This window comes from Azolla caroliniana, unplaced genomic scaffold (genome assembly GCF_043228905.1).
Source record: "Azolla caroliniana isolate FFs.n. ecotype wild unplaced genomic scaffold, voAzoCaro1.0.p SCAF_11, whole genome shotgun sequence".
Taxonomy (NCBI): Eukaryota; Viridiplantae; Streptophyta; class Polypodiopsida; order Salviniales; family Salviniaceae; genus Azolla; species Azolla caroliniana.
In genome coordinates, this window is record NW_028230446.1 from 11,097,577 (window position 1) to 11,169,665 (window position 72,089).

Here is a 72,089-nt window from a genome sequence, read left to right on the forward strand (position 1 = left end):
GGGCGGGGCTCATCCCTATCCGTATCTTTCGTAGCGTTGACATGCGTAGTGGTCACCTCCAATGGGTTATTCGAATTAGGTTGAGGCTCATCGTGTTCGGCGGAATCGTTGTCTGGTACCGCAATTGTCTTCGTCCTTTGTTGTTCGTTGTTGATCTCTATAAGCCGGTAGAAAATATCTTCTTGACTTTCCCCGAAATCTTCCACTAGCTGCGTGAGTTCTTCGGAGTGTTAGTCCGCTAGCGTGCGATAGTCCTACGCAAGGTCCTCGCGTACTGCCACAATGCTGTCCTCATTGATCTTGTAGAAGCCTCTGCCTTCTTTTCGTTGGTTTTCCCAATCTGCCTGGTAGGTGTGCAATTCTGGTGCTTGTGTTGCCCACACCCTCCATCCTTTCTCCAACGCCACTTTCAACTGTGCCATAAACCGCTTACGATTTGTTTGAAGAAGAACGCGTACATTGTCCGTTATCGTTTGGGAGCGGGTTTGCACTTCATCCAAAGCTTTCTTGAGGTTTTCGATTTTACGCTTATTGGCCGTAGCCACTTCCTCGTAGAGGCTCTTCATCTTTCTCCATATCTGGGATTCTTTCAAGTGTAGTTCCTTGAGCCGGCCCATTTCATTGTTCAGGCGGACTTCTACCTGATGCTTCAATTCCCGTTCCCGCTCGAGTTGTTCGTCGTACCATGCTTTCTTCTTTTCCAATAACTCTCGGAGTCCCGTGATAACAACTTCTATCTTTTGGGCTTCCTCACACAGCTTTCTATTCTCTTCTTTTGTGCTGGTATGCGCTGTTGTCTCCGCCTCGAGCTTATCCTCTAGTGCTTTCGCCGCCCTTCGTCCTTTTGCCCAGATATCCTTTGCTCTATCTGATAATTAGCGAAGTTCCGTGCGGAGGTGGTCAATCTCAAACTTAGCTAACTGCGTAGCTCTTTTTGCTTTTGTGGCAATGGCGGTTTGTGCTTCGACCTCCTCTCATAAAGTCGTCAATGTGTGATCACTGGATGTCAATCCGGGGTTTTGTTGCGCCATAGTTGTGTTGCGTTCTAATTCCGCAATGCGCTCTTGGGCCTTCTGTAGTTGGGCTTGAGTCAGCTTGACTGTTTTCCAGACATTTTTATTTTTGATAGCCATATCTTTGGTGCCCATACTGAGTTTAGCCAACTCCCTATGTACTTCGACGAGGGCCGTATTCAATGGGGTTAATTCAATGCCCATGTGGTGAATCCCTGCGTTCCGCTGCCTGCCTATCTTGGCGAGGGGTTCCTCATCTTCGCTTTCCTCCATTCTCATCAACGCATGCTCAATCATTTGTTGTTCCGCGTGCTCCTCGGCCATTCTCTGGGACACCTTGATCTGTTGTGTCGCCAAAAATTCCATGAGTTCGTAAGTCGTTCCAAACTGTAACAGTGCCCCAAACTCATGGGTCGTATCCAGGATGTTTGGATACCTGAGGACTTTGCTTTCCATTGTGAGCACTCCTTTGCCACGCTGCGACTGAGCCATAATGATCGGTTGTGGTTCCCGGATTATCTCCAATGTAGTTATGGGCTCCGTAGGGACAGAAGCGTCGACTGGTGCGGTTGTGTCTTTGACCATCCGCGGCCATCCTTCCGATCTAATCTTCGTCGTTTTGGCCTGGGGCTTTCGCGGTTTTGTTTCGTTTCTTGCTCATTCGTTGTTGTTGGTGCTTCAATTGTCTTTGTTGGTTGTTCCGGCTGCATCGGTTGTGCTACGGGGTGGGAAGGTTGTGGTTCCTCTTCCCATTCTGTGGTTGCCAATTCCGATAACCACCATTTCGCAGATCGTGGCGGAGGCGTAGGTTTACTGGACGATGGGGCGGGCAGACCATGAGGTGGAAACAGTATCGTAAGGTTTTGTTGTATAATCGGCCTTAGCCTTTTGCCGGCCTAGTATGCTTGCATGCCCTCTCTTAGCGTTGGTCCCGTAATCACTCCCCAATCTACCGCGCGCCCTTCAAATATATCAATGATGATGCATGCCTTCTGTTCAAGGTCACCTTGAAGAAACGCATTCTTCACGTTGTCGCATTGCTACGCGCGTGCGTGGAGAAGGGCGGGACCACGGGGGTCTTGGACTAAGGAGTAGAGGAGAAGGAATCGAACATGGAATGGAAGCTTTGCTCAAGAAGAAGAAGAATGAACAAGAGATTAGATTGAACAAGAGGAAGATGGAGACAAGATGATCAACAAGATGTATTAAAACGAAATGAACAATTACAAAATGGTGGCCACATGGGCCGTACCAAACGACTACTCGAAAACCCTAACCGACGAAGATGAAGATAAAGATAAAGAAACCCTAACCCTAACCATAACGCTCGACCTATGTGGTATACCTCGCACACTCAAAATAGGCAACCCCCACAATGGTGCCTTCCCTCTCCTTTTATAGCACAAGGAGGGAAGACCGTTTACAAAAGTGAGACTAAAATATCCCCTTTCATTCTATAAACGTAAGTGTTTGCGGAAGCGTAAAACAGAGAACAACACAGAGAGAGAGAGAGACAGAGAGAGAGCTAGAAAACAATTTCAAAATTATATGAAGACTCTGTACACACACTGTGCTAAGTAGCACTATTTATACAAGTCCTCTTGGGACTGACAGAAGTACCATGTACTTCAATGCTCACACGAGCATCTGACACTTACTACGAGACTATAGCTACCTAGTAGTCTATCCTATACTAGGCTTCCGATTGGACTTCCGGTTACGGATTGCACCCGGCCTCCACTGCTTGCCAATTCGGTTGCTCACCGTCATACCGATCCGTTTCGCCCGATCCGTCTCGCTTACCGGCTCCGGCTTATTCAGCCGATCCGGCTCTGGTTGAACTTGCCGCTCAACACTCCCCCTCAAGCTCAACCTGAGGTGGGGTCGTAGTGTCGACCTCTGTGACAGTCGGTTCTTCCAACCAACTTCTCCTGGCGTCACTCCGCCTTGCTCGCGCTCCTCATCCGGTCCGGTCCCGTTTGCCACGACCCCTTTGGTTCTGCGCGCCTCGTCCCTCTCGGTCGGCATGTCTGCTCAATAGGCCCATCTCAGCACTCACGTTGATGTGACTCCGGCGCTTGCCGATCCGTCGGTTCTCCCACGATGGCATCGACTTCCGCTATGTCCATGTCCCCTTGGCCTTCAGTCGATCCGACTCATCCGGATCCATCTGTTGATCCGAGTCAACTGTCTCCGACTCGTTCCAGCTCTTATCCGAATCGGTACACTCCGATTTGACTTCCGGCTTCAGGCCTCTCACCACATCGGACCACTTCCGAGTCTTGGCCTTCTCCATGCTTCCCTCAGCTTCTTCAGCCGGTGAACCGAAATCGAATTCTTCATTCGACTCCGCATCATGGTCAGTACCGTCGTGATGACCTCCGCACAGCATGCACTTCTCTTCCTGAGTGCACACCTCTTCTTCACAACCGCTTGCTCCGACCTGTTCAGATGTGTCGACTTCCTTTGTCGACTCGGCTTCCTTCATCTTCTTGTCTCCTCTTCTTCCGGCTCTCCTCTTACTGACGGGTTCAACAGTTTTTTGGCCTTTGCCCGTTTCAGTAGAGACTTTGCCCTTGCTTCTCCCCCTCAAGTGCGGCACGTCGAGATGCTGAATACCAAGCATGTCGGTAAAGTGCTGCAACTTGTCCGATCCGAGCGGCTTGGTGAAGATGTCGGCAACTTGCCGATCCGTATGAACATACCGTAGGTCAACTTCACCGCTTAGGACCCGCTCATGCACGAAGTGGTAGTGCACCTCGATGTGCTTTGTGCGAGCATGGAACACAGGGTTCCTAGCGAGCTGCAGGCTACTCATGTTATCGCAGTAAATCGGGATCGGGGTCGGTACCTCGATCCGCAAGTCTCGCAGCAGTCGCCGAAGCCAGAGGGCTTCACAAGTGGCAACGGTAGCGGCCTGGTACTCAACCTCAGTGCTTGACAAAGCCACTGTGGGCTGCTTCTTGCTGCTCCACGCAACGGCCACACTACCTATGGAGAACATGTATTCAGAAGTGGAGCGGCGATCAGACGCATCGCCGGCCCAGTCAGCATCTGTGTAACCGACAAGCTCTTCGGGTATACCTCGCCGGTATAGCAGTCCCTGGTCCTTAGTGTCGCTGACATACCGTAATATTCGTTGCGCGCACTGAAGGTGCTCCACGGTCGGCTTCTGCATGAACTGACTTACCATGCCGACCGGATAGCTGATGTCGGGTCGGGCGATGGTTAAGTAGATCAAGCTTCCGACAACCTGTCGGAACCGTTTCTTAGTGCAGGCCAGTCCGGAGTTGGGACGGAGCTTCTGGTTCCGGTCCAGGGGTGTGGAGACAGGTCGGCAATCCGTCATGCCGAACTTATACAACATATTCAACACGTAATGTCGTTGTGAGAGCAATATGCCGTCGGGGGTCCGGATCACTTCGATCCCAAGAAAATAATGAAGGTCCCCCAAGTCCTTCATTTCGAATGCGTCCGACAACTGGGACTTGACGCGGTTGATTTCGGGAAGACCCGGTCCAGTGATGACTAAATCATCCACATACAAGAGTATACATACCGGACTGTCAGAGCAAGGAGCCTTGCCGGAGGAAAAACGAAGAGTCCGACTTAGAGACAACAAACCCCAGCTTACGCAACCGGTGCGTGATCTTCGCGTTCCAAGTTCGGGGGGCTTGCTTCAAGCCGTAAAGCGACTTCTTCAGTCGGCATACCGCCGACTTGTTCATCTCCAATTGAAATCCAGGGGGTTGAGTCATAAAGACTTCTTCTTCAAGCTCTCCTTGAAAGAAGGCGTTCTTCACGTCCATCTGGTGAAGATTCCACCCCCTTGCCGCAGCAACCGCCAGTACCACACGAACCGTCGTCATCTTCGCCACAGGAGCGAAGGTCTCGTCGTAGTCGATTCCGTGGGTCTGCGCGTATCCCTTCGCCACTAACCGGGCTTTGTACCGGTTAACAGAACCGTCGGCGTTGTACTTGACCTTGTACACCCACTTGCATCCGATCAGTTTATAGTGACGGGGAGGATCAACTAGGTCCCAAGTTTTGTTGGCATCGAGTGCCCGCATTTCTTCGTCCATAGCGGCACGCCAATTTGCTTCCTTGGCCGCTTCTGCGTAGCTCTCCGGCTCACGCACTTCTGTCACCTTAGTCATGTACGCATAATGATGCGCCATGTATTCATTGTACCCATACCGCATGACGGGATCCTTCTGACGGGTTGATCGGCGCAACGCACCGTCACCTGATTTGAGGCCCTTCTTGGCCAGTTCGGTCTTCGTTGTCGAAGATCCACCTTTCTCCTTTCTGGAGTCGGATACGCACCGATCCAACTCATCGTTGCCGGTTTCGAATTCCGGCATCTTCCTCTTCCCCTTCTCTTTGCGCGTGAACCGTTTCCTCGGTTCCTTGCGCGGGGAGAACACGGCAGAGTCTCCACCACTTGCCGTCTCTTCATCCGACCGGTCCAACCGACTCAGTCGCTCGTTTGGTCCACTCAACCGTAACAATTCCGGACTCTCATCTTGAGTCCCGGCTTCATCATCCTCTGCCAGGGCTGATTCAGGCTCACTGGCCTGATCTTCCGGCATTGGGTCGGGATCAGAAGTCGGAGTCGGTACGGAGTACCAGGATGCCGATTCATCGAACTCGACATCCCGGCTAACTCAGACTTCCTTCGTCCGGGGGTTATAGCACTTATACCCCTTTTGCTCTTGAGCATAGCCGACTAGGATGCATTTTTCCGATTTTGCATCCAGCTTTCTCCGCTTCTGATCCGGCACATGCACATACGCTATGTTGCCGAATATCCGAAGGTGTCTTAAGTTCGGCTTGCGCCCGAAATACAACTCATGAGCTGACACCTTGTCACCAATGTGGTTTTGTATGTAGACGGCCGTCCAGACCGCCTCCGCCCAGTAGAACCGGGGCATGCTCTTCTCCTCCAGCATTGCCCTTGCCGCTTCGATGAGTGTCCGGTTCTTCCTTTCGGCCACACCGTTTTGCTCCGGTGTGTATCTGCAGCTGAACTCTCGCCGAATTCCCTTCTGCTACAGATAACTAGTGAATTGGCCGGAAAAATATTCCTTTCCGCCATCCGATCGAAGGCATTTGATCTTCCTCTCTGATTCCCGTTCCACCATCTTCTGGAGGCTCCAGAAACAGTCGAAGACTTCGCTCTTCCGCTCAATGAGGTAGATCCAAGTATGTCGAGTATAGTTGTCGATGAAGGAGACGAAGTATCGGCTCCCGCCAAGGCTTACACTTTGTGTCGGTCCCCACACATCCGAATGGATGAGATCGAGCTTGTTACGGCTCCGGTTCCGTTCGGTGGGGAATGGAAGCCGATGTTGCTTCCCAAGTTGGCAGGCTTCACAAATTTCGGCTCTCCGGCCGCTGAACTTCGGCAAACCGAAAACGACTTGTTTCATTTGCAGGTCTTGAAGCCTCCGGTAGTTGACGTGGCCTATCCGCTTGTGCCACAGGTCGATGTCTGACTCGACCTTCTGTCGTTTCGCGAACAGAGCGGTGCCAAAGTCATTGGTGTTGAGGATAAACATCCTCCCGTCTCTGCGCCCTTGTGGAATGACTTCGCCCTCATCCTCAATGAAGCACCCGAGGTGCGTAAACCGCACCTGCATCCCCTGGTCGACAATCTGACCAACGGACACTAGGTTCTTCGTGATTGTCGGAATGTGTAATACGTTCATCAGCTTCCCTTTCTGTCCGACGTGGCTTAGAGGGACTTCTCCGACATGCACGATTGGGTGAGGAGTGTCGTCTCCGGTTTCGACTACTCCTGGTTGATCCGATTTCTCCAGAAAGGAGAACCACTCTTTGTGGCTCGTCATGTGGTTCGACGCGCCGGAATCAACATACCACGCTTCCTCCGTTTTGGAAGTGGTCTTCTTCATTGAGTTTGCCTTGTGATTCATCACCAAGGCTGGCCCCTTACCGGCCTTTCCGGTTCCAGATCCTTCTGATCCATTTGCGTAGTGCGAGTTTTGCCGGCCATCCTTACCGGTCTTGCCGGATCCAGATTTGTCCGAATCGGCACGCTTTCTCCAGCACTCGCTTTCCCTGTGGCCTTTTTTGCCACAGTACCAGCATTCCGTAGCGGATTTGTCTTGCCGGCCTCCGGCACCGCCTTGACTCCCCCTGCTTGTGGAAGTCCCAGAACTGCTGTCGGCACGTTCATAGTGCCTCCGTTCCTGCTCTTGTCGGCCGCCTCCATTGCGTGCCGACCCACCTCTTCCACCACGCCCACGGAACCGATCCGTTCCCGTGTACAACATTCGGTTATCCGGGGATGCACTGTTAGATGCATCGGCATGGTTCTCCTCTACAAGGAGCATCGACTGTAAGTCGAAGAATGAGGGGGTATTCTCCCTTGTACACACCGTAGTCTGGAACGCTCCGAACTTGGACGCCAGGCCTCTGAGACATACCTGCACCATCTCGTCTTCCTCTACGGTAACATTGATAGAGGCGAGCGAGTCGCAGATCTCCTTTATCCGGCCCGTGTAGTCTGCCACGAACATGTTCTTCTGTCGAACATTGCTCAACTCCTATCTGAGTTGCAGCTTCCGGGCAGTGGTGCTTGCGGCGAAAACCTTTTTCAGGTTCCCCCAAGCATCCTTCGGTGTCTTGGCGTCACGGATGTGGCTGAGCAGCTGATCGCCGACACTGGACGCGAAGCAGTACATCACCCTGCTTGCCGCATGTTCCCATACCGGGAAGTCCTTGTGTGGTGCCGCATCATTCGCTCCTTCGACATAACTCCAGTACCCGTGTCCAAGCAGGTACTAGTGCATCTTGTAAGACCAAGATGCGTAGTTGCTCCTGTCGAGCTTCTCCACCGGGAGCGACGTAGCCATGGCTCTATCCATGTCTTCTACTGTGTCTGTTTTTGACCTATTAGGGTTTTCTTCTCAAGAGTAAATGTCTGCAGCAGAGGTTCTCAACCCTCGCGCTCTGATACCATGTAAATGTAAGTGTTTGCGGAAGCGTAAAACAGAGAACAAGAGAGAGAGAGAGAGAGAGAGAGAGAGAGAGAGAGAGAGAGAGCACAATTTCAAAATTATATGAAGACTCTGTACACACACTGTGCTAAGTAGCACTATTTATACAAGTCCTCTTGGGACTGACAGAAGTACCATGTACTTCAATGCTCACACGAGCATCTGACACTTACTACGAGACTATAGCTACCTAGTAGTCTATCCTATACTAGGCTTCCGATTGGACTTCCGGTTACGGATTGCACCCGGCCTCCATTGCTTGCCGGTTCGGTTGCTCACCGTCATACCGATCCGTTTCGCCCGATCCGTCTCGCTTACCGGCTCCGGCTTATTCAGCCGATCCGGCTCCGGTTGAGCTTGCCGCTCAACACATTCAAAGGGGATATTTGCCTTGATTTGGGGAGGGTGAGATTGATGGCCCCCTTAACTCCCACCTCCACACAAACAACTAGGTACCTATGTACCGCATAGTACCTCTCTCTCTCTCGCGCGTGGATGTGCGCACAAGACCACATCACCTTTATACCTTAGGGATCCTATGGGGCATTTCTAGCACCATACACGTTACCCTTGTTACTATTACAAATACATTATGTACGTGTGCAACGTTGCACATCGCTATTTGGCTCTCGTTGCTCGGGTTTCCGGTTGTGGACGAAAATCTTCACGACAACGTCCATTTGGTGAAGATGCCATCTCCTTGTCATAGCAACAACCAGTACCACACGAAATATCATCAACTTCGCTACCGGAGTGAAGGTCTCGTCATAGTTGATTCCGTGAGTCTGTGCGTATCCCTTTGCCACTAACCGAGCCTTGTACCGGTTGATTGAACCGTCGGTATTTTACTTCACCTTATATACCCATCACACCCTGATGCTCTCGACATCGCCAAAAAGCTCAACGTGGACACTGTGACAAATGCCACCATTTGGAAAAATTGGACCTACTTGCGAATGGGGAGAAACACTTCGACATCCCCCTACAGAATCTTTAGAAGAATATTTTGGGGAATATTCTGTATCAGCCAAGGCATACAGAACGAAAGACATCCCGAACCCATTCTTTCGGGAAATTGCCAAGTTCCTACTTGAGGTCAGTTGTGTGCACATCAACGCGTAACCCCCCCCCCGGTTTCCAATTGGAGATGAATAAGTCGGCAGTATGCCGACTCAAGAAGTCACTTTATAGTCTGAAGCAAGCCCCCCGAGCTTAGAGTGTGAAGATCATGCACCGGTTGCGTAAGATGGGGTTTGCAGCCTCAAAGTCTGACTCGTCATTGTTCATCTAGAAAGGTCCGGATGGTTCGGTCTGTATCCTGCTATATGTTGATGATTTAGTCATCACCGGACCCGGACTGGATGAAATCAGTAGAGTGAAGTCCCAACTGTCAGACACATTTGAAATGAAGGACTTGGGGGACCTTCATTATTTTCTTGGGATCAAGGTGATCCGGACCCCCAATGGCATATTGCTCTCACAAATACACTATGTGTTGAATATGTCGGCATGACAGCATGCCGACCGATCTCCACACCCCTGAACCGGAACCTAAAGCTACATTCCGACTCCGGCCCAGCCTACGATGAGAAACGGTTCCAACCAATTGTCGGATGCCTTATATACTTGACGATCACTGGATCCAACATCAGTTATCCAGTTAGGGTGATCAACCAATTTATGCAGAAGTCGCGCACATCGACTATTGCGATATGTGAGCGGCACAAAGGACTGGGGACTGTTATACCGACACGGTATATCTGGGAAGCTAGTCGGATATACAGATGCTGACTAGGCTAGTGATGCATCGGATCGCCGATCCACCTCCGATTACATGTTTTCTCTTGGTAGCGCGGTTGTTGCGTGGAGTAGCAAAAAGCAGCCAACAATGGCTTTGTCGAGCACTGAGGCTGAATATTGGGGCACTACCATTGCCACCTGTGAAGCCATCTGGCTTCGGCGACTGTTGCGAGACCTTCGGGTCGAGGTGCCGACCCCAATCCTGATCTATTGCAACAAATGTAAGCCGCATACAGCTTGCCAAGAACCCTGTATTCCATGCTCGGACAAAGCACATAGAGATGCATTATCACTTTGTCCGTGAGCGGGTCCTGAGTAGTGAAGTTGAACTTCGGTATGTTCATACGGATCGGTAGGTTGCCGACATCTTCATGAAGCCACTCGGATCGAGCAAGTTGCAGCACTTTTCCGAAATGTTGGGTCTACAGCATCTCGACGTGTCGTATTTGAGGGGGAGAACGGATGGCACCGGACAAGGAGTCAGAGAGGAAGAAAGAACCAAGGGGGGGAGACGAGCAGAAAAAGGAGGCCGAGTTGACCGAACAAGTCGGAGCAAGTGGCAGCGGCGGCAGAGTCAAGAAAGACAGAGCCGACCGAAAAAAGGCCAAGACCCGGACGTGGTCTGATGTGGTGAAGGGCATGAAAACGGAAGACGAGTTGGAGACTACCAACTCGGACAAGAGTTGGAACGAATCGGAGGAAGCAGATTCGGAAGAGTTGGATCAACTAAAGGCCAAGCGGACGAGAAGGCAGGGGAAGTCAACACCGATACAGAGGAACCGATGGGTCGACAAGCGCCGGAGTCATAGCAGCGAAGGAGCTGAGATGGGCCTACTGAGCAGACAAGCCAACCAAGGAGGACGGGGTCCGCAAAACTGGACAGGCCGTGGGAAGCAAAACCGGACCGGACGAGGAGCGCGAGCAAGGCGGGAGGACGTCAGAAGGAGCAGGAGGAAAGGACCGGCTACTACAGACACTGACACCGCGATCCGACCTCAAGTTGAGCTTGAGGGGGAGTGTCGAGCGAGCAAGCTCAACCGGATCCGGATTCTGAATAAGCCAGAGCCGGATCGGTATTCGGAACGGAGAACCGGATCGGTGTCCGGATGATATCTGGAACCAGGAGCCGGATTGGAGACCCGGATCGAATTGAAACCAGTAGACTGTTAGAGGCCTACGGATCTAGCCTAGTACGTAGGCATATTTTTGGGAGTTAGTGACAATCGCTCATGTGAGCATTGAAGTACCTGTCAGTACTTCTATCAGTCCTTTATGGACTTGTATAAAAGTGCTCTCTGAGCACATTCTATGTATAGAGAGTTACAAAGCGTTATTTTTTAATAGAGTTTTATGTTCTGCTCTCTCTCTCTCTCTCTCTCTGCCTTTGATCATATTCGACCATGCTTTCCACATCTCTTCGATCGAGCCCAATCTTTGCATGAATTCCTCTCACAACCACAATGTGCACTCTCGATTGCAACATTCATTGGTAAAGTTCTTGAACATCGAGAGTCACTACTCACTTTCACACGTATCACGTGAAATGTAATATTTTTGGTCTCATAGGTCATATTTGACCTCCGAAGACGATCATATAATCTGTGTGTGTGTGTGTGTGTGTGTGTGTGTGTGTGTGTGTGTGTGTGTGTGTGTGTGTGTGTGTGTGTGTGTGTCTCCTGTGTATGCTTATTGTCTGTGTTAAGCTTCCATTAAACCTTCTTCTTTTTACTATTACTATACGGCCGAGCCGGTTTGGCATACACTTCCGCACACTAACTTTCACACTTATTCTCTCTTCTCTCCACCATGTTTTGGGTTCGTTTCAAGACCCCCACGTCTTAGGTTTTTTACAAGGGTATATAAATGGAAGTTCAGAATAATCTAGTAATGATAGGGGAATGGATGAGATATCTATTGGGATTCAATCTAAGATCTTTGTGAAAGATCGACTGTTAAATACACAATAACGTGGAAACACAAAACAGCAAAAGCACAGTACACAGTGTTTAACGTGGAAAACCCTAAATGGGGAAAAACCACGAGAGAACAAATCTTCCACTATACAATAAAGAATACAAGGGAGACAATAATACAACACTCTTTTGAACAGTGTATCAAACACGCAGGGCTCTTGGCGTCTAACCTCGCTCAACTATGGCGCCGCTCACACCTCTCTTTCTGTTGCACAGACTATATCACTCTCTACAGAAAACCCTATTCTGCATCTGTTCAACTACTTAAGGTTTTGCCCTAAGTGTATTTATACTTATACACCATATGGGCTATTTACAAATGTAGTTCCTACTACCATCACTTCTATTATTATATTAGCAATTAATCAGCCGACTCCTATGTCAATTGTCTAGTCGGCCCAACTAGTCGGTCGTGTCTTCGACTTGGATCACTTATTATATTGTCGACTCCTTGTCATCGACTATCAGCTCTCGGCCCCGACCAGTTGGCTACTCCTTGTCTTCAATTGTCGGCTCTCGGTATGACCAGTTGGTTACTCCTTGTCTTCGACTGTCAGCCCTCGGTCCGACCAGTCAACTCCTCCCATAGGAGGGACATATTCCTAACAATATCTAAGGTATCCACTTGATCTCATGCAAAGTCATCTCCCATTTATAAATTTAGTAATTGAATTCAACTGAAAGGCATGCTTGAAGGAGTGTATGTTCATAAAGAAGGTGTGGTTGATTTGTTATCTTAACATTGAATATTAGTGGATCTTTCTAGGTTTGTGGGAGTTGAGGTGATGCGAGCTTGCTCTCTTTGCTCTAAACCAATACCTACATCTACTACCCATTGAGAGCTCCTTCATGGTTACCAAGTGTTAACCTTTTTTCTCTATGATTGTTCTAGAGTTTAGCTATGCTTACTAATTCACTCTACCAATGCCTATCCACTCTCTTCACCTACAAAAGAAAACTAGAATTTCCAATTTGTTACTATACCCAAAATTAACTCAACTTATACTACTTGGGGCACATAAGAGCTAGAAAGGAGTGGAATTATATTTCACTGTACAAAATGTCATTGATAATTTATCAACGATCTCACACTTACAATTACATCATCATGTCTATTCTTCCTGTTATTTCACATTGTGGGATTCTGATCATTTCATACCCGTCAAATGGTAATATAGAATATGATTCAAATGATGCAAGTTTTGTTTGATTTAGGAAATTAATTAATGTGAGAGTTTGATAGCATACAAAATATAAAGCTAGACTATTATATACTTTTTTGGCTATTGAACACATTAATGTAGAGATAATATCTAGATGTGTGAAAGACCCATTGAACTTGATAAGTAAATGAAATTTGGTTCATGAAGTATATAAAAGCATTTCGGTTGTTGTAACTCAACTATAATGTAATGTACATCATGAATTTATTGTTGGTCGACAACTGTACTTTGATAATATCTCTTCTTGATCGCACCTTCCTTATCTCATTGATATAGTAAACGCCCTCATTGCTCCACCCATGTAATAGGGAGCCTAGGATATTAACCTATACATATGGTGTGCAGAAAGAGCTCAACAAGAATGTGGGTGTGAACAAGCTACAACTAACTCCTTAGGCATGGCAATAAAGGTAACAATTTTGTAGTTAATGGGTTTGACCATTAGTCCAAAGGATTAATAAGTTAATATATTATAGAAACATTAGTGAGTGTTTAGGCTAGTTTTTCACTTTAAATGACCAATTATATTTATATACACTCGTTTAGGAGAACATGAGCATAGAAATAATCTTCAATTGTAATTATGCATCAATAATCTACTTCATTGTTTCTTTGTGTTGTCGATTTATCTATGAATTATCAATTTTTTAACCCTTATATCTTATTCTAGGTTAGGAGCCATCGTGATTTTTCCTAACATGATGGCTTAGAGTTTGTTGCATTGTGTCCACCTGTTATTGCAACATTACCACATCCACTCATTATCTATATCTATGGGTCAAGTATGTGCACCTTGAAATTTAACTCCACACCGTTAGCACACCCTCGCATTATCTATGTCTATGGGTCAACTGTGTGCACCTTGAAATTTAACTCTGCATCACATCACTAGATAAAGCCCTTGATCTTGAAAGCAAGTATTTTCATAGGATTGCTAATATTTTCAAGTCCATACCAAAGCTAGTAAGTGCATATATTGGATAGAGTTAGGATTTGGTCAATTTCAGTCCTCTAGTTGTTTGTCAATCACACCTCCATATCCCCCTAGATGGGAGAAACCATTCAAAGGAGAAATGTTTATGAGAGTAATTGTGAGTTAACACTTATCAAATTGTCTATGTCTTATATGAACTTTTATGAACATTTAAATGCGGAGATATAAGGTGTTATGGTTCTTTTTCGCACACGCCTTCTTTCTATATTATTAACAAAATATTGAGAGTGCTTAAATGATTGGCCAATCCCATGATAGGTATCAAGATCAAAATGGTCAAATGGACAAGAAAAGACATATACAATAACTGATGTGTTTAATCATATGTTACAACTTGGAATGCTTTGCAATTGGATTACAATTGGATCAAACCTTTCTATGAACAAGGAAATATAAATAGTGTAAATAACTATTGGACAATAATGACCTATTATCTTGTGGTGTACCTTTCTCTTTATGTGCATTTCACAATCTTATGGTAAAGCTACATATCTGGATATATAAAATGAAGTCATGTTAAGTGTATGGACTAAAAAGAATGGTAAAAGTGTTTATAAAATGGTTGATTTTTTAAAACACCACAGCAACATCAATCATCTTGTCACTTCTTCGGGTGTTATTGGAGAAGCCATTTCAAAGTTCAAGAATTGTATTGTTGCTTTGTAGGCTTGAAGATTACAACAAAGCTTTTCATATGGTGTCGTAGGAGCGTGTTTAGATATGCATGCAAGAACTAAAGGTACCAAATGAATATATGCTTGGAATTTCTCACATCTATGAGGATGTGATACGTTATGTCTATCAGAGATGACATTTCAGTTTTTTTTCACTAGCTTTCAGATTTTAGATTTGAGACTTAATCACTTCCCATTGAGGTCATAACCATTGAAAGTGTGTTGGTGTGTAGAAGTTAAATAATAAGCAAAGTTCAATTAATTTAATTCAAAAGATGTATAAAATCATTTTTTTGGGTTCCAAATGGATGCTAGAAGAAATAGTTTGAAAAATGAAATGCATTATACTTGGTTCATGATATCATGTGATTCCTATGTGAATGAGGTTAAGTTTTTGAAATGGTAATGTATCACAACTTGGGAAAAATATCAAGATTCATTTTTCACACAATAATTACAAATATTGCACATAACTAAAAAACCATCATCTTCTTTGAACAAGGAAACCTCACTCACTAATACATTTTAGAGCCCATACTTTTGTCCATCATTGAAATCATTGCTTCCATATTGATATAACTTATTAACTAGTTGATGTGAGATACGACATTCAATCATAATCAAGGAGGCTCATCGATTATGCATATTTTTCCTTGAACAAGTTTGGCAATCTACCACACTTTAATACAATGGTTTGCCTTCAACCACATACATGTTTGCTTTCCATGTATTATCGATTCGATTTATTCCTTACACATATTCTTCTCACAATCACAATATATACTCTCAATTGTAATAGTCACAACAAGAGAGGTGTGAGGGGATAAACTCTCTCTCTCTCTCTCTCTCTCTCTCTCTCTCTCTCTCTGGTGAAAACACACAATTATATTAATAAATGTGTGTGAAAAACACTACTTAGAATGGATGTGACAATGGAGTATGGTCACCCACTAACTACACTACACTACATGGGTAGTGGAACATGTTGATTTGCCAATAGGCAATGCGAATACTCCATTGAGGAAAGAATTTTCACTTGCTCCAATAAAGAAAATTACCACATTAGTATTGTAGCTTTCGTAGATATCGTTTCACTCCATGTATAGCATGGAATACAAAAGCATGTCCCAATTATGACACAATCCCCAATATCTCAGAAATAGGAAAACGATCTCCATCTCTGACTTTGGGCCAACTTGTGTAAATTGTGCAAACACCCACTATCTAGGTGTCAAATAACACCGTGATAAAACTTGCCAAATTTGAGAAATGTAACTCCAAATCGGACAAGCAATTGGACATTGTATAAATCAATGAGTACTATCTTCCATTTTAACAGTGCAAAAGAAGCAATTACTTGTTGCTAGTCCACAACGCTTTAGAGCTAATACCAAAGGCAATCCTCCAATCAAAACTCTCCAAATGAAGACCTTTACTACAATTGGCAATTTAGAATGCTAACTACGTTGTAAGATCTGCCTCCACCCATGATCAAATTTGTGTATTTTCCATTCTTCTTCATCCTTAGATGATAATGATCCAAGAGACTCAATAGAGGAATGATACAAAAGATTAGTAGTCACTGGTAATAACGATGTTTGACCTTGTATACACCAATCAATCCATGGTTGTTCTCTTGTTTGTAAAAGTACTGAACCTTGCATCAATGCAATATTTTGTAATTGTTGCCAAATAAACCCATAATTAGGCGTGATGCGTAATAATTTCCGTGCTTCAACAAACTCCAAAATTCTTTGAGATGAAGCCTTGACTATATCTCCCACCTCGTTGACCCCCAAACAAAACAAACGATTAAATTGAGAGCACAATCTCTCCTTTCCTAGGCAACATAATAATCGAGAAGACACAAGTAACTCTTTTTACAAAGAATTACAATGCTCTCTACTAGATGATGGTTTCCATACACATAACAAAGAGTGCTTCTTGCCATGAGGTAAGCAAGTGTTGAACACATGAAGAGCCCGGAATCTTAAGTGAAATACATACATTTAGTAATTACCACCATGAAGCCTTAATCGTTGTCCTCACATATGTTAAACCCTTATTCTCAATGAAATATTGCACAATAGATATCCATGGTTGTGAGTTTGAACACATGTCTTGTAAATTGTAATAATGAAAATCTACGAGCCATCATAATATACATAGATAAGTTCACTATTCCAGCTCCCCCCAAGTGCTTAGGGGTTGCTAGATGATTCCATGCAACCCATGTGATTCCCATGTTATCCCTCTTCTTCCACAATAAATATCAAAGAGGTTGCCAAACAAAATGCAAAGCCTTCTTTGTCCATGGAAACAACGGAAAATAATATAATATCATGGGTTCCATAATACATTGTACAACCTTCAAGCGTACATGAAATGGCCAAGATTGTGACTTCGAATACATGAACTTATCCCTAAACTTACTAGACATCCATTCAATCAATTGACCATTTGTAATATTCATTCCTAATGGATAGGCCAAGTGTCAAAAAATAGAACCTTTCTTCACCACGGATCCTTGCCATCCTAAACATTCTAAATCCCTTTCAGTACATGATATGAGACTAGCTTACTCCAATTAATATGTAATCCAAAAGCCAATGCAAATGTGTTCCATACAAGCATTCCCTTCTCAAGATTGTCTCATGAGGCTTGTAGAAACATAAAAGAATCATTAGCGAAAGCTTGTGCTACTAGTTGCCCTCTAGACGGAAGGTGTAGACCCACAATGTCACCATTTGTTGCAAACCTTAATAACATCACTAACAAGGGATGATTGACAATAATAAACAACAATGGACTAAGTGGGCATCCTTGATGAACGGATCTTGTAAGGGCAATATCTGATGTAACTCCCCTATTAAGCATTACTTGAGACACCACATCTTGTCCTAATAAAAATATGAGATGAGACATACGAGGTCCAAAGCCCATTGTATGCATTAACCAAGAAACAATGGACCAATTAACATGATCATAAGCTTTCTCCAAATCCAATTGCACCATAATCAATTCTTGATGACTGTTTTGAGCATAATCCATGGCCATTTGAACATTCAACATATTATGCAATATATTCCTACCTGCAATAAAACCATATTGGACGGGATGTATCAACTTTGGCAAATACTTTGTAATCTATTTGCCAAGACCTTTGTAAATACCATATACAACTCCCCCATCAAAGAAATAGGTCTCCATTGATGAAATGACTCGGGAGATGACACCTTTGGAACTAATTTAATTATACAAACCTTCCAAGCTTGAGGCATACAACTAGAATCCCAAGAATGTTGAAACATCAAAGTTAAGGGCCCCTTTAAAATGTTCGAATATCGCTTAAAAACTTCATTTGTCAAGCCATCCCAACTAGGGCCTTTACCACTAGGAAGATGCCTTAAAACCATGTCCACCTCATCCTTAGTGAAATCTGCATCCAATTCATGACTAATTAGATCATTCACAATACATCCAACCACATAATAAAACTCATGACATGCTCTACTCACCTCATTTGTCATTAACAACTACGGCCCAATCAACTCCTTAAAGTAATGAACACATATGTCAATTATTGTAGTAGGATCCACTATCAATTCATCCCCTTGTTTCACATATACCACATTAGATCAAGCATAAGTAGGATGTAATGCTAGGAAAAACAAATGAGATTGACATTGATTATCTATGACCCCATCCCTGAGTTGTCGCATCTTAGCATAACAATAACTTTGGCATTGCAATTGAGAAATAATAACATGCAATTGACTCTAGATATCCAAAAGCTCCTCATCTAATGGTGCATGTATCTATAATGCATTACACTTGGAGAGAACTTGTGAGAACCTCTTCTTCGTTGAGCATTAGTTTCTCCATACATACGATGAATGATCTTAATGTTTCATAACATGATTTCCAATGTTTTAACTCCTTTAAGATTCACTTGTTGTGAAAAAGTTACCAAAATTTGGTCCATGAGAGAATCAAAGTGAGGTTGAAGCAAAAGAGAAGAGTTAAAGCGTTATGGAGGCTTTCCAAGTAAGGCTTTATACATGTCGATTGCATGACTACAAATCTCCAAACAAATAGGAAAGTGATCTGAAGTTCCTACATCGTGAAGAACTGTCATACGAGGTGATGTCAGTAAAACAAAATCCTCATGCATCACATACATTCTATCTAACCGACTCCATGTTTGTCTATGTTGAGCGGATTGGAGGGTAAAACCTAGATCATTCCCATGCAACCATGTTCAAACATCCAACTTAAAAACCTCCATAGCCAATGAATCCCAAGCAAGTTGCTCAGGATCATCCATGATTGAATGTTTAGACGTAGATTGAGATAAATCAACACACATGTTAAAATCAGCCATAAGTAATCCTAGACGGCCCACCCATAGGGTTTGAAGGAGTGAGCCCCATAATGCAATACGTTGAGTGGCTTGGTTAGGGGCATAAATCCCAACCTCCCACACAACCTAGCCAAAAAAGTAATTTCTAGAACCAAAAACCGACCATAAGGATCATTATGCACCACTTGAGGATAATAATTATCCTACACGATTAATACCACACTTGAATAATGATTATTAAGATGTCCTTCATAGAATGATGAATATCCACGCAAATGAACAGTTTCAATCCTACTGACTCATGACACTTATGCTCAATTGCACATAATACATCCCATTCTTTACTTAACAAAGTTTCCCATAATATATACTTCTTATGAGGAGAACATGCCCCTCTCACATTCCATGTTACCATTTTCATTCAAATAAAAATGTTATGGGTGCACCTACTCCTTTCGAGCAATCGATGTCTTGAAACTAGTCAAAGCATGTTCTAGTGTTGCATATGGATTTTCGTGCACCGCATCCTTAGGATTGTTTATCGAAATCTTTTGTGTAGGTCCTCCCGCTTGATGAAAACCTCGAGAATTCAATGAATTTACAACTTGTCCCAATGAATCAAATTGACAGTGAAGGGGTAAATCCCTTGTCCCTAAATTGTCATTGCCAAAGAGCTTTTCAAGGACTCTCCCTAGTTCCCGAATTACCTTGCCAAGTAGTCTTATGAGTAGTGGGCAAACTATTACGTTGCATATTCATTGATTTCCCCTTAACCTTATGCCAATCTTTATCAACAACAACATCACTACTAGTTCTATCCAACAGTTTTTTCCCCTTATCTATAACCATCAAACTTTGTTTTTCTATATCCATAGATTGAGTTCCCTTATTCTTAGGGCCCAAACCTTGAGGTGAGGCCTCTTTATAACCTGCTCTAGATGATGTTCGTTCATCCATAACAACCACAATATCTGTCACACCAACATCTCTCCCCACTCTGTCCTTACCATTCCCTTCATTAGGAACCTCTAAAGTTGGAGGACAATGACGTTGGCATTACGCCATAAAGTGATTTCATTCACCACATCCAAAACAATGACCTGCAAATGTCTCCCACTTCAATTTAAAACAAAGTCTTTTCATACCAAGTGTGTTCATATGCACCCATCCTGGCCTCTTATGACTTGTATCCCATAACACATAAAATCTGCACTTATTTGTAGCATTTGCATGTGGAGATACCAATACTTTACCCATTTGACTCATCAACTCTCGTAAATTGGCCATAAAAATGCATGCTTACAATCCATTGTTACCCAAACAAGGCATTCTTGTTTCAACAAAGCATGATTGTCCACTACGGGGGACCATTGCATTACATGCACTAATCGTTTATCAAAAAACGTTGGAACTTTAGCCAACAATGCACTTCGATGTTCAGGGGACCAAAATACTCCATCATAAAACCCTCGTGGTCTTGCAAATATACCCTCAACACAATTTGGTGACACGATTGTGTTCAACCATTGTTTAATCCAATTTATATATGGGAGTTTCCCGGTAAATAATAATAATAACAATTGCACGATCATAGAATACATCAAATGATTGCAACATTGCCTTAGCATCAACTTCCATGTCATGCACATCCTCATCGATGCATTCTTTTGCTGCATTTCCATTTTCTTCCACAATATCAGACACACAAGGTATTGGCAATTCCCCATAAACTATCCCAATTACGATGATCTTTGTCAACTTCGTCTACATGTATTGCCTTAGCATATGTTAATTTCTTCTCATTAGCTTCCTCAAAACCCTTAAACCTCTTAGAGCTTCCAAATTCTTCCCTTTCACGATTACATTCAACTATCACATTACTCTTTATTGAATCAATGATTCCCATATCGATGTCCCCCACAAATTTTGAAGAATTCATGTTTATATCCATTATTCTTGATGTGATGTCAATCTAGGGGTATACATGAACATTTACATTTAGGGGCACTCATGATCGCCCAACATATAGATAACTACCGAAACAACTTAAAGCATTTGAAGGTATTCCATTTGTCATATGTGAAATTGGGAGGTCTCACATTCATACAATTATAGAGGATAAAAGACCATGAGATTTGAGGATCGTTTTATATATAATGATTCCATCAAATCTTGATTCTAAGTTAACAATATTTTCAAGTTGTTTAAACGAGATTGTGACTTGAGTTGCCAGAATGAAGATACATGAAGCTCGAAATGGACCTAAAAATAATGGTTATCAATTTACACAATTAAAAATGAGTTGTACGATTAAAATGAAGCAGTAACCAAGAAGACTCCTATAAATTATATACATTTACAATACAATAGATGAATCATGGAGCTATTATGTTTTATGTTGATACAGACATAATAGCTAATTTTCAAGGATCATGTCAAGAAATACTACCGGACTTCTTAGACTTTTGCCCTATATAAACTATTTGGTCCTCCTTAACTCATCTATTGGCACCACACCTAATTTGAATCTTGTATTGTCACATGCTGTGAATCTATCCACACATAATTCATCTATCAAACTCTTTGACTGTTTTGTGCCAACTAAATAAATACATGGACTTGTGTTATTTATGTATGCATATGCGTGTCAACAACGTACGTACGTATATTTGCACTCATAGGGTTTAAAGGACATGGACTCATTCATATAAGGTTGACAACCACGTGAATGGGAACATTTAATGAGTAGGAGTATTGATTCACTCTATCAAAATTTTAAGGGACACGGTTCCAATAATTATTTTGCTTGTGTTGCTCATTAATATTCATTGATAGCTAGATTGAATGTAAATTGACGCTAGAGAGATTATCTCCCATTAGGGGATTGTTATGCAAGAATTAGAGCCTATCTAGAGCATAATCATTGGGGTTGCATGATCACCCTATACAAAACTCTCAGTCTCTCAATGATAAGGAGAATGTATTGGAGATGATTCTCACAAACTATTTTGGGTTACCCCAAAATAGCTAGATTGAATGTAAATTGATCCTAGAGAGATATTATCTCCCATTAAGAGATTGCTATGCAAGAATTAGAGCCTATCTAGAGCATAATCAATGGGGTTACATGTTCGCCCTATTCAAAACTCTCAATGATGAGGAGAATGTATTGGAGATGATTCTCACAAACTATTTTGGGTTACCCCAAGATCTTGTCTCTCTTCCATTGTAACTTGTACCAAAAAAACTACTTCGAAATAATTATTCTAGCATTCACCCACTACTAGGTTACTTTCTAGTGGATACAATTTACATGTCTAGACTCTAGACTCTAGACTCTCAAACACAAAGTGTGGCTCCATTTGACCCCATAGGCCAATATGCTTCAACATGAAATACAAGCTCTCCTTATCTCTCACTCTCTCTCACTCTCTCTCTCTCTCGTTATGATTCCACTCATAGCAAAAGTACATATTGGACGATGGTATATTATACTCGTGAATTTTAACCAAGTCTATAGGATGTAAGATTCACAATGGCAGGTCATACCGATGAATTTCAACCAGCTCAATAGGATGCAAGACGTGATCCCATGTAGGACAAAGTTTGTTGAGGGTTGTAGATGTGTTTGGAAAATTAGATGTTTGGACCTCAATGTGTCAGATAGAACCATAGGTCATGCACAAATGTGTATAACCATGAAATTGCTAAATCTTATTGCAAATCATTTTGGTAAAGTGAAACATTTGCTAGCTCATAAGATGTGTTAAAATTAACAGTCAGAAACGGTTCGGTTTGAAATTAACCGCGGCTTAACGGTTTAAACGGTTCAGTTCGGATTCAAGAGTTAGAAACCGCGGTTTAAACGGTTAAACAGTTTTTTTAATTTTATTTTAAACAATTTTTTCATTTTCAGGCCTTATTCTCACATTTTAGGAAAATCTTTAAAATTTTGAGAATTTAAAATAATGAAATATTTTAATTTTAAAATTTAAAAAATTTAAAATTTTAATTTTGACCTAACTTGAAAATCGAAACCGAAGTGCGGTTTTAACGGTTTGAAATTTTTTTAACAGTTCAGTTTAACAGTTTCAAGGTTTGGTTTGGTTTGGTTTGGTTCAGGTTTCAATATTTTTAAACGGTTCGGTTTCAAACATGTTCGGTTTTGACCCTCTCAAGCTGAACCCAATCATTGCCGATTGTTAGTTAAAAACAATTACTTTATTTAGTTTTTGGCCTCCTTTGCTTCATATGAATGCAATACAATTACCCTCGTCATGGGATCTTCACCCAGATGGGCCTTTCTAATGTTTGTCCCTTAACCTCTCATCTTTAGCATGAATATGGCTAACTCAATATCATTGTATTTTCCCCGTTTTACTTGTTATCATCGTATTCCACAAGGATTTATTTTCTTGATCTCTACTAAAATTATTACACTACTTGCACAAATGTGTTTGTTTGGTATGCACAATGTAATATAGACAATGTCTAATCACTCTAAGGTAAGTATTTCTTGAAAACCATAAGCTAATGAGAGAGTAATAATGAAATGCTTTTTTTTTTGAACCTATTGATTGCATATATGATTTGCATGGGACTGGCAAGATTGTAAGCAATATATAATCTTAACAATAATTTAGTTGCCTTTGCTTTATCAAGAACACTAGCGAGAGTTAAATAATGCAAAATATTGGGCAATGGTAAGGGTGGATTGTAGCCTCTTGGAAGCTTACGAGGAACACACAAAACCCATTTTATCATCTAAATACTTACTAGTCCAGATGTTCTACCAACATCTCAAAACAAATTAAATTCATGTGACTTCTTTTTGTGCATATAAACTTGACTTGAAACTATTTTTATGCAAAGAAAAATATACATTTTTTTTTGGTTCCCGATTCAGATGTGATGAGCGATCTTGGAGCGTTCGAGACTCCATCATTTTGGCTAGAAAGAATACACTCAACATACCTCTTTATCTATGAGCCATACGTGGTTAGCCTTAATATATTGCACGACATGTCATTTTTAGATGGTTAAAATACGATACACCTCTAATATCCATAAGCCTCGATAGTAGAAACAATACAATTTGTAAAAATTACTCCCAATACAACTTCAATTGGGGTGCGTGTGTGTGTGTTCATGGTACACAAAATTAGCACCCAAAAATGTCCAATGTTATATAATATTAAAATTCATATAGAGCTATTTTTTCACACACACAATCTTTGATTTGCCCTTTGGTCTTCTGCCACCTCCTCCTCCCCCTCCCCCTCCCCCTCCTCCTCCTCTCTTTTTATTCTATTTGATATATATAAATTATAATATATATATATGTATGTATGTATGTATGTATTTGTTTATTTATTTGATTATTACTATGAGTATTCAATGCTGTATTTTTTGGCCTTGTGTGTTTGCTGATATTTATTTTATCTATTGCTATTAGTATTGGTATATCGTTTTATTCATTGTTCTAATGAATATTGAATGGGATCAATCCCTCCACTTCTTCTTCTTCTTCTTCTTCTTCTTCTTCTCTGTCTCTCTCAATTCAAGTTCTCCATGGCCTCTTATGCCCACATGAGCAATCCTTTCTTTCTTCTTCTTCTTCATTTCTCTAGCTAATCATCATTGCTAATGATTAACACTATCTTCCTAAGCTCTACTTCTCCTCATCATCGTCATCATGCTCATCCAATAGGATCACACAACTCAACTACACCACTCATAACAAGTTTTCATTGCTTCACAACCACATCATCATCATCATCACCTTGTCACAAGCATTGCCATTCTTTTCTTCCACATAATATATGGGCACCCCATTCCATCCTCATTTTGGTACTGATGGCCTTCTTTGTGATGAACAACAGCAGCATAGATGTGGCCAGTGGGATGGGCACCATGTCCACCATAGCCACAGCCTATGATAGCAAAGGGGGTGCTTATGTGTGTGGGATAATGCAAGGATCCTTGCAAAACATCCAATGCTGGTCTTCTTCTTCTTCTTCTAACTCTAATACTGAGTTGTATACTAGGCAAAAGTCTTCTTCATATGATGAAGAGAAGGGTGGTAGTGGTGGTAGTAGTAGTAGTAGTAATAGTAGTAGTAATGGTCATGTTGAACTAGTTTCCCCTTCTAGCAAGCCCTTTGTCGGGATATCAGGTGGCAAAGGCACCTTATGTGGTATCAGGGCTGATACTAGTAGACCTCTATGTTGGGAAACAAACAATCTAACCTCCCCTAAGAGGCTCAAAGACCTACCTTTCTCTAGTATTGTCACAGGAGGACAACAAGTTTGCGGCCTCAGCAGCTCCGTGACTGTGACTGAGACCGAACCCGAACCCGGTCGTGATCCCGAACCCACACCTTTGCAAAATCCCTCTAACACCACATTTGCATTCTGTTGGAGGAACAAGAGCCTCACACAAGACACACCCTCCAGGCAACCCTTCTCGATGCTCGCGTCCGGGGTGGGGTTTGTATGTGGTCTCACACCATACCCCATCTCAACAGTGCAATGCTGGGAAGCCGGGGGAGAAGGCAGGTTGTCGGGCTTCGGCTCGGCTTTGGCTTCGGCTTCCAACCCCTACGACGACGACGGTGCTGATGCAACGATCTCTCATTGGCCGAATGCGACATTCTGGGCGATCCAGGCAGGCGCGCGCCATGCATGTGGCATCACGCCCGCCTTCAATGTGCAGTGTTGGGGAGAGCGATCGTACGGTCAGGCTCGGCCGCCTGATGGCCGGCAGTTCCTGGCCCTCGCGCTGGGCGACCGGCACAGCTGCGGCATCGAGGCCTTCTCGCGGGCCGTGCTCTGCTGGGGCGACAACACGCAGGGTCAGGCCACATCCCCACCATCCAGCCTCCCGCCCTTCCTTTCGATCTCGGCCGCCGATTTCTTCACCTGCGGAATCCTCTCGAATCTCTCGGTCTTCTGCTGGGGCGGGCCTGTTTTCAAATCCGATGGCTTTCTCCTCCCTCTCGATCTCGCCATCCCGAGCCCTTGCACCGCGCTGCCGTGTGCTTCCGGAAGCTTCGGCCGATCCAATTTCAATTCCACTGCCTCTTCGTCTTCTTCCAAGATATGTTCTAGCCCTCTACTCCATGTGTGCACCCCTTGCAGGATTGGATGCCAAGGCTCTTCCACTCAAACAAGCGAGTGCACTCCCCAGCATGACATCACTTGCTCCATGGCTGAACCGCCATTAACTGCAGCCCCTGGCCCTGGCCCCACAACAACTGCAATCCGAGTGATTGAGGAAGAAGGGAAGCTCAGCAAGCCCCTCGTTGCCCTTGCTGCACTGGGCTCCCTGGGGGCCCTATTGGGCCTTTTCACACTGGGATGGTGCCTCTGGATGAAGCTTTGCCGCCGGCCCGTCGACGCCTCTCAAGGAAGAGTTCACAATAACTCGGTCGCTGGAACCGCAGTGCCGGCTACGTCTCTGTCCACTCCCCCTACCCGGCCCATACGAAGGCAACGGAGCTCCACCTCGGCCGCACGAGCCCGGGGAGACACGACCCCTGGCAAAGCACAAGCTTTCTCCATAGCCGAGATGATGGCTGCCACACTCGACTTCTCCGACGAGAACAAGATCGCTGCCGGAAGCTTCGGGTTCGTGTACAGGGGCATCTTGGCCGATGGCACCGAAGTGGCCATCAAGAGGAGGGAGAAAGAGACGGTATCCAACGACCGGAAAATGGAGGAGAAAGAGAGCGCTTTCGAGTCCGAGCTCGAGTTCTTATCAAGACTCCATCACAAGCATTTAGTGAGCTTGGTAGGCTATTGTGATGAAGAAGATGAGAGAATGCTGGTGTATGAGTATATGCCCAATGGGACACTCCATGACCATCTCCACGGGAGAAGCGGACTAAGCGATGCAATGGAGGTGTTGCCGTGGCAAATGAGGATCAAGATAGCTCTGGAAGCAGCCAGAGGGGTGGAGTATCTTCATACCTATGCAATTCCACCTATCATCCATAGAGATATCAAGAGCTCCAACATCTTGCTTGATGGGGCATGGAATGCTCGGGTCTCGGATTTCGGCCTCTCCACCCGTGGCCCCGCCGAGGACTCGCATTTGTCCCTAATGGCCGCCGGAACCCTAGGCTACATGGACCCCGAGTATTACCGGCTCCAGCACCTCACGATCAAGAGCGACGTGTATAGCTTCGGGGTCGTTCTCCTTGAGATCCTGACTGGAGAGAGGGCGATCCACAAGCAAAGCCACGGGCCCGTGAACATCGTGGATTTCGCGGTGCCGAGGATACTGAATCATAGCCTCGCATCCATACTCGACCAAAGGCCGGGCGTGCCAAGAGCCAATGAGCTCAAAGCATTAGAGATGATCGGGCAACTCGCGGCTACTTGTGTCCAGCTTGAGGGTAAAGGGAGGCCCACGATGACAGACATCGTCGCGGTTCTAGAGGAAGCTATGGCCTGTGGGAGCAATGTTCAAAGCCGGAGCCAGTCGGCCGCAGCATTTTCGACTCAGCATGCCCCTAGGGATAAGCCCGGGGTGCCTTTTGCTCATGGTCTTGATGCTATACCAGACGAAGCTGGTAATAACTACGATGACATCTCGACCGAAGAACCCATCAAAGCCACTAACAATAATGTGTTCATTTCTAGCGATGGACTTAGGCCATGCATAAATGTGCATGGTACTGAAAGTCTCGTCGTTGATATCAATAATGTAGCCCCTTTCGAGCCCCTTGAACTCGAAGCTACCAATGCTGACTACCAACGATAACCTTTTTCTGAACTTGTTGCATTAGGTTGGTCGAAAAGTTTAGGTACCTCATGCCTCGCATTGAGGTGCATGTGGTTCAAGTTCGAATCCAAGATCAGGGTCAGGGAGAAGAAACAAATGACAAGCTGGATTTGGTTTTTTTGAACTTCCTCTATATGCAAGCAACCCTTTTAGGGACTGACATCCTTCTAATTTAAAAAGCAATGTAATCCATCCATTCTTTTCTTGTACCATATTTTTTTGAGACCTAGAGTAACACAAATAAAGAGTGGTGCAGCACTCCTATATACATTTTAATGTCATTGGAGTTTTGTTTGGTTTGTTGTAAGTGCAAGTGTCAACATTGTTCACACACATACTTACATAGAGACGCTGATATTGATGTTGTCAAGAATCCAAGATGTAGCCAAAAAAGCCTCTATGACGGCCTAAAGTACATGGAGATAATGTGTATTCACAGAATGTTCAATTGTTTTAAACAAAAACACAGCAACTATTTTCATCATAGATATAGACTGTGAGATATCTCTTTTAAAAACCACCAACAATAGGCATGGCCTGACCAAAGCCAATGTTGTGTAATGGTAGACATGGTGTTAGGAGTTTTCTATCTGGAATCCTAGTGTTCCGATTTGGAATTCTAACATTCTGTGGAACGTTTCACAAGTAATAGCATCAATAATAAGTATGTGTTATTGCTTTATGCTAAACCAAACCATTTGGACTAGCAGTTGGCATACTTGGAGCTAATCATCATGCTAATTAACATAGTATTTGGCAATCCCAATAAGTAAATATGACACATTGTTTTCTCCTTGAAAAAATCGAAGTATGAACTAGACAGCGATTTTATTTTGCCTTGGATGAGCATTCAATTGTCTATAAATAAATAAAAATTGATGGTCATTGTGTGTCTAATTTGATGCTTTATATGCGTATTTGTACCTTTCCGATCAATGTAGGCATTCTAATTCTACTACAATTCTAACAAAAGATGTCCGTTGTATAATATACCATATAATATTAAATAGACAAAGCCATTTAACGTAAAGATATTGTCTAGGTAATCACGTATACCAATTATTATACATGATATATTTAATAAAGTGTGATCTTTTGGAGACATTTTGGAACAGTCTACAGTCACTACATGTTATCATCGACATGTTGAGGCTCTATTCAGATCGAGACGGTAGCTGATTGAAATATTCATGTTTGCCCTTACACAAGCATAGTGATTCCCACTCAAAGTATACTGAGTCCCATTCGCATAAGTTACAATCCTATTTTTAGATGGAGAAAATTCAAGGTTATGAAAGAGTTCCAAATGTGGCAATATACTCTCGCCCTTCTTACATTTGTGGTGGATATTTTGCTCAATTCCCATATTGCCTTCTATACACATTTTCGAATGTATATACAAAATTAGTGATCGCGCCACAATGACAGTGATCCTCTACTTTTAATTAAAATATCGGACATTACTACTCGGTACTTATCACAATACAAATGTCGGTTACCATTTGGATTAGTTAGTTCCCTGCTTTGAGAAACACCCTAGAAAATATTGAGCTAAGACTTTCCGAGCGACAATGAAACTTGAAGAGTAAGCGAGGGGGGATGCGGAAAACACAATCCTTTTATATGTTGTGCCATGCTTCCAATTGAAGGAAGCTCCCAGTTATTGTCATATTGACATACACACACACACACACACACACACACACATACATAGGATATAACAAACGTCTTGCAACTGCCGAAGGCCTCCAATCAACAAACAGGCCCTTAGCACTCACACAAACACAAACACATACACATACACACAAGATAGTGCATGCAGCTTTTGAACTGCCCCAAGTCCTTGTTATTGGATGAAGGATTGACGGTGGTGGTCGTGGTCATGGTGATGGCATTGAATCTTCCCAAGTGAAGAAGACCCTATGGCATGCTTCTGAGCAAAAGGAAACGCAAAGTATAACGGAAGGCATGGGAACAATATCTAGGTCATCATCAGCCACCGAGGCCGAAAGAGCCGAGTACAACATCCTGGATTTGTCGGCATCTGGATTGAAAGCAGCATTCCCTGCAATTCAACAAGCATCTGCAGCTCTACGGCCTGATTACCTGTCTGCATTCCCATCTTCATCATCGTCTCCACTACCCGATATCATGGATTGGCTTGGCGGCCAGTTCGGCTTCCAACAAGATAATGTGCGGAACCAGCGTGAGCACGTCGTGCTCCTCCTAGTCAATCATCTCTTGCGCACCAAGCAGGAGGCCGGGGGCCATGGCGATGCTTCCCATAATGATGCTCGGCAATTACAGGACTCCATCGCCTTCCTCCATAGCAAGTTGCTCGAGAATTACAGGAAATGGTGCTCCTTCCTCGGCAAGAAACCTGAGGACTATGATCCTGGCTTTCGCCTTGTCTACCCTTGCCTCTACCTCCTCATCTGGGGAGAGGCATCCAACCTTCGATTCATGCCGGAATGCCTGTGCTACATCTTCCACAACATGGCCCGCACTGCGAACAAGACATTGCAAGGCGAAGATGATCCCGAGGAAGGCAATGTGCCACCAGACTTCTTGCAAGACATCATCACACCCATCTATGTCGCAGTATCCCGCGAGTCGGAAGGCTCCAGGAATGGCAGAGCTCCTCATTCTTCATGGCGGAACTACGACGACATGAACGAGTTCTTCTGGAGCAGACATTGCTTCTCGCAGCTCAAATGGCCTATCAACACAGGGAGCGACTATCTGGAGGGTGTGCCATCGATCCTCCAAGGACAGAGAGAAAAGGAGCAATGGAGGAGAGAGAAGGTGATCCTCCAAAGGCATTCCGCAGGACAGAGAGAAAAGGAGCAATGGAGGAGAGAGAAGGTGATCCTCCAAAGGCATTCCGCAGGACAGAGAGAAAAGGAGCAATGGAGGAGAGAGAAGGTGAGGCGATCGAAGCTGATGGGATTCAAAGTCGGCTTCGTGGAGCAGAGATCATTCTGGAACATCTTCCATAGCTTCCCACGCCTCTGGATCGCCCAGATCCTTCTCCTTCAAACCCTCATCATGTTGGCTTTCCTGGGGGATGGGGAATGGCCATGGCGATCAGTGCGTGACAGAGACAACCAGGTCAAGTTGCTCTATGCCTTCGTCACATGGGCTGGGCTCCTCACCCTGCAAGCTTTCCTCACCATCGTGACGCAGTTCACTCTCATATCCAGGAGCACCAAGCTCCTGGCATTGCGAATGGTCCTCAAGCTCCTCACATCCATGGGATGGACAGCCATTTTCAGCATAATGCTAGCAAGGATTGAAGAGCAAAGGGCCCGGGACCCCCCCACAGCTCAGTGGTCTCAGCGATCCAATCTCGTGCTCTTCCAGTTCCTCGAGGCTGTGGGGATCTTCCTGCTCCCCGAATTCATGGCCTTCATTCTCTTCTTCATGCCGCCCATCGCCAACCTCCTCGAGAACTCTGACTGCAAACCCATCCGAATCCTCTCGTGGTGGTTCTACACGAGGACATTCGTGGGGCGCGGCTTACACCAAGATCTCTTCGCAACCCTAACATACACGCTGTTCTGGATCGTCGTCCTCATTGCCAAGGTCTCGTTCAGCTATGCGGTCCAGATACGGCAGCTCATCGAGCCCACGCACGACCTCCTCGGCCTCAAGAATGTGCCGTATGAATGGTATGTGTTCTTCAGAACAGGCAACATGTTCGAAGTGTTCCTACTGTGGGCACCTGTGCTCTTGATCTACTTGATGGACATACAGATATGGTACTCCATCTTCTCATCCATATATGGGCTAATGGTTGGGCTGTTGTCTCACATCGGAGACATTCGAAACATGCAGCAGTTCCGGCTGCGCTTCCCCTTCTTCGCCAGTGCAGTCACGTTTAACCTCATTGCAGACGAGGCCGAATCCAGCAGAGCACTGCGATTGCAGCGTAGCTCGAAGCTCCACGACATGGTGAAAAGGTTGGCGATCAGATATGGATTCGACAAGCACTACCTGAGGCCTACGGGTTCGAAACAACTGGAATTCCAGAGGTTCGCACTGCTATGGAACCACGTGATCCACCTGTTGAGGGAAGAAGACCTTCTGAGCAACATGGAGAGAGAGATGCTGACAATACCACAATTCAGGGAGGACATCCCCTGCGTACAATGGCCAGTGGTGCTCCTGTCCAACGAGCTCACCAAAGCCCTAAGGATCGCCATGAAGTGGAAGGATGAGGACACCAAGAAGCTGTGGAATAAGATCAGAAACGACGATTACCGGAAGCTGGCCGTGATAGAAGTCTTTCACACCGTAAAGTACATCCTGTTGAAGCTCGTCCATGACAACTGCAGGAAAGCAGTGGAAAGTGTGATCGGTCCAATCCAGGCCCACTGCGAGAAGGGGGATTTCCTTGAGAAGTTCAGAGTGAAGGAGCTGAAACGAGTGCACTCGCTGGTGGTGTTGTTGTTAGGGTCGCTCCTCCGATACAAGGCCAAAAGCCTGGAGCTGGAAAGGGAGGAGATAAACATAGCTTACATGGATGTGATGGAGGTGCTGGTGAAGGACCTTCCGAAACCGGATTTGGACGACAGGAATAATCATCCAGAGAAACAGCTGGAAGGGCTCTCGATGGAGCAGAAAACGCTGGAGGAAGGCGAGGAGAAGTCGGAGTTCTGGCAGCGGGTGAGAAGGATACATTCCATGGTGTCCATGGAGGAGAACATGGCTACCGTCCCACGCAACCTGGAGGCTCGACGCCGCCTCGCCTTCTTCGGGAACTCGCTCTTCATGAATCTGCCCAAAGCACCCCCTGTGGAAAGGGCGATGGCCTTCAGCGTCCTCATCCCTCACTACCTCGAGGATGTCCTCTACCAGAAGAACCAGTTAGATATTGAGAATGAGGATGGCATAAAGATCATGTACTACCTGCAGAAGGTATTCCCGGACGAGTGGGAGAACTTTCAGGAGAGATTAAAAGGCCGCAACAATGGTAGCAATCAAAACAACCACAACCAGCTGTGGGCTTCCTTCAGAGGCCAGACCTTGGCTCGCACGGTGCGCGGCATGATGTATTACAAGGAAGCTCTGGAGCAATTGGGTCACCTCGAGAAGAATACATGGATGGCATCATCATCATCATCATCGGGCCATGGCCGGCACTGGCAGCAGGAGCAGGAGCAGCAGCAGCAGCAGGAGCAGCAGCAGGAGCAGGAGCAGGAGCAGCAGCAGCAGGTGAGCAGTGAAGAGAGAGGCATGGCGCTCCTCAAGTTCAACCTCATCATCGCATCCCAGACGTATGGAGAGCTGAAAAGGAAAGGGGATGTGAGAGCTGCAGACATAGGCTCGCTGATGCAGAAGTATCCAGCGATGAGGGTAGCATATATGGATGAGGAAGAAGAGAGGGGGACGAAGAAATACTACTCTGTTCTTGTGAAGTATGAGAAATCCCAGGGAAAAGAAAAAGAGGTGGAGGTGTACAGGATCCGGCTGCCAGGCCCATTCAAGCTAGGCGAAGGCAAGCCTGAGAATCAGAACCAGGCCATCATCTTCACGCGAGGAGAAGCACTCCAGGCCATTGACATGAACCAAGAGAACTACTTCGAGGAGGCCCTCAAGATGAGGAACCTCCTTCAAGAGCTGTGCAAGCCGAGCCCGGCACCCCCCCGCATACTGGGCATCCGCGAACACGTCTTCACGGGCTCCGTGTCTTCCGTCGCCTTCTTCATGTCCGCGCAGGAGACGAGCTTCGTCACGCTCGGCCAACGCGTCCTGGCCGACCCGCTCCGCGTGCGGATGCATTATGGCCACCCCGACGTGTTCGACCGCCTCTGGTTCTTGTCGAGGGGCGGCATCAGCAAGGCGTCCCGAGGGATCAACATCAGTGAAGACATCTACGCGGGCTTCAACTGCACGCTCCGTGGAGGCCGCGTGACCCATCACGAGTACATCCAGGTGGGCAAGGGGAGAGACCTCGGGCTCAACCAGATCGCTACCTTCGAGGCCAAGGTCTCGGGCGGCAATGGTGAGCAGACCTTGAGCCGAGACGTGTACCGCCTCGGCCACTCTCTCGACTTCGCCCGCATGACCTCGTTCTATTACACGAGCATCGGTTTCTACTTCAACAACTTGCTCATCGTCCTCGCCGCATTTGTGTACATGTGGAGCCGCATATACCTCGGGCTGAGCGGGATTGAGAAGGACCTATCCAGCCATGAGCTCGGCAATGCGGCCCTCGTAGCCAGCCTCAACCAGCAATTCGTGCTCCAGATCGGGCTGCTTACATCCGTCCCCCTGCTCCTCGAGAGCTCGCTCGAGCACGGCTTCTCGGAGGCGATGTGGCGCTTCCTGCTCATGCAGCTCCAGCTTTGCTCTGTCTTCTACACATTCTCCATGGGCACCAAGGGCCACTACTACGGGAGGACGGTGCTCCACGGCGGGGCGGGATACAAGGGCACGGGCCGCGGCTTCGCCGTGATGCGCGAGAGCTTTGTCCACAACTACTGTATGTATTCGCGGAGCCATTTCGTGAAAGGCATCGAGCTCAGCATCCTCCTCATCATATACGACACGTACAGCACGATAACGAGGAGGAGCGTGGGATATGTGCTCACGACATTCTCCTTCTGGTTCCTCGCGCTCTCGTGGATACTCGGGCCATTTGTGTTCAACCCATCGGGGTTCGACTGGTTGAGGATGGTGTACGACTACAACGAATTCATGGTGTGGTTATGGCAACGAAAAGGGGTGTCGAGGAAAGCCGATGAGAGCTGGGAGGTGTGGTGGAACCAAGAGCTGGACCATCTCAACTCAACAGGGCTATGGGGGAAGCTGGTGGAGGTAGTGTTGAGCTCCAGGTTCCTCCTCATACAGTATGGCATGGTGTACAGGCTGAAGATGGCATCACATAACAAGAGCATCCTAGTGTACCTAGTCTCATGGACCTACGTTGTTGCGGCGATTGTGGTGTACATAGTCGTGGCAAGGGCAGCCGACAAGTATGAGGCGAGGAAGCACATCTACTACCGGTGCATACAGATGATCGTGCTGCTCTTAGTAGCCATGGTCATCGTGGTCTTGGTGGTCCTGACCGACTTCGGGTTCGTGGACCTTTTCGTGAGCATGCTTGCATTCTTGCCCACTGGATGGGGCCTACTGTGTATGGCTGTGGCCTTCAAGCCTTACCTCGAGGACACTTCTGTGTGGATGGTCGTGTCCAACGTTGCACGTCTCTATGACTTCGCCATGGCCCTCATCGTCATGGTCCCCGTCGCCATACTCTCGTGGCTCCCCGACTTCCAGAGTATGCAAACCCGCATCTTGTTCAACCAGGCATTCAGCCGAGGCCTCCAAATCTCAAAGATCCTTACTGGCAAGAAATCTAGGACACTTGTCAACCCCTCTAATAAAAGAGCCTAGTCGTGACTCCGCACCACGAACTTTCTTTGTTCTTGTTCCTTGTCTTCATTGTATCTAACATCACTAAACATATCATTCTCCATTGTGTATTAAGACATTTGGGTTCCATCTTGGGTATCATGTTAAGATAATGTTGGTCAATGGTAACTACGCGTTCCAAATGAAAATGCATTCACGAATACCATACTACTACTTCAACCAGAACACCCTCTCGTGATCATCTAATAGCAACCTTTAGGACCATTGTAAAAGACATTGTGGCAAAATAGTACTTGAATTTGCTTATCTGCCTTGGCGAGGCACTGGATCATGGCCTTGTCTAGATTCACACAAGAAAGGTTCCGTACCACTAGGGAGCGTAATCCAACTTTCTACCATTCGATAGATTGCCATGCTTTTGTATTAGTGTGCACTCTAGACCATTATATGACAATGACCAACTTTTGACACACGTGTTGGAAGTTCTATTAAGGTTTTTCTATCTTTCAAGAATAATCTAAGTAATTTTCCTTTGTAATCTAGTGTCGTTCAATAGCTAGTTGATCATTATAAAGTGACCAACTTCTAAAGCTTACGTTGGAAGTTTTATTAGCACTTTTTGTATCATTGAAGTGTAATTTAAGCAATCTTTCTAAATTTAAGCAATCTTCCTTTGTATCTGAGTGCCAGCTATTATATAAAACGATCGTCAATTTTGATTTCTTGAAGATGAATTAAATAACATTGCACTATGTTGTCCATCTATCAGTCAAGAATAAAATGGAAAACATAAGTACGTAATTCAATCAGGTTATTATTAAAAATGTGATATAATTGAATTGACGCATTTTATACCCCCTTACTCAAGTGGAGTTGTTACGGGTTCGAGACCCAATTTTCTCACCTCTCTATTACTCCATACATATTAGATACTAATGTGGAATGCAGGGGTTGAACCCATGACCTTCTAGTCTCCATTGGTATCTCTCTCTCTTTTCTTTACTTTATTATAATTAGCTTACACTAGTGGTAAGTTGATAACACTACAAGCATTGCGTCTTGGGTTCAAAACCGAATTTTCTTGCCTCTTAATTCACTAGATGCCACTGTGGAATGTAGGGGTTGAACCCATGACCACCTGGTTTCCATTGGGCAACCTTACCAACTACGATACATCTCTCTCTCTCTCTCTCTCTCTCTCTCTCTCGGTGAGAACACAAAGTTTTATTAATAATTGTGTTTGAAAAACACTACTTACATGGGTGTCACAATGGATTATGGACACCCACTAACTACATGGGTAGTGGAACGTGTTGAATTGTGAATAGGCAAGACGAACACTCTACTAAGGAAGGAATTTCCACTTGCTCTAATAAAGAAAATTGTCACATTAGTATTGCTCCTCTCTCTCTCACTCTTTTAATCGTTATTAGCTTATCGTAGTGGTAAGTTGTTAACACTACAAGCACTACATCTTGGGTTCGATACCCAATTTTCTCACCTCTCTATTATATACTTCATACATATCTCTTAATTCACTGGATGCCACCGTGGAATGTAAGGGTTCAACCCATGACCACTTGGTCTCCATTGGCCACCCTTACCAACTGAGCTACATCCATCTAGGCTCTCTCTCTCTCTCTCTCTTTTTATAAATAATGGCTTTGATTACGAAAGAAAAAACACCACCATGAGTAACTTACAACAAACTATAGAACCCCTTCTATCTAGGGATCTAAAGAAAACTATGACACCAAACTCAATGCCACCCTACACACCAATTCAAATGGCGAATATGATGATATGTGACCTTGCAAAATTCTCTCTCTTCCTGGTTGAGATTTCGTGACTTCTCTAGCACTGTCAATTGTCACAAAAGAAGTCCTTTTAACTTTAGAACATATTTTCTCACCCCCACATGCGAATAAAAAATGAAGGCATTCCGCGTATTCCAATTGAACGATAAGCCCCCAATACCTCAAGAACTCAAAAATAATTTGAGAATGAGGCATTGGTTCATTGTTCTCTCTCTCTCTCTCTCTCTCTCTCTCTCTCTCTCTCCCTCTCTCTCTCTCTTTCGAAAACACCATGTCACCCTTTGAGTATTTATGGAGGAAAGTCGCATTGGAGGTAAAGGTTTATATTGTTGCTTCATAGACTTTAAGAAAACTTTTGATATGATACCTTGGGAGCATTCTTTGGAGGCGAATGGAAGAAGTTGAGGTGCAAAGTGAATATATGAGAAGGTTATATGTTTTGTGCGTATGAGCGATAAACATCAGAATTTTCCAATACCACTATTGGTGTTAAGCAAAGATGCCCACTCTCACCAACTCCATTTGGTCTATGCAAAAAGTCCCTCACATCGACTTCCTAGAATTGCATGGGAAGCAAGCAAAAAGATCCAAAAGACACATAAAAGCAAAATTTTGTGTTCCGGTTGGATGCAAGATATGAAAAAGTGGTTTGGTAAATGTGATGCAACGCATTTGCTTCAATATGCATCACGAGATTCCCTTGTAAATGAGGCATTTTTGCAACGTCAATGTATCATGACATGGGAAAAATGTGGAGGCTCATGCTTAACACATTATACTACACATGTTGCACCTAACTACAAAACCATATTCTTTGCGGAATGAGGAAAACATACACATCAATACATGTTAGAGCCCATCTCGGCTTCCTTGCGACTTAGCTCATGTGCATTGCAATGTGAGACATGGCGTTGGGGCACAAGTGATTAGAATTATGGTTGACTATGCACACTTTGCCCTAAATAAGTTCGAGAGTTTGAGTATTAAACTTTGATACAATGCTTTGCCTTTGATCATATTTGACCATGTTTTCCACACATCTTCAACCAAGCCCAATCCTTACATGAATTTCTATCACAACCACAATGTGCACTCTCGATTGCAACATTCATTGGTAAAGTTCTTGAACATCGGGAGTCGCTACTAACTTTCACACGTAACACATGAAATGTAATATTTTTGGTCTCATAGGTCATATTTGACCTCTGACGACAATAATAGAATCTATCTATCTAATCTCTCTCTCTCTCTCTCTCTCTCTCTCTCTCTTTCGATGAATGGGTAAATATCCCATTTTTGTTGTACACCATTTGTCTCATGGGCCAATTTTGGCCTTAGAAGACGTTAATATATCTTTCTTTCTTTCTTCTTCTTTCTCTCTCTCTCTCTCTCTCTCTCTCTCTCTTTGGTAAAAGCACACAATTATATTAATTGTATGTAAAATCCACTTAGTTACCACACGTCTTAGTCTCCTCTACCTATCATATGCCTATGTATGGAGAGGGACGTTCTGTAATGCTACTAAAAAACCTGAATATGCATTTGAGGAAATGATCCCCACATGCTCTAACATCCAAAATTTCCACATGAGAATACCGTTAAGCTTCTTTATATAGCCTTTCGCCCCATGTCTATTATCAAACATGAAAGCATTACACATATTCCAATTGTGTTGTAGACCCCAAAAATATATATTACATGCATAGGGCAAGATTCGAACCTTGTACCTCTCTCTCTCTCACACACACACACACAGTTTTTGGGACGATGTAGGGATGTCGTGCCCCTCCCTCTCTATCAATTGAAAAATATATAATTGACATAACCTAGCCGGTTTGAGTGGATTAAGCTAGGCTCAAGCCAAAGAAAACTGGTCCAGGAAAATCAAGCTTGAACCAAACCGCTAAACCGTTTAACAACGGTTAAACAACTCAATTCAAGCGTGTGTCAAACCATTGTCGACTCTTAGCCATGAATGGGCTTGGTAATTATTATAGATCTAGGTACTAAAGTAAGCTTAAGATAAGGATAAAGTAATGATATATAGAAAGGAGAAAGAGAAAGAAGGGTGCCGATCCACCCGGCCACCCCCGAGCGAAGGGATCGACATGGACTCGAGCCTCGATCGGCGTCCCATACCACCGCCATGGCGTCGAGTCGTACTTGGTGCTGGCGCGCTCGCTACAAGAGTTGACCCACCACAAGAGCAGAGTCTCGATGTAGTCAAAAGATGATCAAATGAGGGTAGCTAGGCCTCTTATTTATAGCGATACCCAAGGCCCCCAGGCAAGTTCACACTTGACCTAATGGGTTGTCTCAATCCCGAGGATTAAAAGTAATCCTCCCCTTCTTTACACTCTCGTTTAACCCTCACACTTATCCACGTGTATAGAATACTACGGTAAATTCTCACCACGAGATATTATATGGTCATGCCTGTAACATACTCCCCCTCTTTAAAACATTGCACTCTTGCAATGGAAAGTTAGGGAAGTTAGTTCTAAGAGTATTTTCGCGTTCCCATGTGGCATCTTTTATTGATTTATCCATCCATTTTATTTTAAATTCTCGGATTTCTTTTGTACGTAATTTTTTTGTTTTAACATCGAGAATTCTTTCTAGTACATGTGGTTTAGAAGATAATTCAGATTCAGAAGTAACCAGAGTTTCAGTTGTGACTGTATTGTCGCCAGAACCTAGAAGTTCTTTTAGACGACTCACATGAAAGACTGGATGAATTCCAACACCATCGGGAAGAGCGAGACGATAGGCTGATGACCCAATGCGTTTGAGGACTGTAAAAGGTCCACAAAACCGTGGGGCTAACTTACCGCACTTACCCGTAGACAATGTCTTAGAATTGTGAGGTACATGTAAAAATACCTTCTGTCCAGGGTTGAATACACGAGGTTGCCTATGATGATCAGCATAAAAACACGCTCTATCTTGAGCTGTTTTTATATTATCTCGTGCAATATGCAACATATCTTGCATATCCCGAAGAAAGTTTTGCGTACTTCGCAACTCATCATGATGTATATTAACATCAATCGGGGCTCGTGGCTGAAAACCATACATCAACATAAAAGGACTATATCCCGTCGACGTATGCTTGGAGCTGTTATAAGCAAACTCCAAAATTGGGAGATAACGTTCCCATTTTGTTGGTTTTGCACCAATGTATGCTCGAAGCATGTCCTCAATAATTTGATTTACTCGTTCTGTTTGTCCATCGGATTGAGGATGATCCGTGGAGCTCATGCTCAACGTAGTTTCTAACTTCTTAAAGACTTGCGTCCAGAAGTCACTAGTAAACTTTGGATCTTGATCACTCACGATATCCATCGGCAACCCATAAAAACGAAATAATTCATCAACGAATTGGTAAGCCAATTCAGGAGCTGTTACCATGGTTTTAGTAGCAATAAATCTAGCCATTTTAGTTAGTCGATCAACGACAACCCAGATGGCATCATGACCTTTTTGGGTGCGAGGAAGGCTAACAATAAAATCCATGGATATACTTTCCCACTTATTATTGGGAATGTCCAAGGGATGTAAAAGTCTTGCGGCTTTAAGTCGCTCGGCTTTGTTAACTTGACATTGGTGACATTTAGTCACATAGCTATGTATGTTAGGACGCATCTTAGGCCAATAAAATTGAGTGGAGATGAGAACGAGTGTACGATGTATTCCAGGGTGCCCTGCTGAGGGTGCATCATGGCATTCAAAAAGAATCCTCTTTTTGACCTCAGGTAAATCTGGAACACAAACCTTCCCATTACGGTAGAGCAAACCGTTAGCAATGTGGAAGTATTCCTTCAAGGATGTGGTGGTGTCTATTCCAGACTCAACTCTTGCCCAATATTTTGCAAAATAACTGTCATCAGGATACTTTCCTCGAAGGTGATCATAAAGATCTGATGTTATTTCAGTGAAGCTGAGCATGTTAACTTCACAGATGCGACTTAGTGCATCAGCGACAGTGTTCATGGAACCTTTACGATATCGTATGGAAAAATCAAAGTCCTGGATGAAATCAGCCCATCGTGCCTTACGACCTTTCAGGTCTTGTTGGTCACAAAAATATTTCAAGGACTCGTGGTCCGTAGTTACCACAAAGCGATTTCCATAAAGATAATGGCGCCATGTTTTGAGCGCATGTATAACTGCAAATAATTCCTTTTCTTGAACGGTATACCGACATTGAGCAGAATCAAGTTTATTACTCTCGAATGCTATTGGTTTACCATCTTGATACAAGACAGCACCTATAGCATAATCGTTGGCATCGGTTTCAACCTCAAAAGGTTTTGAAGGATCAGGTAAAAGAAGTGAAGGAGCCTTGCAAACCAGGTCCTTGAGTTCCCTAAAGGCGAGGTCTAGTGTACCATTCCACACAATAGGGTTTGTAGAGTTACGCATTTGACCTTTTAAAAGATCAGTAAACGGCGTCGTCAATTGGGAGTAATTACGAAGAGACTTTCGCAAAAACCCGACAAAACCAAGGAATGATCAAACTTCTCAAATATTCCGAAGAGTGGGCCAAAGCTTGATTTTCTCAATGCGAGAAGGATCAATTTCAACTCCTCATTCGGTTATGAGATGTCCAAGATAAGTAATTGATTTCTTGAAGAACTCACATTTTGAGATCTTCGCATAAAACTGTTTGTCACGCAATGTTTGCAAAACAAAGCGGACATGTCTAGCATGTTCTTGTAATGTACGGCTATAAACTAAAATATCATTCAAGAAAATAACGACAAATTTTCCAAGTTGTTCTCGGAAAATGTCATTCATTTCTTGTTGAAATGTAGCCAGAGCATTGGTCAAACCAAAAGGCATAACCAAAAACTCGTAATGGCCATAGCGCGTACGAAATGCCGTTTTAGGAACATCGTCCTCACTTATTCGTATTTGATGGTAGCCAGTACGGAGATCAAGTTTCGTAAAATACCGAGCTACCTGAAGACAGTCAATTAGATCGTCAGCCCGGGGCAATGGGTATGAATTCTTGATCGTCACTTTATTCAAGCGTCGGTAATTAATACACATACGCCATGTGCCCTCTTTCTTTTTTACCAAGAGAACTGGTGCACCCCATGGAGATTTACTATAACGTATATAACCCATTCGTAAATAGTCCTTGAGTTGCTTAGATACCTCATCTTCTTCGGATAGACTTAAGCGATACAGAGGTATACTTATTGGTGCAACACCAGGTACAATATCTATACGATGGTCTATATTACATTTAGGAGGTAACCCATCAGGTAGTTCACTTGGAAAAACATCATGAAAATCATTTACAATTTCATCAAGTTGTTGTTGTTCAAAATATGTTAATTGAGCCGGGACATTATCGATATTGTAAATGTGAATGTCCGGATCAAGTACACAATAAAATAAAGTAGAACAAGACAACTCGGATATTGATGGACACGAGGAAACAATCGAGAGGGATTGTTTTTTTACACATTGAATAAAATGCGTACAATCGTTCAGTACAAAAGAAATGGAATGACGAACCCAATCAATAAATAAAGAAGAGTTTTTATTATAAAACCAGGGATAACCCAGTATTACATCGGTGGTACAAAGATTCATTACATGGAAGTCTATTTCCTCTATATAAGTATCAATAGAAATTCCTAATGAATGAATCGCCTCGTTGATGTATTGTACTCTTCCATCAGCCAAGTGCACCGTGTAGGTGTGATCACTTACGATGGGTTGGATTCCCCATATCTGAACCAAACGATCATTCATAAAATTGTGTGAGCTTCCCGAATCAAATAAAAATTGTACGGGAGATCCATTGATATACCCGTTTGCACGTAGTAAGTCATTGGGACCCAATACATAGTGAGGGAAAGAACATTGACAATTACTTAAATGATGTGTATAGACCTGAAGGACATTAGGAATCTGACCTTTATGGTCTGCAGCTTTAGCTTTGTTGTCGCGCTCTTTCCGTTGGAGCTTTCGACATTGATCTTTTGTATGACCCTTCTTTTTGCAGAATACGCAAAAAGGATGTTGTCGCTTACAATCGCGATCCAGGAATTCGTTGGGTGTCTTGCGTTTCCCAACAAATTGCGATTGCTTAGTCCCGGGCGCTTCGTTGGGTTTGTTGTGGTCCTTCTTCGAAGTGCGCTGATAGCGAAGAACTATTTCAACAGCCTCTTCGAAGGATTTTGGATCCTTATCGTGCACTATCCAGTGATAGTCCGAATTGGGGATGCCATTGACAAAACAAGCTATCAACCAATTGTCCCCTTCTAGACCCGATTTTTGGATTTGGGTTCTAGCATGGTGAACATAGTCTTCTAGTGAGGAAAATTTCCTGTTAGAGAGGTTCATTAAAGCTTGTGCTGCCTCGGTTCAAGAGGGAGGTTGCAGAAATTGACCCTTAAAAACCGTGACAAAATCTGTCCAGGTATCGGGCAATTTCCCCATAGTACGGAGCCCCCGCCACCAGGCGGCGGCCTTACCCCCGAGTTCTCGGTCGACATATGCAATCTTCATACTCTCTGGCGTGGGATAGAGCTCAAAATGAGACTCCCATCGTCCCAGCCATGTGCAGATTGCTTCTTCGGTTCTTTCCTTTTTGTCTCCCGTAAATGGCTTAACGACAAATGATGGTTCACCTTGTCGCTCATCAGGTCTATTAGTCTCACGTTGTAGACTAATGACACGTGCCTCAAGAGCACTCTGAGATTGCCGAAGTTCGGTCATCTGTTGATCGGTGAAACTAAGGTATTGGGTTATTTGTGCCAAATACATCTCCGTGGACATTTGTCCAGGAGGATTCCCTTGAGTTCCTTCCGCTTGAGCAGATGACATCGGGTCGTTAATTTGAGTCATTAAAGATTATTTCTGGAAAAGAAATATGACAAGGTCAAAGATATAGTCATAACATCATGTCGTGATGTAAACATATCATGGGCGAGCATTAATCGATATCATTATCTCACGTCAATACCCCTCTAGACGTATGAGATGAGGTTCAAGATCAGGTTACTATGGTAACACAAAGGTGTTTTAAAAACCATGGGGGTGACAAATAAATGTCTTTCCCTGATCTCTATATCGATTTTTTCATGGTGGCTCCCCGAGGCTCAACTGTGTATGTTCGCGTCATGAATTGTTTATACACGAAAAAAATGTTAACAATAAACTATGTTTCGGTGCCCACATATGTGGTTTCGGCTCTTTAAGTCCTATTACGAGGACCCCGAGGTGCACTTAGACCTTAAGTCTAAACATGTGTTATAGTCATATGTATCAAGGATGTTGTATGGTCTTGGTCATATTTGAACTCAAGACCTCGAGAACAAATACATTAAACACTTGAGCCAACCAAGTAAGTTGCTCTTCTCGAATGCTTAATGTTTGATGCGTATAAGAGATATGCGAGATCATATATGTTTTTTCTAAAAGAACATATATGTCAAGGGTCCTTATTTCGCCCTCATTTACCAAAACTATGTTGGTACGTTACCTAACCTCAAGTCTCGTAATTACGATGGCATACGCCAAAGTGCAACCTAATGGTCAAGCCAAATGAGCCCTCGTTTCGTAGTAGGCTCACGTGGCCCATCACATGGTCACGTCATTACGAATGCCTCTCGTAAGAATGAGCTCATGGTGGCATCGTATCCATGTAACGAAGGAGGGATATTGGATACGTGTGTCATTGGAGCGACCTCACTTGAAATGGGTCAAGCCCTACGTACTCAACATCATTATGGCTATAGGCGTTTCTTTACGTAACGAAATCGAGGTCATCAACGGGGTTGTCAACAATAAAAAATTGTTGAAAAAGGGATGGTGACAACGCCATTCTCACAAAAATGTGAGGATGGCCACCAACATCCTTTTTCCGACAAGGACAACTTTCGATATAATCACGTAATAACGAATATACACATATGTTTACTTATCACATATATACGATCAAATACGTATATATGTGACCGCATATGCCTATATTAAACATATCGTTATATTAAATAGTCACAAATGATGTGATCGAGATACGTAATCGAGGTATATACCTCTACGCACACGAAAAATCCTCAAATAAGAGATCATCGTAATACGCAATTGAGGTATTGATCTCTTATGCATACGAAACCAACCGCATATCGTTTACAACAAATCAAGGTATTAAACTCATACGCAAACGTAACATATGTTCGTGAACGTAATACGTAATTGAGGTATTAACCTCGTACGCATACGACACTCATCACATATTATTAATGTGTCGAACGAGGTATTGACCTCGTGCACATATGTAAACGTTTTAGATAATCAATTAAAGACCACTACAACATCATTGACTTAATGAAAAAAATTGACATATAAACTAAACACATGATTAGATGGGAGAAGAGAGAATAGAAAGAAAAATTATGGAAAGAGTTACCGAAGTTCTTTGTTGATCGTTGTTTGGATCAAGGCCGACTGCACATCAATCGATCAACATCAATCAAAAGACAAATGAAAAACAAAGAAACATTAGTACATAAATCTGATACCAAATATTATAGATCTAGGTACTAAAGTAAGCTTAAGATAAGGATAAAGTAATGATAGATAGAAAGGAGAAAGAGAAAGAAGGGTGCCGATCCACCCGACCACCCCCGAGCGAAGGGATCAAGACGGACTCGAGCCTCGATCAGCGTCCCATACCACCGCCGTGGCGTCGAGTCGTACCTGGTGCTGGCGCGCTCGCTACAAGAGTTGACCCACCACAAGAGCAGAGTCTTGATGTAGTCAAAAGATGATCAAATGAGGGTAGCTAGGCCTCTTATTTATAGCGATACCCAAGGCCCCCAGGCAAGTTCACACTTGACCTAATGGGTTGTCTCAATCCCGAGGATTAAAAGTAATCCTCCCCTTCTTTACACTCTCGTTTAACCCTCACACTTATCCACGTGTATAGAATACTACGGTAAATTCTCACCACGGGATATTATATGGTCATGCCCGTAACAGTAATGGTGATGGAAACCCTTATCCATTGATTTACTTCTCAGACATATTTTGTGGAATTAAATAACCTGGACATGAAAATCATGCATACTTAAAAAATTGCTAACACGTCCAAATTTTGCAAGCATGGGCCTTGCAAGACCCATAAGTTACATTTGCTTCAAATGGGTTATTCTATATATTATAACAAAGCCAACACAACCTAATGCTTATGTTAATATGCATCGGTAGAGTTGCATAGCCATGAATTCCAAGATCCATTTGTTAAACAAGTTCTAGAACCTCTATACATACATACACACGTGAAAATTGTGGTATGCTTTCAAGATTTTAGGCTTTGTTTCCTTGAAAAGATGTTGAGTATGAAGATCGTGTACTTCTTGTATATCGTCACATAAAATCGAAAAACCTCAAATTTGTATTGAACTTAGTTAAGAGACAACATTATTATCATAATCAATCATATGTACAATATTTCTACATTTTTTTGTTGACATAAGCTTGCCAAGCACCTTTGTGAAATGTTTTCTAGTTAGTGAACTTTATTTAAGAATCATGTCATCGCAACATGCAACAAGTGCTACGGATATTTTTATTCAGACATTGCACATTCTACATGGCTATGAAGGAGCAAAGGTTAAGAGATACACGAATCAAAGGTCAAATACAAATGTAATAAAATAATTGAAGCAATTTATAGTAATCTATCTCTGCAACAATGTGGGGCAACAATATATGTGAGATGAGGACATATGACAATGATTTTAAGAGGCGTCTTTTTATAGGATATAGAGTTGTTTCTTGTATGTGTTTATTCATACTTGGCCGTACACATTAGTAAGCCCATACCAATCTACGAATGCTTACATCTACAAAACTCCTTTAAGGACACTCCCCATACATGAGACATTTGAAGCTGAACTACATATACGTCCATATTGATGCTCAAAGGTTATTCATATATTTCATGTGCCATAGCTCGAGTAAACTTAATGTTGTCTTTCTTAGACCTTCAAAACAAAAGGAGATTTTAAGGTGAACTACTCAAATGGGCACAAAATACTCATGCATCAAAACCTCTTCCTTATCAAACAATGCAACATTTGTATGACTTGCCTTTTAATAAGAATTTTGTGGGTTTGATCAGTCCAAATCTCTTTTGAAACAATTGAATAATCAGATTTCAACATAAACTAAATCAAGAAAATACGTAAAAGAAGAACAATTCACCAAGAACTTTTTCCCATGAGTTTTTTGCGCTAGGAAATAAAAAGATGGCTTCTCAATATACTTTTGACATCTTAAATGCAAACTCCCTCTTATCTAAGAAAGGAAATGTTAAAACCCCATTGGCTAACCGTATAATAGTTTGAGTTGATGTGATGTAGCACATATACACATAAAAATTGTGTCCATAATTAGCAAATAAAGAAACATGAAAAATCTCTAAATAGCTTTAATGCATACATTTTATAACTAATGAAAAAATAGACATTTTCAATGTACCCGAGTTTATGGACTTGTTGTGGATGTAACACCCCTTTACAAAAGAGAAGGATACAATAAAGTCTAGGATTATGGTCCATACAAGAAGATACACGGTCAACCATCAATAAGGGGAGAACTTGGATGAGAAAGGAACAAACTAGATGGAACCTGAATAGTTAGTTTGTAACATAGCCTCTATTTCATGGCAATTGTCTAAGAAATGTTTATCTAGGAACTCGTGTTATCAATGACATTTATGAGTTGACATATATGGTGAAGGCCAAAAAACACAAAGGTAATACTGTAAATAGTGAGCATAATAGTTTGTGTGGGTGCATGTAGCCAATTATAGACTACAAATGCATTGCCTTCATCAATACTATATATCTGATTTCCCTCTTTCATTTCTTTGGGGCAAGGAACCCTTAACTATATACACTATCTACATTTCTATTTGCAGAACTGAGATTATTAGTATCTAGATCTTACATAATTATGCATGAGTAACTGAGATGCATAATGTAATTATTATTATTATTATTATAGGATATCATATATAATTGTTGATATTGACTACTTTCTAGCAATAATGATTGGGCTTATGTTACATAGATGCGCAATGTGGCCTTCCACTTTGTGCATCCTCAATGGTTGCGTCTTCTTGTAATTTATTTCCTAAGCAATGTTACTATATTTTTAATTAATTTGTTCACATTCTCCCTCATTTCCAACAAAGGGAATTTATTGAAATACTATAAATAGTTTCTCAGACCAATGGCATGATGACAATCTTCAAGTTTAGTTTTTAGAATTGACCTTGTAAGAAGTTGTCCCATTGATCTCTCCATAGTATGAAATCAAGTTCAATTTCCTTTCATTCTTTAGTTTCCTCATGAAATTCTTTGATGTAGAGTACTTGTAAGTTGTAAGTGTAGTTCACATGTTTTATATTTTTTGTTTACATTATGTGTCGGTGGTTTGATGAGAATCATACATGAATTGTATTCAAATTTGAATAAAAAAGTGGTGTTGAAGGAGAGTTTGTGTTATGTAGATAATCATTGAGATTTAGCATAGTCATACTACTTGTGCAACTTGGGCAACACCGACAAATATGTAGTTAATCAATGACAGTGTGACAAAGTATCATTTCTTCGATTTGTCATTGTTCCAAATTCCAATAAGAGTTAGAACATCCTTTGAATTGAAGTTCCACCATATTTGAAGAGATAGATATAGATAGACGATAGATATTTTTAGTGTCAATAGAGAGGCCAATGTAGAATACCTTGTTTGGAGGCGTGTGTTAGATATTGCAAAACTTTGACTAATGATATCCAATGTTAGAAACCATAATTGTTCATAAAGTGTGGGAGTAAGCCGATGATGAAGGCTAGATCTAGTTGAGTCCATGACCCAACGTATCCCAAACTTCTGAGTATTTGACAATGGGGAAGTATTGGCATTTTCACTCCTTGCTTTTAGGAGACATTTCCAAGGAATATAAAATTTTAGTATTTCTTAAATGAATATGGTGCTTTTGTTGTGATCGTGCTCTATTTGAAGTCCTCGATAGTGACTTAAATGACCACCATGAGACATTTCAAATTTAATTTGAAGTTCTTTTTTGTCAATGAATAAAAGAGATTTGCTACAACTCATTAGACTGATATGATTGACATACATTGCAATGATAAGGATACCAACATTTCTACATAGAAATTGCATGAAAGACAATCATATCCTATTTAAAGAATAAATTTATATTGTGGACATTGGCAAGATGCTAATCGGCGAGATGGCTGATGTGGACTGAATGAAGAAATTTTTCTGTGATAAGGATGAGTGAAGATGGTGAGGGGGTTGAAACCGACTATCAGGAGTGGGTAGATGATTGTGGTGTAACCGGCGCATGGCTGTTGTGAGAACGTGAAGGTTGTGATAAACCAGAGTGTTGATGGTATGGAGATTCAATACAAGTATATTTACGATGATCGTGGAGATGAAGGACATGGTCATTTCGACATGGGAGAGGATAGATGGGGGCTGTCCAAGGTGACCAATCATGTTTTACCTCAAGCGGCATGTGCATCATGGACTGTTTTGGTGTCTTCAACTGGAACAGATGAAGAAGGCCTTGATGTACAAAAATTTGCCAAAAGCAATATCTTGTGAACAAACAGGGTATATATGTTGAGTAGGACTACCAACAAACAGGGTGGACAACCAGGGTATGTTGAGCATGACTACCAACAAGAAATGTATTCTCTTCGACTGCGGGAATTTGTGTGGTTATGGGGAGATTGATGGTAGGGTCCCCGAGTATATCCCCTTTATATGTGGTATAACAAAGGTGTTATTGGCAAGAGATTTGTTTTCATAGTTTATAATTATCCTTATCTTGCCAAATGCCATCACTTATATTTGGTCCTTTCTTTGATGATATATACTTGTAGAGATGGAAAATATTATAGTCTATTTGTATAGTGCCTCTGGCCTTTTTAATTTTAATACCAATGGAGCATAATTTTTATGGAAAAAAAAGAATAAATTTATATTTAAATGTGTAATATCAACTCTTACGTGTTTGTATAAGTTTAAAAAGGGTTTTTTTAAAGGCAACACTCAATCGGGGTGTTGTAATTGTATAAAATTAGGTAGTTGGTTCATATATCTACTGCAGTACTGAGAATTTTGGTTTTGACATCCATTGGGTGAATGTTTAGTCCAACTTTATACTCGAAGATTGTGCCATCATAATTGAGTTTGAGACACAAAAGCCAAAATCAACTTAGTATCCAACACATTTAATTTGTCTATCCTTCTAAACCAAATATCATCAAGAGATTGTAACCTTCCCCTTACCATGCTTGATATCTTCTTTTCTCTAAAGCATGAATTAATTTTTTGTCCATGGTCATTGGCAATCAAATAGGTCCTTGTGAAAGGCTCAATGAGACAACATATGTCCATAGAGATTTAATATCGTTGCCCATAGGAATCAACAATGGTTCAATTTTAGCTTAACCGATTTAGCCTAGTCTGAACCAAACCGGTTAAAACTTAATTGATTTGGAAGTTTTCAAACTTGAACCGAGTTGGCTCCTAAATTAGTTAAGGCTTAACTGGTTTGACCAAACCAGTTAAGCATAAACTGATTTATCCAAACCTATTAATCCTTAACTAGTTTGGGAACTAGTTTAGCCCAAAACAATCAGTTCGACATGAGCCATCTCAACCTGAACTCAAACCGGTTACGGAAGCTCAAGCCTAAACCAAACCAAACCAAACCACTAAACCACTAAATCGTTTAAAAATAATTTAACGATTCGATTTAGGCTTGAGCTGAGTTGGTGCCGATTCCTAGTTGCCCCACCAAGTTTTTTTGGTGCACAAATATGGCTCCAAACCACCCAAGTTGTTTTGGTGAATCATGATTGACTAGACCTCTTTTTGTCTAACATGAACGTTCCATTACAAAATTGCCATCAATAGAATAACCCAAATGCTGACAAATTATACTACCTTGTAAGGTTATCCCTGTCTAGCCAAATGCCTCCAAATATCTTAAACATAACATGAGAAATAGATTTGTGCATAATGATCTTTAGATCAATATAGGCTATTGCAAATGATTCCCATACTTGCATTGCCTATGTGATGCTATCACATGAGGCTCTCAAAAATAGTATTTGGTCATCTACTAATGCTTGTGATGTTAAGCATTTCCCAATGGTAAGGAACATCTATCCAACTCTTATCTCTAGCCATATTGGCACAACATTACCAATATTAGATATGTGACAATAGTAAATAGGAAAGATCATAAAGACTTGAGGTTGAAGGAGATCATTCTTTATTGTTGAGAATCAAACTCAACTTCTCTAGTGTGGAACACACACCTTAGTATACTAAAGTGTGTGAGCACCCCACCTAGTATATAGTAACTAACTAGTGTATCATAAAACTTTAAGTCCTATGACACATATTTCCTAAATAGTTAAGACTCCACCTCTTTCCCAAGAGGCGGTTCTAGTGAGAGAACTTAGAGAGAAGGTGACTACATAAGCGCCTTCTCCTTCTCTTTGTAATTGTTGGTTCATTCTTGCTCATTGTTAATACAATTATCTTGTTTTCTATATACATTGTGTTCTCTCTTTCTCAGACACACACATATCTCTTTCGCTACACAAAATTACTCTCGATTCTTTACATTTATCAACCAATGTATATAACTTTAGAGCCAAACATGTATAAATTTCACCCGATATGTGATTGTAACATGAGTTCTCTCATAGATTATCTTATTACCAATAAAACATTTATTCTCTTTTTATCCTTCTCGATCTTGTGAATTTAAGTAAAAAATTAAACGATTAATTAGTACTAAGATTAAGCTATTTGAAAGTCATAAGTCTTGTTAATCAACTTAGATTGTTAGATCAAACGTGCATGAGGTACTACTAATTGGATTCTACCTGTGTGAGATAGAACATCATCCCTAAGATCTACACCTCGTGGTTGTTCAATTAACTGCAAGTTCTGCATAGACAGGCACAAATGAGATGTGTAACCTCACCGTTTGTAAGTAGGGACATCCTTCAAGTAGACTAATGGATACCTTTGGTAGGCACATATATATAAGCTTGAGCACCCATGGATAGAAGGTTGACATACACTAGCTGAAACTCACATAAACTTAAAATAGGGTTGATAACACTTTGCTACCACGATGGAGTTGCATAACACCTAGTAATAAAAGGCAATGTATGCCTTATGATTGCAATGAAACAACCTTCACTAGTCAATTTCTTGATAACAAAGTCACGATTCCATGTTGGCTCAATCTACCATCACCAACAAACCACTTGACATTTTCATAAAAACCTCCAACATGTTTGACAAAAACCACCCTCACACAGTTCGACATAGTGCCAAACAACTTGTTGGACAACTCCCAAATCGGGTCTAATAGGTCCAACAACTAGGAAAGTAGATAGAAATAGAAATAGAAATGAAGAACTAAAAATAATAATGAAGTTACTAAACAAGAATAATGACTAGAAGAAAGAAAAAGTACCACATTAAGCAAAATTGTAAAAGTTTGTATAAGACTTCTTTGACCACTAGTGTTTCGAATTCCCCAAGAGTTTCTGAAAAGATTTACCAATTATTGTTGATGCACACCAACTCCCTGACAATGATGGCAAATGATAAGTAAAATAGTAGTTCTTAGTACTTAACATACGACAAGTGTATACCTAGACGATTTGTTGTTATGGAGATTAGGTGAACAAAAACCTTATAATTGACGAGACAAATGAGAGGTGTCAACCACAATTCAGCATGTCACCTGAATGAACTAGATTACGTGATAAGTCATCCTCATAAACTCTTTCTTATACTAGATTAGACAATACAAATGTATTATTGAAAAATAATAAATTTACATGCTTAATGGTACTTAATCAATTATTTGATGAGTGTGAGAGCACATGAAATCACTTGCCAACAACACACTCATATCTATTAACTAAATTAACGTCACCCTTATAACGAAAGATATAGCCCAAACACTTAATATCAAAGCTTAAAGTTTCAGCACAAGAACTTGAGGGTCAAAGTTATGTGAGAGAGAGAGAGAGAGAGAGAGAGAGAGAGAGAGAGAGAGAGCTTCACTCTTATAACGAAAGATATAACCCAAGCACTTAATCTCAAAGCTTAAAGTTTCAACACAAGAACTTGAGGGTCAAAGTTATGTGTGTGTGTGTGTGTGTGTGAGAGAGAGAGAGAGAGAGAGAGAGAGAGAGAGAGAGAGAGAGAGAGAATAAAGAAAGTTTACCAAAAAATAAAAAAATAAAAAAATAAAGATATATTAACGTCTTCTAAGGCCAAAATTGGCCCATGAGAGAAATGGTTTACAACAAAAAATGGGATATTTACCCATTCATTGAAAGTAAAAAATAAAAATAAAAATAGAGTTTTAAGCTAAATAGTTCTAGTAAAATAACAAACATGTTCTATATAAAAAACATGTTCTACAATGAAAATGATGTTATACTAGGCCTAATTAATTTCCATCCAAGTCTCTCGAAGAGAAGCGAGAGGTCAAAGGGTTTCGATGTGGATGTGGCCCGTGGTCCCAATGTAAAAGGTACCCCAACTATAGCTTCTAGTCGACATAGCTCACGTTCCCTTATCTTCTTAATATTTTCTACTCCGTGTCGACTTGTTTTGAAGCCCAACATCCGAGGGCGTTTGGTTGTTCTTTGCATTTCGGCTTCCTCAAGAGAGAGGCTGAGCGGCGTAAGTGTATCCACATTCATCGTCTCCCCTTGTTCCTGAAAAATTACACTAGTTACAACTTGATGAATAGTAAAAGGGTTCTGGTTAACACTTTGTAATTTATTCTCCCTATGTTGTTTTAGCTCTAAGATATACCTACCTAGTCTCTTTACATCCGAGGTATCTAATAGTTTGGAGAGGTTGGGAGAGGGTCCTAATATGTCTTGGTATTCCACTCGTATCTCGGCATAAGTTGGGCACTTGCATGTGAAGTGATACTGATCCTCTATCTCTATGTGGCACAACCTACATAGCCTTTCCTCTCTAGAGACTCTATTAGCCCAACCACTCTCAATCTCAAGTTGGTGAGATGATATCCTAAGTTGTCCAATGGCCACCCTTAGTGCATTTGAAAAGAATCTCGTGTAATAAAACCTAATTGAGAGAAGTGCAAGAAGTGTTCCTTATAGTACAACATTTTAGATGGGAGTGGCTCTCGTGGGGTGATCCATTTATATCAAGTGTAAATTTGCCATATTTCTTGGCGTATCACTTTATTACGGTCTTCATGAGATATTAGAGTTTGATCAGTCCCATGGTTGTACTTAAGGGGGGGTAGGTTATTAATGTCTATGCCGTTTGCAAGTAAACCAACTCACCACAGTGCTATACCAAGACCTAGTGTCTCCAGACGCATGTAGGGATTGGGATGCCTCAAAGGGTTGACGGGATATCCTATCTTGTGGTTGGCTATGTATCCGATGCATAAAAACTACCACTTGAAAAAGTGCTTCTACTAACATCGGGGGCAGATTGAACTCTGATCTAATAATGTCATGTGGTATTGTCGATTTGCTTCAGAGTTGACGTGATAACATCGCCACCAAAGGTCTCTCTAATTGCATCCACATGAAAGATGGTAGACCTAGAGCCCATACTACTGATGCATACATGAGGGAAGGGGTCACTAATGAGTCGAAGAGCCATCCCTTAGTTCGTAGATCTTGAAAGTATGCATGGTGGCATTGTCTCTCTAAGAGTGAGAGGGATGCATACCCTCTCATTAGCCTATCTTTGGTTGCCTGGGTCATCGAGAATTTACCTGAGCGAGCACTAAAAAGTGACTCCCAAGTATACATATGATCCAACTACCTCAACTAGTTTATGAGAGAGGATTAGGTGACATTTACTCCTAACTCGGGACGATGTATGAAAGATAAGGACTTTAGTTTTTGCTAGATTCATTACCAGTCCTCATTGTGTACAAAAGTCATCTAGGGCATTAAGATGCTTTTGTAGGTCGTGTTCCGACTCCGAGAGGAAGACAATGTCGTTTGCATAGAGAGACTAACTTGTGTATCCCCAATAGCTACTCCCTTGCCTCCCTTATGAGCAATAAAATCAGTGATCTCATCAATGTAGATCCCAAAAAGAGTCAATGATAGGGGGCAACCCTGTTTTACACCAATGGTGCTAGTGAAACAATCGGATAGGCCACCTGGGCATCTTACGCACCCAGAGACTTGCTCATATAGGGCATAAATGGCCCAGATCATGTCCTTTGGTATCTTCAAGCTCTTAAGTCTATCAAACAACTTCTCCCTAGGAACTGTCAAAGGTTTTGCGGAAGTCCACAAAGCAACAATATAGTTTCTTCTTACGAGCCTTCGTTTGGTCAATTAAGCACCTAAGTGTGAAGATATGGTCAATAGTGGAGAAGGCTCGTCTAAAGCCTGCCTGCTCAGGTGCTTGAAGACTTCATGTTTCCATATAATCGTTGAGTGCCGCTTCCATTACCGCACCGTTTAGTTTAGCGAGCGTATGACCTATCATAATGGTCCTATATGTATTTGGGTCCATTGGGTTCCCTCCTTTATGTATAGGGGCCATTGTGTTCATGGTCCATTGTGGTGGAAAACCCTCGGTGAGGGTGCAGTTGAAGATTAGAGTGAGAAAGGGGGCTAGGCACTCTCAAGCATATATGATGTGCTCGGCTCGCAATCCTGTGTGGTCCATGGATTTCCTATGTTGTAATTTTTTTATGACCTTTGTGACCCTAGAGGTCGTGAAAAGTGTCCCCAGGGTAGGTCGAGGTGTGGAAGGCATTGGAATGGGTGGTGTTGAAGATTATAGTGAGAAAGGGGGCTAGGCACTCTCGAGCATATATAATGTGCTCGGTTCGCAATCCTGTGTGGTTCATGGATTTCCCATGTTGTAATTTTTTTATGACCTTCGTGACCCTAGAGGTTGTGAAAAGTGTCCCCATAGTAGGTTGAGGTGTGGAAGGCATTGGAATGGGTGGTTGGTTTGGGACATGGTAGAGTCTCTCGATATATGTGTGCCAAATATTGGGATCCTCGATGGGTGTTTGTGGTCACGGTTCTCGTAGTCTCTTCCATGCAAGGGTGTAATCCCTACTCATCAACATATGGTAGAGTTCCCAATATTGAGATGCTTCCCAAGCTCGTCTTTTACGACGTGTCATCTTGCGCATCTCTTTGCGAGCCTATACTGAGGAAATAGTACCACTAAGTCGCGACACTTTAAGTTGTCTATAAAACGCTCTACAATCCTCGTCATACCACTTGTTCTGTGGCATAGACCCTATTCTACTATGATTGGAGTGTTTCGTGTATGGGAAGCTACTAATTGCTGCTGAGTGAAGGATGTGTGCGAGTTTTGTAGTGAGGTTCTCTAAAGGCAAGGAAGAATCAAAAGAGGAGAGATGTCTTGAACATGTCAGGAGTAGATGTCAGGAAGCTCATGCGTGAAATGTATTATGGCGTGATGGTTTGGTTGACTAGAGTTGGTGGCGTGGGAGGTGTCACATTTTAGCTCAAAGTATAGGAAGCTATGGTCTGCACCAATGGGACATGGGGCCACCCGAAAGGAGTTAACCATGTGGGTAGCTTCAGGGCGTCCTATTAGGTAATCAACTGTGCTTTCCCCTCCTCCATGTGGGAAACATGTGAGCGCTTCCGAGCCCGGCCACTTGGCTAAGCCATTATATATGATCATGTTAGGATTTCGGTTCCTTCGGATGGCCCAGTGAGAACCTCTCACCGGATGAAGGGACATATATGGAAATATGTTTTTTGAGAGCCCATTGGGGCTATATCTGTAAATAGTCCTAATGTCATATTAGTATAAATATGACCTAGGGCAAACAGAGAGTGTATCATTGTGTTGTCATTATCTTGTATAGAGTCATTCGCGTAACTATTGTACAGAGCGTAGTAGAGAGAGAGAGAGAGAGAGAGAGAGAGAGAGAGAGAGAGTCTCTGTTGTAACCGCCACCAGGCGAAGATTGTGAGCATGAGGTCGCTGCCTCTGTGTTTACCTGTTGTATTCCTCTCCACATAGTGATAGTTGGAGTTTGTGAACTCCTGTAGTTTTTCCCATTTAGGGTTTTTTACGAAAACATACTGTGTACTCTCTTTCAGTGTTTTGTGTATACGTTCATCTATCTCCACATTCCCTTTGCTGTGTTTGTAATTCTCAATGAAGTGATTGAAGACTCGGTTGTGGCTGATCATTATTCCGCATATTCTCTACAATCTGGTATCAGAGCGAAACGACACAGAAAATGGAAGATTCGTTGGGAGGCATGTTCAAGCTCACCGGCTCCAACTACTCAGTGTGGAAATCAATGATGAAGGACATGCTCGTGGTCAAAGATCTCTGGTTGCCGGTTCAGTTTGGGGACAAGAGACCGGACAAGATCGACGCCACAGTGTGGGAGGTGATGCACATGAGGACAACAACTTACATCCAGTGCTTCATCGACATGAGCCTGTACAACAACTTCAATGAAGAGAGCAAGGCTCATGAACTCTGGGAGAAGATCGGCATTATGTTTCAGAACAAAAATGCTGTTAATCGGGTTTTGGTATTTCGGAAGCTAGTGAGGCTCTGGTACCAAGATGGCTCCAGTATGGCGGAGCACATGAATACCTTCCATGGGCTGATTCACCAGGCAACCTCGTTGGAAGTACCTCTCGTCGATGAGGTACTTGCTCTACTCCTGCTCGGTTCCGTCCTGGATAGCTGGGAGACGTTAGTTGTCACTTTGGGCAACACCGGGCTGGAAGGAAAACAGTTATCCCTCCCAAGAGTCAAGTCGAGCTTGCTAGATGAGGAGGCACGTCAAAAAGACAAGGATACGAGCTCCGACTCCAAAGCGCTCCTTATCGAATCGAAACGTGGAAGACAAAGGAATCGGAGTCCCCAGAATCGGGAAAAGTCGGGGACGCGGTTAAAGTCAAGGGGGAGGCCCACTTGCTTCTATTGCGGCAAGCCGGGACACTTCCAGAAGAACTGTCGGCATTTCCAGAAAGATAAGGGAACCGACAATACCGATTCGAAGAAGTCACCGGCCCGAAACGGTTCGGATCAGCGAGGACCGGACCGGAAGGGAACGACGACAATCGCGGCAAGTGAAGAGGAGTTGATGCTCATCACCGAGGAGAGTGAGTTGAACCTTGCCGGTGACGAGACAACGTGGGTTATCGATTCCGGAGCGTCGTTCCACCTGAACCCGGACTAGAAATGCTTCTCATCCTACACAACCGGTGAGCACAACTGTGTCCAGATGGGGAATGAAGGGACATGCCGAACTGTCGGCATAGGAGACGTGTGGCTGACAACACCAACCGGATGCAAGTTGCAGCTGAAGGATGTCCGACACGTTCCAGAGGTTCGACTGAATCTGATATCAACCGGGTGGCTAGATGATGAAGGCTACATGGGTAGCATCCGGAACGGAGTCATGAAGTTCAACAAAGGGAGCCTAATAGTGGCTCACGCCCGGAAAGTCAACACACTGTACCTAACAAATGCCCGATTATGCCGGGAAGAAGTGAATGTTAGCCGACCGGCAAGGGAAGTCTAGAATGGGAAAAAGGGGGATAATTAATAATCGGGAGCTGATTATTTATAATATAGAATTATTATGATTTGGAGAAGCGAACGAACAGACCCGGAATCGATATGCTAATCCGGATCCGCACCGGTTCGTAGCCTGTTGCCGGTTGGCACTGGTTTGTACCTAGAGCCGGAGACCTATAAAAAGGGCCCGGTTAGATTGTAATCATGAGCGGATAATTAATAGAGTGTTGTTGTTTTTTATCTGAATCAATGTTAATTGCCGTTCTGTGCTAAGTGTAATTCATCTTACACGTGTATTGTGACTAATGATCTTGCCGATTAGTAACCAATTAGGGTTTCATTAATAGTCGGTCTAAGTTTGTCTCACCGCAACACCCCTTTGGTGAAGTGTCTCAAGGGACACCCTGTGTTAGGCCATTGTTCGGCCCTATCGATAACACAGTTTTTGGCGACCACGATTCCTGCACAAACACAACGAACAACGGCGAGCATGGATGACTAGACCAACAAACGACCCGGTTACGGAGCGAGCAAGAAGACTTGCCGAACGATTGTGGAAGCGAGAGGCTTTCAAGCAGGTGGAAGAGATCCGTGCGGATTGATCATTTTCCAAAGTAATCTGGCGAGTGGCCGCGGAGTCAGTCCGTGTGTAGCAGACTCCCCACCTGGACGAAGGAAGCAGCTTGAGTAGTCTCCGGGATGCGGAATCCATTCTGCAAGCATTAGCGATAGGGGAAGGCGCTTCGGAACCATTTTTGGCCTTCAAATCGGATTCAAACGGCGAATGTAGTGCCCATTCGAATTACCGTAGTAGCCACGACACCCGAAACGGACCGGAGGACGAGTAGTCGGATACCTTGCCGACACCAGAACCGAAGTTAACGGAACTGGAAGCCCTAGACCGGCAAGTGGCGGATCAACTTCTGACACCGCCACGTGAAACACCGAAAGAAGCTGAGGAAAGACCTCCGACATTGAAAGAAGAGGAGGAAAGACCTCTGACACCGAAAGAAGAGGTGGAAAGACCTCCGACACCACTAGCCCGTGTTCCGACACCGGACGACGACATGCCGTTCCAATATCCCAAGTACCGGGATGATCCGGACGCGGAAGCTCATGTCCATGCATTTCTACAAACATGGGAAGCAAACAATGTGTCGCAACGCTTGACTGCCGCTGAAGTAGAACGCTCGAAGATTGCAGAGTTCGGCATGACCTTGGAAAGACCAGCCGCGCAATGGCGCTTGACGCACCCTCCCGGCACCATCACGACGTTTGAGGACTTAAAAACTAGATTTTTACAGTTCTTCAACAAGGAGGTGGATCAACAGGAGATGGTCGGCCCATTCTATACCACACGGTAGGAACCTATGGAAACCATTCAACAATTCGTAATCCGGTTCCAGCGAATGTACAACCAGCTAAATCGGGCACCATCGGAAGCAGAGGCTAAAGCAATATTCCTAGCAGCACTCCGGGAACCCCTGCGTACGGTGTGTGCAGTGATTGATTTCCGCACAACACGATCGACCAAGTCATAGAACGGGTCAGGGAGATGGAGAAAACAAGCTCATGGCTAACAATGGGGGCACTCCAGCGTACATTACCGATAGAAGAAGACCTACGTTTTTGGAAAGCTATACAATGTGCGACTTGTCTCAATGCCAGGCACTCGGCAATAGAATGTACCATGCAGAGATAGTGCATGTTATGCCATTCCAGGGTGCATACAATGGACCGATGCGAATATAACTTGCTGAACTAGCAAGCGGCACTGGTAAGGAAAATCGAACCCCAGAGTAACCGAGAGGAGGAAGAAGAACGCTAGCGGCGAGATGAGAGTTACCGGCTGGCGCAAGATGTTCGGTCCCCGGGATCACTCCCCCGGTTACAACCAACTGAGGGAGGATCAAGGCAATTATGAAAACTGGCCCCGACAGGGTTATCGGAACAAAAAACGCTTCAACAAAAAATGGAACGTTAGAAAGGAGGACCACCAAGTACCCAACCGGACCAAGGCCAAATACCTAACCAACCACCAATAGGACCTCAACCGGGTACCGGAGCGAACGCTGAATTCAACAACACTCGGAAAGCGTACTGCTACTATTGCCGGCAGGAAGGACATTACAATAATCAATGCCCGGTTAAAAGTTACGAGAAACGGCCAGTAGTAAACATGGTGGTAGCAGAAGTCGTCGACACACAAGAAGTCACCACCAGGGCAAAAGGCAAAACATTGGAGTGGGAAACACAGGAGGCAATCCGAAAGCAAGCTACCGAGTGGGTGAAAAAGGCAAATGAGCGGAATGTGGCTGAGCGTGAACAACAAAAGGAGAAACCGGAAGAGGCCACCGACACGATTCAACCGGAAAACCGAACATGGCAAGCGTTACAAGAATGTCAAATTACGTTGCCATTGGGTTGGTTATTACAGCTAGTGCCCCAGTTTACGGAAGGGCTGAAATCAGGAATGACCACATCAAATCCATTGCCGGCTCCTGCGTTCTTCTCAAATCCAGAAGAAGGGCCAGCAGTGGTGGACACAAACAGTCCGGCAATCACCACCATCGTCAAAGGAGGAGAACAACCAGGGATGATTGTGGACGGAGGATCGGGCGTGAACGTGATTTGTCTACGGACTTGTAATACCCTAGGAATCCAGGAATGGGAGCCTTGCCTGTTTTGGCTCCGGATGGCAGATACATGTTCGGTTAGACCTACCGGTTTGATACGGGATTTAGACGTAACTATCGGAGGACACGCATTCTGCATTTCGGCAGTGGTTCTCCAGCTCAATGTACAAGGGGCTTACCCATTGTTGTTGGGCCGCCCATGGCTAAAAACGGCGTATATCAAACAAAACTGGTGGACAAACATGATTACCTTCTGGCAAGGAAAGGCTAAAGTAAGGGTACCTACCCACCCTCGATCGAGTACCGACAAGGAGCTGACACCACTATATGCGGAAGGTGTAAACTTGCTCGAGGGGCTTGCTGACGAAGAGGTCGACCAATACTTAGAAGAAAACCCAAAAATTATACCCCTATTTGAAATCGATCTAGCAGAAGCAGTGTCACCATATATAACGCAATCGGATGATGCCGGCGAGGAACCGGATAGGGAAGCTATTAGAGAATTACGGCAATCACAGGAAGTTCTCGAGAGGGAGATGGCGGTATCCCAATGCGTCAAAGCATCCCAGTTAGAGGAAGTGAACTTAGGAACCGGGGACGACGCAAGACCGGTTCATATTGCTAAGGAAATGTCATTGGACAACAAGATGGCGATGATCACTTTATTAAAGGAATTCCGGGACGTATTTGCCTGGTTCTATGAAGACATGCAGGGGTTGGATCCTCAGTTGTACCAACACCAGATACATCTCAGTAAGGATGCCAAACCAGTAGCACAATGACCTTACTGGATGAACCCTAACTATGCGGCAAAGGTCAAAGAGGAAATTGACAAGTTGCTATGGGTTGGTTTTATCCGACCAGTGAAAAAAGTGACATGGTTAAGTCCCATAGTCGTCGTGCCAAAAAAGAACCGTAAGATCTGGGTGTGCGTCGACTACCGGAAACTCAATGCGGCAACAATGACTGACGCCTTTCCACTTCCATTTACGAATGGAGTGCTGGACGCGGTAGCTGGTTATGAAGTGTATAGCTTCCTAGACGGTTTCAACGGCTACAATCAAATAAGGATGCACCCCGAAGACCAAGACAAGACGGTGTCGTGGAGAAAACCGTCCCTAGGAGAAATCAGTGGATGATATGCGTGAACCGGGCCTTACACACGGGCACATGTTTTGATAGATTTATATAAATAGTTAAGTACAGGCCGAAGAGGTAACTATCCTAGGTAGCACTAGTTCATTAAGTAGGGAATCAAGGAGAATAATAGGAATTAAACGGTCTGTAAACGACTCTCTCCTTGTGCTATAAAGGAAGAGGAAAGGGGCTTGAGTAGGGATCGCATGCTGAGGGGACGAAGTGCTGTCGGATTGGGAACTGTGCTCTCTCCTCCACCATTGTTGTCGCTTCTATAAGGATTTGGGTTAGGTTGGTTGCTTCTAATGCGTGAAAGCCCCCGTGCTTCCGGTAGAGGCTCCACCACGTATTTCAGGGTGTGCGTTCATCTGTGTTTGGTTTATCACTGGCTTGCCGGTTGTAACATTGCAAGTTGTAATCTATATTGTTATTGGATTCGATTCTTTCATTTTCTGTCTCTCTATGTTTTTGTGAGTCTCTCTCTTTCTCTCCCTCTCACACTCCTCAGTTCAGGGCCCCTGCGGTCCCGCCTTATTTCCTATGCGTGAGCGTAACAACACGACATTAATTTGGTGAACCCGACGTGAAATAAGGCGGCAGAGGAATAAAAAATGAGGGGATCAAAGCTCGCCGAAGCCATGGCGGCAGCAGTAGATCGGATAGTAAGTGCTCACGAGGGCATGGCCGCCCTCGATAGGGTCATCAAAGCAATCGTCGGCACAATAGGACGGTTCGATGGGAAGGACGCCACAAGTTATTTGGTGGCCTACCAAGCCGAGATGGTGATGAGGGAAATCCCGGAAGAAAGATGTCTGGCTGGGTTCCCTCAGGTAGCGACACCGGGCATCCACGTAGAGGTGCTCGAGGTGCAGGCTGGATGCTGGACCTAGGGTGAATTTGAAGCACAGTTGCTCGACCAGTATGGGTTTGATGACACGCTTCGGTTATTGAAGTGGGATTTTATGGATTGGGTAGAGACTCCAGGAAAGGGGAGGAATGTGTCGGTGCTCCTCCGGGAGTTCGAGGAACGCTTCGCACGACTTTCGGTGCCGGACAAGACCGTACTGGACACGAGCCGTGTCCTTTTATTCGTCAAAGCTGTGGACGTGAGGGATCGGGAGCAAGTGGGTCTCCTGCTGGAGACGGACGATGGGCCGACGACCGACTGGGCCATGGTAAAGGGGGTCTGCGGCCGTTTCGACAAAGGGTGTGACTGGGTCGACAAGAGCTCATCAGGGGCAGGAGGGGTTTCGGCGAGAAACCTCAAGGGATCCCCGCCGGCGTACAAGGAGGAAACCCGGGGTTGGCTTGAGACAGGCTCATCCAACATGGTCAAGGGGCCGTCTGGCGGAGCGGCCGTGGTGGAGCTGACGTAGATCGTACGTGAAAAAGATTATGTGCGGAAGCAATAGAAAAACGAACACAGAAAAATACGTAGGTTTAATGGAGAGCTTGAATATACATAGTACGTGGGAGAGACAGAGAGAGAACACACAGAAACTCAATTCAAAATAATACTCAATTTGTACATACACCGTGATCAGTGAGCACCTTTTATACAAGCCCTGACAATAGGGCTGACACAAGTAGTGATAGTACTTAACCAGTCATAAATGAGCCTACTATACTAACTCCCAAAATTATTCCTTATGAGCAATATCTTCCAAACGGTGTCGTGAAGAAAACCGGCCGGATCGACACTTCCGGCAAACTGCAGGTTATCCGGTAAGCAAAGCCCGAAGACGAAAGCAGAGAAGGCGGATATGATGAAGGTTCCATATGCCTCTGCTGTCGGGAGATTAATGTACGCAATGGTGTGTACTCGACCAGATATTGGATACGCAGTCGGAGTGGTGAGCCGGTTTATGAGCAATCCCGACAAGGAGCACTGGAACGCGGTCAAATGGATACTCCGGTACTTGAAGGGCACTTTGGATATGTGTCTCCGATTCAGTTCCGACAAACCTCAACTTGACGGTTTTACCGATTCGGACATGTCAGCTGATGTGGATACCAGCCGGTTTACATCCGGGTATGTAATGACATATGTAGGGGGAGCTGTTTCGTGGCAGTCGAGGCTGCAGAAGACGGTTGCGCTGTCAACCACGGAGGCGGAGTACATGGCGGCTGTGGAAGCCAACAAGGAAATATTATGGATGAAGGACTTCATCGGAGAGCTCGGTATCCGGCAAGATGAATACCGGCTCTATTGCGACAGTCAAAGTGCCATCCACCTTGCTAAGAATGTGGCCTACCATTCCCGGACGAAGCATATCCAGCGAAGGTATCACTGGATCCGGGAAAGAGTAGATGACCAGGAGTTCGCGCTCACGAAGATCCACACGGCCAAGAACGGGTCAGATATGCTGACCAAAGTACTGATACCAGACAAGCTGGATGCATGTCGGAAGCGGATCGGACTAGTAAGACACCCCATGCTGGAGTGAAGGGGGAGTTTGTTGGGAAACAGGTCCCTCCGGATGGGAAGTGAGAAGAATAGTGCTGATGAGTAAACTCGGCCAAGGCCGAAACCGGATGAAGAGTACCCGGCTACGGAGAACCCGGTGAGAACCGGATGTGGTGTACCCGGCAAGCGCCGGATGAGGCGTACCCGGCTACGGAAGATCCGGTGCGAACCGGATGAGGAGTACTCGGCTACGGAAGACCCGGTGAGAACCGGATGAGGAGTACCCAGCAAGAGCCGGATGGTGAAGGCCCGGTGAGGAGTGCTCAACGGATGAAGGGACATATTTGTAAATATGTTTATGAGAGTCCATCGGGGCTATATTTGTAAATAGCCGAAAAGTCATATTAGTATAAATAGGACTTAGGGCAAACTTTGTTTATGATGATAGTTGTTGTCATTCTTGTTGGTGCAAGACTAGAGAGCACGTAACTGTGTACAGAGAGAGAGAGAGGAAGAGGTCGTTACCTCTGTTGTAACCGCTGCTTGTGGCGAAGATCGTGAGCACGAGGTCGTTGCCTCCGTGAGCTCACTGTTGTAATCATTGTGATATAGTGATAGTTTGTAGTCTGTGGGCTGCCGTGGTTTTTTCCCTAGTTTGGGTTTTCCACGTAAACATCCGGTGTACTCTTCTCTTCTCTGTGTCGTGCGTTTCATTACCCGTTTTTGTGGCCGAGTGTTGCGCATAGGAGCGTGTAGTTCCTGTCACTGCTGAGGTTGTCGCGGTGGATGATCATTGGATCGGATACCTCCACTTGTAGATCCTTAAGTAGCCGCTTCAACCATATGGCTTCGCATGTCGCGACAACCGCTCCTCTATACTCGGCTTCGGTGCTCGACATCGCAACTATCGGCTGCTTCTTGCTACTCCACGCGATCGTGGCACTCCCAAGAGAGAACGCGAAACCGGACGTGGATCGGCGATCGACGGTGTTTCCGGCCCAATCAACATCGATGTAACCGACCAACTGCGAGGTAGTATCGGTCCGATATAGTAGCCCCCAGTCCTTAGTGCCATTGATGTACCGGAGTACGCGTTGTGCGCAATGAAGGTGCTCCTCGGTTGGTCGCGCCATGAACTAACTAATCACCCCGACCGGGTAGCTGAGATCTGGTCGGGTGATGGTCAAGTATATAAGGCTTCCGACTATCTGTCGGAACCTCGTCGGGTCGCATACCTTTTCGGAATCGAGGTGAAGCTTGACGGTTCTATCCAAAGGAGTCGAGACGGACTTACAGTCGGCCATCCCAAATTTGAAGAGCATACTTAGCACGTAATGCCGTTGGCTAATCAGTATGCCTTTGAGGGTGCGGATCACTTCGATCCCAAGGAAGTAATGAAGGTCCCCGAGATCCTTCATGTCGAATGATGTCGCAAGTTGTCCCTCTAGAGCTTTACACGCTCAATCTCACCTAGGTCGGCGCCGGTGATGACCAAGTCATCAACATAAAGTAAAATGCTAACCGGCCCGAGTCGACCTTTCCGGATGAACAATGAGGAGTCCGATTTTGACGTCGCAAAGCCCAACCAACGCAATCGTTACGTGACCTACGCGTTCCTGGCACGCAGGGCTTGCTTTAGTCTGTAAAGGGACTTCTTCAATCGGCACACCACCGAAGTGTTCATTCTGGAGTGAAATCCGGGGGGCTGTACCATGTACACCTGTTCCTCAAGCTCACCTTGCAGGAACGCATTCTTTACATCCATCTGATGTAAATGCCACCCCTTTGCCGCAGCTACCACGAGCAAAACACGGACGATCGTCATCTTCGCGACCGGCACAAACGTATCATCGTAGTCGATGCCGTGTTTCTGCGCGTAGCCTTTTGCTACTAACCGGGCCTTGTATCGGTTGACCGAGCCGTCAGTGTTGTACTTGACCTTGTACACCCACCTACATCCGATCGGCTTCACACCTATCGGTGTGTGAACTAGGTCCCAAGTTTCATTCTCCGCTAATGCGCGCATCTCTTGCTCCATTGCGGCGCACCAATTTGCGTCCTTTGTTGCTTCTGCGTAGCTCTCTGGCTCACGCACTTCCGCTACACGTGTCATCTACACATAGTGATGCGCCATGTACTCATTGTATCCGAACCGCACAATAGGGTTCTTCTGGTAGGTAGATCGGCGTAATTGTTCATTAGCCGATGTTCAGGCTTTCTTAGCCGACGCAGACTTCACTCTCGAAGACTCGTCATTACTTCCCTCGGAGTCGGACTAGCGTCGATCCGACTCATTCCTATCCGTGCCGTACTCCGACACCTTGTTCTTCCCTTTCTCCTTGTGCGTAAGCCGTCTCCTCGGCTTCCTGCGCAAGGAATGCACGGCCAAGTCTCCACTACTCGTTGGCTCTTCATCAGACTGGTCAAATCGACTCAGTCGTCCATTCGGTGTGCTTAACTGAAACGAAATCGGACTCTCATTGCGGGTCCCGATTTTAGGCTCATGTGGAGGCATCTCGGCCTCGCTGACCTCATCGTCAGAACTCGGATTGGAGGTGAGGTCCAGAGTCGGAGGCAAGTACAGGACGTGGACTCGTCAAACACAATGTTGCGGCTCACGTGCAGTTGTTTGGTGCGAGGGTTATAACACTTATAACCCTTCTGCTCGTCTGAATAGCGGACCAAGATACACTTCTCCGCTTTCGCGTCCAACTTCCTCCGCTTCTCCTTCGGTACATGCACATATGCAATGCTACCGAAAACTCTTAAGTGTCGCAGATTCGGCTTCATTCCAAAGTATAGCTCATGCGCCAACACTTTTTCTCCAATCCAATTCTGGATGTATAACGCGGTTTGTACCGCCTCGGCCCAATAGAACTTGGACAAGCTCTTTTCTTCTAGCATTGCCCGTGCCGCTTCCACAACCGACCGGTTCTTCCTCTCGGCCACACCATTTTGCTCCGGCGTGTATGTACAACAGAATTCGTGACGAATTCCCATATGTTGCAGATAACCGTTGAATTTACTGGAAAAGTACTCTTTTCCGCCATCCGACTGCAAGCACTTGATCTTTCTTCTTGTTTCCGTTTCCACGAACCCTTTAAGGTCCTAGAAATAGTTGAAGACCTCACTCTTCTTCTCGATGAGGTAGATCCATGTGTGCCGCGTATAGTCGTCAATGAAGGAGACAAAATATTGATTCCCGCCAAGACTAACGTTCTGTGCCGGCCCCCATACATTAGAATGTATCAAGTCGAGCTAGTTCCGGCTCCGGTTACGCTCGTTGGGGAAAGGAAGTCGGTGTTGCTTCACTAGTCGGCAGGCTTCACAAATTTGTGCCTTTCGGCCACTAAATTTGGGCAATCCGAACACCACCTGTTTCGATTGCAGGTCCTGAAGTCATTGATAGTTGACGTGGCCTATCCGCTTGTGCCATAAGTCGATATCCGACTCTACTTTTTGTCATTTCGCGAACATTGTGGTGCCACTATCACTAGAGTCGAGGATAAACATCCTCCTGTCCCTGCGCCCTTGTGCAATAACTCGGTCTTCTTCCTCAATGAAGCACCCGAGATGCGTGAACCAGACTTGCATCCCTTGGTCAAGGATCTACCAGACCGACACCAAATTCTTCGTGATTGTCGGGACGTGTAACACATTCATGAATTTCCCTTTCTGCCCGACATGGCCTAGAGGAACTTCACCGACATTCGTGATCGAATGCGGAGTGTCATCTCCGGTTGCGACTATTCCCGGTTGCATTGGTTTTTCCAAGTATGAGAACCACTCCTTGTGGCACGTCATGTGGTTTGATGTGCAGGAGGCAACGTACCACATCTCGTCTGACTTCGGGGTGATCTTCTTCATTGAGTTTGCTTCATGTCTCGTCATGAAGACTGACCCTTTTCCGGCTTTTCCGAATCCTTCGGCGTAGTGTGATCGCTGCCGATTTCCTTTGTCGGTCTGTCCGGAACATGATCCGGATCCGATCCTCTCCAAATCGGCACGCTTCTTCCAGCACTCACTCTCCTTGTGGCCTTTTTTGCCACAGTACCAACATTCCGCGACAGATTTCCCTTGATGGTTCTCGTCGCCTCGACTCCCCTTGTTTCCGGAGGGTCGGGAATTGCTGTCAGCATCACTTCGGTGTCTTCTTCCTAGATCCCATCGGCCGCCTCCATTGCACACCGACTCGCCTCGTTCGCCACGACCACGGGGCCTATCTACCTCAGTGTACATCGTCTTGCTATTGACATGCGTGCTTGTTGACGCACCCGCGTGGTTCTCCTCTATAAGGAGCATCGAGTGTAAGTTGAAAAATGACGGCGTACTCTCCCATGTACACACAAAAGTTCGGAATGGTTCGAACTTCGTCGCCAGTCCCCCGAGACAAATTTGCACCATCTCAATATAGGCTAAGGAGTCGCATATCTCTTTGATCTTCGAGGTGTAATCAACCACCGACAAGTCGCGTTGTCGGAGTTGAAGCTTCCTGGTTGTGGTGCTTGAGGCGAAGATCTTCTTCAAATTTCCCCAAGCATCCTTTGGCATTTTTGCATCCCGAATATAGCTCAGGAGTTGTTCGCCCACACAAGACGCGAAGTAGTACAGTACTCTGCTCGCCGACTATTCCCACGCCGGGAAATCTTTGTGTGTCAATTCGGGTACTGTGTCATTTGCTCCGTCGACATAGCTCTAGTAACCGTGCCCGAGCAGGTACTGGTGCATCTTGTAGGACCAAGACGCATAGTTGTTTCTGTCGAGCTTCTCGGTAGGAAGCGAGCTAGCCATGCCTCTATCCATTTTGTTTTTCATGTTCTTCTTGGTTAGTTTTCTTTTCAAGTTATGTCGGTTGCAGAGGTTCTCAACCCTCACGCTCTGATACCATGAAAAAGATTATGTTCAGAAGTAATAGAAAACCGAACACAGTAAAATACGCAAGTTTAATGGAGAGCTTGAATATACACAATATGTGGGAGAGACAAAGAGAGAACACACAGAAACTCAATTCAAAATAATACTCAATCTGTACATACACCGTGCTCAGTGAGCACCTTTTATACAAGCCCTGACAATACGGCTGACACAACTACTGACAATACTTAACCACTCATAAATGAGCCTACTAGACTAACTCCCAAAATTATTCCTTACGAGGAATATCTTCCCAACGGCCTCGCGGTTTACGCACCGATACGGCCATGTTATGCGTACCGATTTACGCACCTAGTCTACACACTGGGTTACGCATGAATGTTGAGCTTGTCTCTCAATAGTACGAGACCTCCAGATTGCACAAGCAAGGAGGGACGGCGGCGAGCATCCTCGCGACTGAAGGCCTCCGGCGGGCATCGGTGGTTGTGGTGTGACGAGTTGGTCACATCCGGAAGGACTGTGTGGACTTCGCGGAAGCAATAAGGGCTAATGTGGTATACCTATGGAACGGGAGGGTGCATGCTAGCGAGATCAGGAGAGCCCTAGAGCTGAATATCAGATGGGGAGGGATGAAGAGACTGATGTAAGAAGCGGAGGCACGCCACACGGAGACCATCCACTACTCGACGCCAACAGGAATTCGGGTCGGGAGTGATGAAGGCCGCGGAAGACGAAAGACTTCGGGTTCTGAACGGTGGTACTAGAAGGCCTCGCCGACGTACGGTTGGGAAGGGAGTAAGCGGACCGTGCGGAAAGACGGGTCCAGGAGGTCACTAGGTGCAGCGATCCGGTCAAAGAAAAAACCGGCTTTGTGGAAGCCGCATGCCAGAACTACGAAGTTCCGGTAGAAGACAAGCATAGGGAAAGGCCGGAGGGGCGGGATCTTTGCAACGGTACGAGACTCGATTCGGGCCGAAGCAGAATGACGTCGGTGCTGCCAGCACACCGGATAAAGTAAAGAAAGCTGGCTACCGGTTGAGCACCGAGATAGAAAGAACAATGGACCTATGGAAGGTCCTTGATGAACGAATCCTCGACAATGAGGTAGAGCTGTCACTGAGGGAATTGCTCAGGATCGCCAAGAAAGAATTCCATGACTCCATTTTGGACTTGGTGAAGCAAAAAAGACTTTCGACAGAGCCAGAGCCGGAGAGGTCGGTGGAGGTGCGAATGACGCACCTAGAAGATGAGTTGGTGGAAAGCCACTATTCAAAGCTACACTGGGCAAGAGCCACTATGGAGACCCGGAGACCCCGGTTAGGATCGGGGACATCCAGGAGCCGGTGGTAGCATTAGTAAATCACGGTTCGGAAATCAACCTGATGTCTATGGACTTCTACAAGAAAGGCAAGTGGCCGATCAACACCAACCACGGGTGGAAAATACGGGCTTCGACGCGTGCCACGGAGGAGCTACATGGGGCCTTCCCGAATGTGAGGGTGAAAATCGGTGATGTCGAGATCGACCAACACTTCTTCGTGCAGGAGACATCCTCGCATCCGGTGATACTCGGAGAACAGTACATTATGGCAACACGTATGGAGATGAAAGTGTTGGATAATTGTTCGGCGTACGCACGCGTGAAGAGCCAAGATGGACGACACTCCATCCAATTCCTGACCGTGCAGCCGAACCATGAGCGCAATCGCGAGACCCTCGACGGCGAAAGTAGAGGGGATTTTTAGAGAGGTCTATCAAGGCGTGGAGCCACGATAGTCCGGACACCTTAGAGGATCTCCACACATGTGCCATAGGTCAGAAGTTTTGGTTCTCCGATAGCGGAGGTTGTACGATAGCCGGCATCATTGGCCGGGAGAAGAAATGGGCAGAGGAACGACTCAGGATACGTGGAGTCCTTGCCCCCAATGAGGAAATTAGCGGCGCCATGGAGGTGGTCTCTTCCGACGACACCCTCGGGGAAATTGGGAAGGTGATCGATGAAGGCCTTAGTGAAGACTGGATGATTCCGGTTAACTTAGTGGAAATGTACGGAGTCATTACTGACTTCGGGGAAAGGCTCAAGTCGGATCGGATGGCCTGCGTGCATACGAGGTACAAGACTGTGGACCAGAAGGTGAGCCCAGTCGCGGCACCCTTGCCGGAGGGCAGCGGGTTACAGATGAAAGGGGTCACGTCGGACCGAAGTCTACGGGATCCGGCTGGCATAAGACACCGGTTCACTAACACAACGCTACGAGAGCTCAAGGTTGGTGGGGGTGGCTTTCTACTGCCGACGGAGGAGGAACTGTTTCGGAGAATGCTCGA

General features: G+C 44.3%; 1 protein-coding gene and 1 pseudogene across 1 annotated transcript; both read left to right on the plus strand.

Moving 5' to 3' along the window:
• The first annotated feature begins 24,622 nt into the window (after positions 1-24,622).
• LOC147857771 (serine/threonine-protein kinase-like protein CR4) lies at positions 24,623-27,922 on the plus strand. Its single transcript, XM_087328025.1, has one exon. It carries the CDS (start codon positions 24,709-24,711, stop codon positions 27,826-27,828), a length of 3,120 nt encoding a protein of 1,039 aa, XP_087184151.1. The 5' UTR covers positions 24,623-24,708; the 3' UTR covers positions 27,829-27,922.
• A 1,895-nt stretch (positions 27,923-29,817) lies between these two features.
• Positions 29,818-35,589, plus strand: LOC147857772 (callose synthase 11 pseudogene; annotated as a pseudogene).
• Positions 35,590-72,089: the final 36,500 nt, after the last annotated feature.

Excerpts from the sequence above, each read along its gene's own strand:
- LOC147857771 (XM_087328025.1), top strand. The coding sequence starts at position 24,709 with ATGATTAACACTATCTTCCTAAGCTCTACTTCTCCTCATCATCGTCAT.